Source organism: Perissodus microlepis, unplaced genomic scaffold (assembly GCF_051167445.1).
Source record: "Perissodus microlepis isolate ML-2025 ecotype Zambia unplaced genomic scaffold, ASM5116744v1 scaffold_35, whole genome shotgun sequence".
Classification (NCBI taxonomy): Eukaryota; Metazoa; Chordata; class Actinopteri; order Cichliformes; family Cichlidae; genus Perissodus; species Perissodus microlepis.
Window position 1 is genome coordinate 65,252 of NW_028182057.1, and position 72,089 is coordinate 137,340.

Genomic DNA, 72,089 nt, shown 5'->3' on the forward strand with positions numbered 1-72,089 from the left:
GATTAGAGCAGATGATATGAGACTATCAGGAGAGACTGTTAAAAAGTTATGAGCTGTCTTGATGCAGAGAAAGTGGAGTTTGTCATCCTGGAGCTGTTGCCAAGATTGAATGATGCTCTGCCTCTGTGCTCAAGTTCAGACATAGGCTTTAAGCAACCATGAGCCACTGATAAGCGTGATAGATTAATAAGCATGTATAAAGTGGACTTGTTAAACAGCTCTGATAGGAGAAAGTCAATGAGCACGCAATAAAGTGGACTTGTTAGGGACAGTTTACCATCAGCCTTGATAAAGTTTAACTTCATTTGTATTGAAAGACAGACTTTAAAGAAGATTCTTATTTGAAACTGGTGATAAAATCCAGGTCAGATACAGTTACATACAAGCATACAGTACACACTACTGCTCAAAGGTCAGAGGTCAGTTAGGAAAAGTCCCTGATTTTAATAGAAAATTGGCTTTAATGTAACATCACATGAAGTTTATCAGTAATGTTTCACAGCTTTAATCAAATCATTCATCATCCATAAGTTGTGATGGAAAAATGTCTGCAAGCGTGCAGGAGCCCATTTTTAGAGACAATCATTCCTGTGTTATAATGCTCATTGAAGTTTATCAGGTCAGACGACCAACAGATGATAAGAAATATAATCTTACTAATTATTGGAGTTGAAAAGTACTTTGCTAAGCAAAATTCAATGAGGTTAGGCTGGAGATTGAGATGTTAACATAAAAGGTTCAGTTGGTGATGCATGAAAGAAAATAATTTTCTTCTAAAAATCTATTGGAGAATTCTGATTGTAAGAAATGAAAAATATTCAAAGTGTGAAACTTTTTTAAAAAAATGAAGGTTTTGTGCAGCTGGGTGTTGCAGCCCCTTTAGAGGAAAATGGAAACTTGGTTTCATGAGGTTAAAAACAAACACTGGGATGATTCAGACACATTTATTCTTTCTTTAATCACCACAATAGTTTGAGTTTGTGCAAAAATCTTTAAAAAGCTGTTTTGAGTTATAAGTTAGGCTTTAATGTGTTAAGCTTGCATTAGATAACACAATGTACCACTGAACACAGGAGGGATTATTGCTGAAAATGGGTCTCTGAACACCTCTGTAGATATTCTATTAAAAATCATTCATGATTTGTGATCAGTGTTAATATTAAGCATTTATATGATTCTTTTGATAAATTGCTGTGATTCAATCTGAAACCAAATTTGAGTCTATTCAGAAAACAAGACATTTCTAATTCACCTCAGACTTTTGAGCTGTAGTCTACATTGTAATGATAGTGTATGGTTATTGATTAGAGCAGATGATATGAGACTATCAGGAGAGACTGTTAAAAAGTTATGAGCTGTCTTGATGCAGAGAAAGTGGAGTTTGTCATCCTGGAGCTGTTGCCAAGATTGAATGATGCTCTGCCTCTGTGCTCAAGTTCAGACATAGGCTTTAAGCAACCATGAGCCACTGATAAGCGTGATAGATTAATAAGCATGTATAAAGTGGACTTGTTAAACAGTTCTGATAGGAGAAAGTCAATGAGCACGCAATAAAGTGGACTTGTTAGGGACAGTTTACCATCAGCCTTGATAAAGTTTAATTTCATTTGTATTGAAAGACAGACTTTAAAGAAGATTCTTATTTGAAACTGGTGATAAAATCCAGGTCAGATACAGTTACATACAAGCATACAGTACACACTACTGCTCAAAGGTCAGAGGTCAGTTAGGAAAAGTCCCTGATTTTAATAGAAAATTGGCTTTAATGTAACATCACATGAAGTTTATCAGTAATGTTTCACAGCTTTAATCAAATCATTCATCATCCATAAGTTGTGATGGAAAAATGTCTGCAAGCGTGCAGGAGCCCATTTTTAGAGACAATCATTCCTGTGTTATCATGTTCATTGAAGTTTATCAGGTCAGACGACCAACAGATGATAAGAAATATAATCTTACTAATTATTGGAGTTGAAAAGTACTTTGCTAAGCAAAATTCAATGAGGTTAGGCTGGAGATTGAGACGTTAACATAAAAGGTTCAATTGGTGATGCATGAAAGAAAATAATTTTCTTCTAAAAATCTATTGGAGAATTCTGATTGTAAGAAATGAAGAATATTCAAAGAGTGAAACTTTTTTAAAAAAAATGAAGGTTTTGTGCAGCTGGGTGTTGCAGCCCCTTTAGAGGAAAATGGAAACTTGGTTTCATGAGGTTAAAAACAAACACTGGGATGATTCAGACACATTTATTCTTTCTTTAATCACCACAATAGTTTGAGTTTGTGCAAAAATCTTTAAAAAGCTGTTTTGAGTTATAAGTTAGGCTTTAATGTGTTAAGCTTGCATTAGATAAGACAATGTACCACTGCACACAGGAGGGATTATTGCTGAAAATGGGTCTCTGAACACCTCTGTAGATATTCTATTAAAAATCATTCATGATTTGTGATCAGTGTTAATATTAAGCATTTATATGATTCTTTTGATAAATTGCTGTGATTCAATCTGAAACCAAATTTGAGTCTATTCAGAAAACAAGACATTTCTAATTCACCTCAGACTTTTGAGCTGTAGTCTACATTGTAATGATAGTGTATGGTTATTGATTAGAGCAGATGATATGAGACTATCAGGAGAGACTGTTAAAAAGTTATGAGCTGTCTTGATGCAGAGAAAGTGGAGTTTGTCATCCTGGAGCTGTTGCCAAGATTGAATGATGCTCTGCCTCTGTGCTCAAGTTCAGACATAGGCTTTAAGCAACCATGAGCCACTGATAAGCGTGATAGATTAATAAGCATGTATAAAGTGGACTTGTTAAACAGTTCTGATAGGAGAAAGTCACTGAGCACGCAATAAAGTGGACTTGTTAGGGACAGTTTACCATCAGCCTTGATAAAGTTTAACTTCATTTGTATTGAAAGACAGACTTTAAAGAAGATTCTTATTTGAAACTGGTGATAAAATCCAGGTCAGATACAGTTACATACAAGCATACAGTACACACTACTGCTCAAAGGTCAGAGGTCAGTTAGGAAAAGTCCCTGATTTTAATAGAAAATTGGCTTTAATGTAACATCACATGAAGTTTATCAGTAATGTTTCACAGCTTTAATCAAATCATTCATCATCCATAAGTTGTGATGGAAAAATGTCTGCAAGCGTGCAGGAGCCCATTTTTAGAGACAATCATTCCTGTGTTATCATGTTCATTGAAGTTTATCAGGTCAGACGACCAACAGATGATAAGAAATATAATCTTACTAATTATTAGAGTTGAAAAGTACTTTGCTAAGCAAAATTCAATGAGGTTAGGCTGGAGATTGAGACGTTAACATAAAAGGTTCAGTTGGTGATGCATGAAAGAAAATAATTTTCTTCTAAAAATCTATTGGAGAATTCTGATTGTAAGAAATGAAAAATATTCAAAGAGTGAAACTTTTTTAAAAAAAATGAAGGTTTTGTGCAGCTGGGTGTTGCAGCCCCTTTAGAGGAAAATGGAAACTTGGTTTCATGAGGTTAAAAACAAACACTGGGATGATTCAGACACATTTATTCTTTCTTTAATCACCACAATAGTTTGAGTTTGTGCAAAAATCTTTAAAAAGCTGTTTTGAGTTATAAGTTAGGCTTTAATGTGTTAAGCTTGCATTAGATAAGACAATGTACCACTGCACACAGGAGGGATTATTGCTGAAAATGGGTCTCTGAACACCTCTGTAGATATTCTATTAAAAATCATTCATGATTTGTGATCAGTGTTAATATTAAGCATTTATATGATTCTTTTGATAAATTGCTGTGATTCAATCTGAAACCAAATTTGAGTCTATTCAGAAAACAAGACATTTCTAATTCACCTCAGACTTTTGAGCTGTAGTCTACATTGTAATGATAGTGTATGGTTATTGATTAGAGCAGATGATATGAGACTATCAGGAGAGACTGTTAAAAAGTTATGAGCTGTCTTGATGCAGAGAAAGTGGAGTTTGTCATCCTGGAGCTGTTGCCAAGATTGAATGATGCTCTGCCTCTGTGCTCAAGTTCAGACATAGGCTTTAAGCAACCATGAGCCACTGATAAGCGTGATAGATTAATAAGCATGTATAAAGTGGACTTGTTAAACAGTTCTGATAGGAGAAAGTCAATGAGCACGCAATAAAGTGGACTTGTTAGGGACAGTTTACCATCAGCCTTGATAAAGTTTAACTTCATTTGTATTGAAAGACAGACTTTAAAGAAGATTCTTATTTGAAACTGGTGATAAAATCCAGGTCAGATACAGTTACATACAAGCATACAGTACACACTACTGCTCAAAGGTCAGAGGTCAGTTAGGAAAAGTCCCTGATTTTAATAGAAAATTGGCTTTAATGTAACATCACATGAAGTTTATCAGTAATGTTTCACAGCTTTAATCAAATCATTCATCATCCATAAGTTGTGATGGAAAAATGTCTGCAAGCGTGCAGGAGACCATTTTTAGAGACAATCATTCCTGTGTTATCATGTTCATTGAAGTTTATCAGGTCAGACGACCAACAGATGATAAGAAATATAATCTTACTAATTATTGGAGTTGAAAAGTACTTTGCTAAGCAAAATTCAATGAGGTTAGGCTGGAGATTGAGACGTTAACATAAAAGGTTCAGTTGGTGATGCATGAAAGAAAATAATTTTCTTCTAAAAATCTATTGGAGAATTCTGATTGTAAGAAATGAAAAATATTCAAAGAGTGAAACTTTTTTAAAAAAAATGAAGGTTTTGTGCAGCTGGGTGTTGCAGCCCCTTTAGAGGAAAATGGAAACTTGGTTTCATGAGGTTAAAAACAAACACTGGGATGATTCAGACACATTTATTCTTTCTTTAATCACCACAATAGTTTGAGTTTGTGCAAAAATCTTTAAAAAGCTGTTTTGAGTTATAAGTTAGGCTTTAATGTGTTAAGCTTGCATTAGATAAGACAATGTAGCACTGAACACAGGAGGGATTATTGCTGAAAATGGGTCTCTGAACACCTCTGTAGATATTCTATTAAAAATCATTCATGATTTGTGATCAGTGTTAATATTAAGCATTTATATGATTCTTTTGATAAATTGCTGTGATTCAATCTGAAACCAAATTTGAGTCTATTCAGAAAACAAGACATTTCTAATTCACCTCAGACTTTTGAGCTGTAGTCTACATTGTAATGATAGTGTATGGTTATTGATTAGAGCAGATGATATGAGACTATCAGGAGAGACTGTTAAAAAGTTATGAGCTGTCTTGATGCAGAGAAAGTGGAGTTTGTCATCCTGGAGCTGTTGCCAAGATTGAATGATGCTCTGCCTCTGTGCTCAAGTTCAGACATAGGCTTTAAGCAACCATGAGCCACTGATAAGCGTGATAGATTAATAAGCATGTATAAAGTGGACTTGTTAAACAGCTCTGATAGGAGAAAGTCACTGAGCACGCAATAAAGTGGACTTGTTAGGGACAGTTTATCATCAGCCTTGATAAAGTTTAACTTCATTTGTATTGAAAGACAGACTTTAAAGAAGATTCTTATTTGAAACTGGTGATAAAATCCAGGTCAGATACAGTTACATACAAGCATACAGTACACACTACTGCTCAAAGGTCAGAGGTCAGTTAGGAAAAGTCCCTGATTTTAATAGAAAATTGGCTTTAATGTAACATCACATGAAGTTTATCAGTAATGTTTCACAGCTTTAATCAAATCATTCATCATCCATAAGTTGTGATGGAAAAATGTCTGCAAGCGTGCAGGAGCCCATTTTTAGAGACAATCATTCCTGTGTTATCATGTTCATTGAAGTTTATCAAGTCAGACGACCAACAGATGATAAGAAATATAATCTTACTAATTATTAGAGTTGAAAAGTACTTTGCTAAGCAAAATTCAATGAGGTTAGGCTGGAGATTGAGACGTTAACATAAAAGGTTCAATTGGTGATGCATGAAAGAAAATAATTTTCTTCTAAAAATCTATTGGAGAATTCTGATTGTAAGAAATGAAAAATATTCAAAGAGTGAAACTTTTTAAAAAAAAATGAAGGTTTTGTGCAGCTGGGTGTTGCAGCCCCTTTAGAGGAAAATGGAAACTTGGTTTCATGAGGTTAAAAACAAACACTGGGATGATTCAGACACATTTATTCTTTCTTTAATCACCACAATAGTTTGAGTTTGTGCAAAAATCTTTAAAAAGCTGTTTTGAGTTATAAGTTAGGCTTTAATGTGTTAAGCTTGCATTAGATAAGACAATGTACCACTGAACACAGGAGGGATTATTGCTGAAAATGGGTCTCTGAACACCTCTGTAGATATTCTATTAAAAATCATTCATGATTTGTGATCAGTGTTAATATTAAGCATTTATATGATTCTTTTGATAAATTGCTGTGATTCAATCTGAAACCAAATTTGAGTCTATTCAGAAAACAAGACATTTCTAATTCACCTCAGACTTTTGAGCTGTAGTCTACATTGTAATGATAGTGTATGGTTATTGATTAGAGCAGATGATATGAGACTATCAGGAGAGACTGTTAAAAAGTTATGAGCTGTCTTGATGCAGAGAAAGTGGAGTTTGTCATCCTGGAGCTGTTGCCAAGATTGAATGATGCTCTGCCTCTGTGCTCAAGTTCAGACATAGGCTTTAAGCAACCATGAGCCACTGATAAGCGTGATAGATTAATAAGCATGTATAAAGTGGACTTGTTAAACAGTTCTGATAGGAGAAAGTCAATGAGCACGCAATAAAGTGGACTTGTTAGGGACAGTTTACCATCAGCCTTGATAAAGTTTAACTTCATTTGTATTGAAAGACAGACTTTAAAGAAGATTCTTATTTGAAACTGGTGATAAAATCCAGGTCAGATACAGTTACATACAAGCATACAGTACACACTACTGCTCAAAGGTCAGAGGTCAGTTAGGAAAAGTCCCTGATTTTAATAGAAAATTGGCTTTAATGTAACATCACATGAAGTTTATCAGTAATGTTTCACAGCTTTAATCAAATCATTCATCATCCATAAGTTGTGATGGAAAAATGCCTGCAAGTGTGCAGGAGCCCATTTTTAGAGACAATCATTCCTGTGTTATCATGTTCATTGAAGTTTATCAGGTCAGACGACCAACAGATGATAAGAAATATAATCTTACTAATTATTAGAGTTGAAAAGTACTTTGCTAAGCAAAATTCAATGAGGTTAGGCTGGAGATTGAGACGTTAACATAAAAGGTTCAGTTGGTGATGCATGAAAGAAAATAATTTTCTTCTAAAAATCTATTGGAGAATTCTGATTGTAAGAAATGAAAAATATTCAAAGAGTGAAACTTTTTAAAAAAAAATGAAGGTTTTGTGCAGCTGGGTGTTGCAGCCCCTTTAGAGGAAAATGGAAACTTGGTTTCATGAGGTTAAAAACAAACACTGGGATGATTCAGACACATTTATTCTTTCTTTAATCACCACAATAGTTTGAGTTTGTGCAAAAATCTTTAAAAAGCTGTTTTGAGTTATAAGTTAGGCTTTAATGTGTTAAGCTTGCATTAGATAAGACAATGTACCACTGAACACAGGAGGGATTATTGCTGAAAATGGGTCTCTGAACACCTCTGTAGATATTCTATTAAAAATCATTCATGATTTGTGATCAGTGTTAATATTAAGCATTTATATGATTCTTTTGATAAATTGCTGTGATTCAATCTGAAACCAAATTTGAGTCTATTCAGAAAACAAGACATTTCTAATTCACCTCAGACTTTTGAGCTGTAGTCTACATTGTAATGATAGTGTATGGTTATTGATTAGAGCAGATGATATGAGACTATCAGGAGAGACTGTTAAAAAGTTATGAGCTGTCTTGATGCAGAGAAAGTGGAGTTTGTCATCCTGGAGCTGTTGCCAAGATTGAATGATGCTCTGCCTCTGTGCTCAAGTTCAGACATAGGCTTTAAGCAACCATGAGCCACTGATAAGCGTGATAGATTAATAAGCATGTATAAAGTGGACTTGTTAAACAGTTCTGATAGGAGAAAGTCACTGAGCACGCAATAAAGTGGACTTGTTAGGGACAGTTTACCATCAGCCTTGATAAAGTTTAACTTCATTTGTATTGAAAGACAGACTTTAAAGAAGATTCTTATTTGAAACTGGTGATAAAATCCAGGTCAGATACAGTTACATACAAGCATACAGTACACACTACTGCTCAAAGGTCAGAGGTCAGTTAGGAAAAGTCCCTGATTTTAATAGAAAATTGGCTTTAATGTAACATCACATGAAGTTTATCAGTAATGTTTCACAGCTTTAATCAAATCATTCAACATCCATAAGTTGTGATGGAAAAATGTCTGCAAGCGTGCAGGAGCCCATTTTTAGAGACAATCATTCCTGTGTTATCATGTTCATTGAAGTTTATCAGGTCAGACGACCAACAGATGATAAGAAATATAATCTTACTAATTATTAGAGTTGAAAAGTACTTTGCTAAGCAAAATTCAATGAGGTTAGGCTGGAGATTGAGACGTTAACATAAAAGGTTCAGTTGGTGATGCATGAAAGAAAATAATTTTCTTCTAAAAATCTATTGGAGAATTCTGATTGTAAGAAATGAAAAATATTCAAAGAGTGAAACTTTTTTAAAAAAAATGAAGGTTTTGTGCAGCTGGGTGTTGCAGCCCCTTTAGAGGAAAATGGAAACTTGGTTTCATGAGGTTAAAAACAAACACTGGGATGATTCAGACACATTTATTCTTTCTTTAATCACCACAATAGTTTGAGTTTGTGCAAAAATCTTTAAAAAGCTGTTTTGAGTTATAAGTTAGGCTTTAATGTGTTAAGCTTGCATTAGATAAGACAATGTACCACTGAACACAGGAGGGATTATTGCTGAAAATGGGTCTCTGAACACCTCTGTAGATATTCTATTAAAAATCATTCATGATTTGTGATCAGTGTTAATATTAAGCATTTATATGATTCTTTTGATAAATTGCTGTGATTCAATCTGAAACCAAATTTGAGTCTATTCAGAAAACAAGACATTTCTAATTCACCTCAGACTTTTGAGCTGTAGTCTACATTGTAATGATAGTGTATGGTTATTGATTAGAGCAGATGATATGAGACTATCAGGAGAGACTGTTAAAAAGTTATGAGCTGTCTTGATGCAGAGAAAGTGGAGTTTGTCATCATTTAATAGCAGAGCAGAATGAATGATACTGATGGGAACTATGAGGGTTTGTAGTTACAGGATCAGTGAGTGTCTGTCTAAAGATTATTAACATACTTTTAGATCACTATGGAACACCAGGATTTCTGCAGAGGACAGAACCACCTGCTTGAATCTACCATGATGCTCTGTGTTGTGTTGTCATGGCAATATGAAGTCAAATAAATACAAATGTTGAAAAATGCACATTTAAAGGAGGACAAGAAGACAGGCAACTGGAAGAGCTTTTGAAACAGGAAAACTTTTTTGGATTTCTCTTAATTTACCTGGAAATTTTGCTAATACAAGTCAAGGAGGAAACAAGGAGGCAGGTTGGATTATATTTGAGGACAGGACGCATGAAGGAGAAGCATGAGGAGAGAGGAAACAGCAGAGCGATGGTGCAGAGCTAATCATGGATCAAGTCGAAGAAGCAAGCATCAAAACTGTGAGTAAACATAACACACAAAAAGTTAAAAATGACTGTGCTGATTAAGGAAACATTAAATGTGGTTAGTTTGGGGTCTGCAGCTTCAGGTTTGTGGGTTCAGTTACTCTCAAAATTGAGGAAAGACAAAAAATGTTTCTTTTGAAAGGTTGTTGGAGGATTCTTACTGTAAGAAATATCTGGGTGTGCTTCTGCTTTTATTTAAAAAAAAAAGTTGAATTTTATTTAGTCACATTGGAAAGGGAAAATTGGAGGGTCAGGACAATAATGTGGCCAAATTTACTGTTTCCTTAATCAGAACAATAATTTTGATCTGAACTAGAAATGTTGAAATGGGTTATTTTCTTTCTTCTCTACTGATCACTGTGTTGCTTGTTTAGTTACTTGTCAGTCTACATGGTTAATGGTACTAGAAAAAGGCTCTGCACCTGTGAAAAACAAATCCAAACCCCCAAAATCACTGTAGATCAGAGTAGCTAAGCTCTGGTTAACTGCAATTATATTACAGGAGATTACAAATATTAGGATGATTCAAAGAAACAAAGATTGCTTTAAGGTTTGAAGATTTGACTTTCTTATTGGAAGAGACGAAAACGAATCCATGTGTGACACTGAGGAAAAACTGAAAGCTAAAAAGATCTGGAGGTCCAAATGTTGTTATACAAATGTCCAAACTTGATTTAATGACATTAGAAAGAAAAAATGGGATGTTTAAAAAGGTAATATATAAAAATGATTTTTATATTACTTGAAAAAATGATGTTGGTTAGTGCGGCTGTATTTGGAAAAACTGCTGGGTCACTAGTAAGATGAGATTTAATGTGATAAAGTGAGGGAAGGTAATATAATCTGCACACTCGCTATTATTGTTGTAATCCACACACCAGCATTATTGTTGCATCCATACACCAGCTAATATTTTATCAAACATTAATCATAATTGGTGATGAATGCAAGTTTTAAGCAATTATATTTATTTGCATTCAAAACCAATTTACAAAATATAAAAAAGAATCTTGTTTTTTTTTTAAATAAAAAGACGTTTCTAACTGACTTCAGATAGCTGAGCTGTAGAGGAGATTGATAAGCACTGATAGGAGAAAGTCAATGAGCACGCAATAAAGTGGACTTGTTAGGGACAGTTTACCATCAGCCTTGATAAAGTTTAACTTCATTGGTATTGAAAGACAGACTTTAAAGATTATTATTATTATTATTAGAGTTGAAAAGTACTTTGCTAAGCAAAATTCAATGAGGTTAGGCTGGAGATTGAGACGTTAACATAAAAGGTTCAGTTGGTGATGCATGAAAGAAAATAATTTTCTTCTAAAAATCTATTGGAGAATTCTGATTGTAAGAAATGAAAAATATTCAAAGAGTGAAACTTTTTAAAAAAAAATGAAGGTTTTGTGCAGCTGGGTGTTGCAGCCCCTTTAGAGGAAAATGGAAACTTGGTTTCATGAGGTTAAAAACAAACACTGGGATGATCCAGACACATTTATTCTTTCTTTAATCACCACAATAGTTTGAGTTTGTGCAAAAATCTTTAAAAAGCTGTTTTGAGTTATAAGTTAGGCTTTAATGTGTTAAGCTTGCATTAGATAAGACAATGTACCACTGAACACAGGAGGGATTATTGCTGAAAATGGGTCTCTGAACACCTCTGTAGATATTCTATTAAAAATCATTCATGATTTGTGATCAGTGTTAATATTAAGCATTTATATGATTCTTTTGATAAATTGCTGTGATTCAATCTGAAACCAAATTTGAGTCTATTCAGAAAACAAGACATTTCTAATTCACCTCAGACTTTTGAGCTGTAGTCTACATTGTAATGATAGTGTATGGTTATTGATTAGAGCAGATGATATGAGACTATCAGGAGAGACTGTTAAAAAGTTATGAGCTGTCTTGATGCAGAGAAAGTGGAGTTTGTCATCCTGGAGCTGTTGCCAAGATTGAATGATGCTCTGCCTCTGTGCTCAAGTTCAGACATAGGCTTTAAGCAACCATGAGCCACTGATAAGCGTGATAGATTAATAAGCATGTATAAAGTGGACTTGTTAAACAGTTCTGATAGGAGAAAGTCAATGAGCACGCAATAAAGTGGACTTGTTAGGGACAGTTTACCATCAGCCTTGATAAAGTTTAACTTCATTTGTATTGAAAGACAGACTTTAAAGAAGATTCTTATTTGAAACTGGTGATAAAATCCAGGTCAGATACAGTTACATACAAGCATACAGTACACACTACTGCTCAAAGGTCAGAGGTCAGTTAGGAAAAGTCCCTGATTTTAATAGAAAATTGGCTTTAATGTAACATCAAATGAAGTTATCAGTAATGTTTCACAGCTTTAATCAAATCATTCATCATCCATAAGTTGTGATGGAAAAATGTCTGCAAGCGTGCAGGAGCCCATTTTTAGAGACAATCATTCCTGTGTTATCATGCTCATTGAAGTTTATCAGGTCAGACGACCAACAGATGATAAGAAATATAATCTTACTAATTATTGGAGTTGAAAAGTACTTTGCTAAGCAAAATTCAATGAGGTTAGGCTGGAGATTGAGACGTTAACATAAAAGGTTCAGTTGGTGATGCATGAAAGAAAATAATTTTCTTCTAAAAATCTATTGGAGAATTCTGATTGTAAGAAATGAAAAATATTCAAAGAGTGAAACTTTTTTAAAAAAAATGAAGGTTTTGTGCAGCTGGGTGTTGCAGCCCCTTTAGAGGAAAATGGAAACTTGGTTTCATGAGGTTAAAAACAAACACTGGGATGATTCAGACACATTTATTCTTTCTTTAATCACCACAATAGTTTGAGTTTGTGCAAAAATCTTTAAAAAGCTGTTTTGAGTTATAAGTTAGGCTTTAATGTGTTAAGCTTGCATTAGATAAGACAATGTACCACTGAACACAGGAGGGATTATTGCTGAAAATGGGTCTCTGAACACCTCTGTAGATATTCTATTAAAAATCATTCATGATTTGTGATCAGTGTTAATATTAAGCATTTATATGATTCTTTTGATAAATTGCTGTGATTCAATCTGAAACCAAATTTGAGTCTATTCAGAAAACAAGACATTTCTAATTCACCTCAGACTTTTGAGCTGTAGTCTACATTGTAATGATAGTGTATGGTTATTGATTAGAGCAGATGATATGAGACTATCAGGAGAGACTGTTAAAAAGTTATGAGCTGTCTTGATGCAGAGAAAGTGGAGTTTGTCATCCTGGAGCTGTTGCCAAGATTGAATGATGCTCTGCCTCTGTGCTCAAGTTCAGACATAGGCTTTAAGCAACCATGAGCCACTGATAAGCGTGATAGATTAATAAGCATGTATAAAGTGGACTTGTTAAACAGTTCTGATAGGAGAAAGTCAATGAGCACGCAATAAAGTGGACTTGTTAGGGACAGCTTACCATCAGCCTTGATAAAGTTTATCTTCATTTGTATTGAAAGACAGACTTTAAAGAAGATTCTTATTTGAAACTGGTGATAAAATCCAGGTCAGATACAGTTACATACAAGCATACAGTACACACTACTGCTCAAAGGTCAGAGGTCAGTTAGAAAAGTCCCTGCTTTTAATAGAAAATTGGCTTTAATGTAACATCACATGAAGTTTATCAGTAATGTTTCACAGCTTTAATCAAATCATTCATCATCCATAAGTTGTGATGGAAAAATGTCTGCAAGCGTGCAGGAGCCCATTTTTAGAGACAATCATTCCTGTGTTATAATGCTCATTGAAGTTTATCAGGTCAGACGACCAACAGATGATAAGAAATATAATCTTACTAATTATTGGAGTTGAAAAGTACTTTGCTAAGCAAAATTCAATGAGGTTAGGCTGGAGATTGAGACGTTAACATAAAAGGTTCAGTTGGTGATGCATGAAAGAAAATAATTTTCTTCTAAAAATCTATTGGAGAATTCTGATTGTAAGAAATGAAAAATATTCAAAGAGTGAAACTTTTTTAAAAAAAATGAAGGTTTTGTGCAGCTGGGTGTTGCAGCCCCTTTAGAGGAAAATGGAAACTTGGTTTCATGAGGTTAAAAACAAACACTGGGATGATTCAGACACATTTATTCTTTCTTTAATCACCACAATAGTTTGAGTTTGTGCAAAAATCTTTAAAAAGCTGTTTTGAGTTATAAGTTAGGCTTTAATGTGTTAAGCTTGCATTAGATAAGACAATGTACCACTGAACACAGGAGGGATTATTGCTGAAAATGGGTCTCTGAACACCTCTGTAGATATTCTATTAAAAATCATTCATGATTTGTGATCAGTGTTAATATTAAGCATTTATATGATTCTTTTGATAAATTGCTGTGATTCAATCTGAAACCAAATTTGAGTCTATTCAGAAAACAAGACATTTCTAATTCACCTCAGACTTTTGAGCTGTAGTCTACATTGTAATGATAGTGTATGGTTATTGATTAGAGCAGATGATATGAGACTATCAGGAGAGACTGTTAAAAAGTTATGAGCTGTCTTGATGCAGAGAAAGTGGAGTTTGTCATCATTTAATAGCAGAGCAGAATGAATGATACTGATGGGAACTATGAGGGTTTGTAGTTACAGGATCAGTGAGTGTCTGTTTAAAGATTATTAACATACTTTTAGATCACTATGGAACACCAGGATTTCTGCAGAGGACAGAACCACCTGCTTGAATCTACCATGATGCTCTGTGTTGTGTTGTCATGGCAATATGAAGTCAAATAAATACAAATGTTGAAAAATGCACATTTAAAGGAGGACAAGAAGACAGGCAACTGGAAGAGCTTTTGAAACAGGAAAACTTTTTGGGATTTCTCTTAATTTACCTGGAAATTTTGCTAATACAAGTCAAGGAGGAAACAAGGAGGCAGGTTGGATTATATTTGAGGACAGGACGCATGAAGGAGAAGCATGAGGAGAGAGGAAACAGCAGAGCGATGGTGCAGAGCTAATCATGGATCAAGTCGAAGAAGCAAGCATCAAAACTGTGAGTAAACATAACACACAAAAAGTTAAAAATGACTGTGCTGATTAAGGAAACATTAAATGTGGTTAGTTTGGGGTCTGCAGCTTCAGGTTTGTGGGTTCAGTTACTCTCAAAATTGAGGAAAGACAAAAAATGTTTCTTTTGAAAGGTTGTTGGAGGATTCTTACTGTAAGAAATATCTGGGTGTGCTTCTGCTTTTATTTAAAAAAAAAAGTTGAATTTTATTTAGTCACATTGGAAAGGGAAAATTGGAGGGTCAGGACAATAATGTGGCCAAATTTACTGTTTCCTTAATCAGAACAATAATTTTGATCTGAACTAGAAATGTTGAAATGGGTTATTTTCTTTCTTCTCTACTGATCACTGTGTTGCTTGTTTAGTTACTTGTCAGTCTACATGGTTAATGGTACTAGAAAAAGGCTCTGCACCTGTGAAAAACAAATCCAAACCCCCAAAATCACTGTAGATCAGAGTAGCTAAGCTCTGGTTAACTGCAATTATATTACAGGAGATTACAAATATTAGGATGATTCAAAGAAACAAAGATTGCTTTAAGGTTTGAAGATTTGACTTTCTTATTGGAAGAGACGAAAACGAATCCATGTGTGACACTGAGGAAAAACTGAAAGCTAAAAAGATCTGGAGGTCCAAATGTTGTTATACAAATGTCCAAACTTGATTTAATGACATTAGAAAGAAAAAATGGGATGTTTAAAAAGGTAATATATAAAAATGATTTTTATATTACTTGAAAAAATGATGTTGGTTAGTGCGGCTGTATTTGGAAAAACTGCTGGGTCACTAGTAAGATGAGATTTAATGTGATAAAGTGAGGGAAGGTAATATAATCTGCACACTCGCTATTATTGTTGTAATCCACACACCAGCATTATTGTTGCATCCATACACCAGCTAATATTTTATCAAACATTAATCATAATTGGTGATGAATGCAAGTTTTAAGCAATTATATTTATTTGCATTCAAAACCAATTTACAAAATATAAAAAAGAATCTTGTTTTTTTTTAAAATAAAAAGACGTTTCTAACTGACTTCAGATAGCTGAGCTGTAGAGGAGATTGATAAGCACTGATAGGAGAAAGTCAATGAGCACGCAATAAAGTGGACTTGTTAGGGACAGTTTACCATCAGCCTTGATAAAGTTTAACTTCATTGGTATTGAAAGACAGACTTTAAAGATTATTATTATTATTATTAGAGTTGAAAAGTACTTTGCTAAGCAAAATTCAATGAGGTTAGGCTGGAGATTGAGACGTTAACATAAAAGGTTCAGTTGGTGATGCATGAAAGAAAATAATTTTCTTCTAAAAATCTATTGGAGAATTCTGATTGTAAGAAATGAAAAATATTCAAAGAGTGAAACTTTTTAAAAAAAAATGAAGGTTTTGTGCAGCTGGGTGTTGCAGCCCCTTTAGAGGAAAATGGAAACTTGGTTTCATGAGGTTAAAAACAAACACTGGGATGATCCAGACACATTTATTCTTTCTTTAATCACCACAATAGTTTGAGTTTGTGCAAAAATCTTTAAAAAGCTGTTTTGAGTTATAAGTTAGGCTTTAATGTGTTAAGCTTGCATTAGATAAGACAATGTACCACTGAACACAGGAGGGATTATTGCTGAAAATGGGTCTCTGAACACCTCTGTAGATATTCTATTAAAAATCATTCATGATTTGTGATCAGTGTTAATATTAAGCATTTATATGATTCTTTTGATAAATTGCTGTGATTCAATCTGAAACCAAATTTGAGTCTATTCAGAAAACAAGACATTTCTAATTCACCTCAGACTTTTGAGCTGTAGTCTACATTGTAATGATAGTGTATGGTTATTGATTAGAGCAGATGATATGAGACTATCAGGAGAGACTGTTAAAAAGTTATGAGCTGTCTTGATGCAGAGAAAGTGGAGTTTGTCATCCTGGAGCTGTTGCCAAGATTGAATGATGCTCTGCCTCTGTGCTCAAGTTCAGACATAGGCTTTAAGCAACCATGAGCCACTGATAAGCGTGATAGATTAATAAGCATGTATAAAGTGGACTTGTTAAACAGTTCTGATAGGAGAAAGTCAATGAGCACGCAATAAAGTGGACTTGTTAGGGACAGTTTACCATCAGCCTTGATAAAGTTTAACTTCATTTGTATTGAAAGACAGACTTTAAAGAAGATTCTTATTTGAAACTGGTGATAAAATCCAGGTCAGATACAGTTACATACAAGCATACAGTACACACTACTGCTCAAAGGTCAGAGGTCAGTTAGGAAAAGTCCCTGATTTTAATAGAAAATTGGCTTTAATGTAACATCAAATGAAGTTATCAGTAATGTTTCACAGCTTTAATCAAATCATTCATCATCCATAAGTTGTGATGGAAAAATGTCTGCAAGCGTGCAGGAGCCCATTTTTAGAGACAATCATTCCTGTGTTATCATGCTCATTGAAGTTTATCAGGTCAGACGACCAACAGATGATAAGAAATATAATCTTACTAATTATTGGAGTTGAAAAGTACTTTGCTAAGCAAAATTCAATGAGGTTAGGCTGGAGATTGAGACGTTAACATAAAAGGTTCAGTTGGTGATGCATGAAAGAAAATAATTTTCTTCTAAAAATCTATTGGAGAATTCTGATTGTAAGAAATGAAAAATATTCAAAGAGTGAAACTTTTTTAAAAAAAATGAAGGTTTTGTGCAGCTGGGTGTTGCAGCCCCTTTAGAGGAAAATGGAAACTTGGTTTCATGAGGTTAAAAACAAACACTGGGATGATTCAGACACATTTATTCTTTCTTTAATCACCACAATAGTTTGAGTTTGTGCAAAAATCTTTAAAAAGCTGTTTTGAGTTATAAGTTAGGCTTTAATGTGTTAAGCTTGCATTAGATAAGACAATGTACCACTGAACACAGGAGGGATTATTGCTGAAAATGGGTCTCTGAACACCTCTGTAGATATTCTATTAAAAATCATTCATGATTTGTGATCAGTGTTAATATTAAGCATTTATATGATTCTTTTGATAAATTGCTGTGATTCAATCTGAAACCAAATTTGAGTCTATTCAGAAAACAAGACATTTCTAATTCACCTCAGACTTTTGAGCTGTAGTCTACATTGTAATGATAGTGTATGGTTATTGATTAGAGCAGATGATATGAGACTATCAGGAGAGACTGTTAAAAAGTTATGAGCTGTCTTGATGCAGAGAAAGTGGAGTTTGTCATCCTGGAGCTGTTGCCAAGATTGAATGATGCTCTGCCTCTGTGCTCAAGTTCAGACATAGGCTTTAAGCAACCATGAGCCACTGATAAGCGTGATAGATTAATAAGCATGTATAAAGTGGACTTGTTAAACAGTTCTGATAGGAGAAAGTCAATGAGCACGCAATAAAGTGGACTTGTTAGGGACAGCTTACCATCAGCCTTGATAAAGTTTATCTTCATTTGTATTGAAAGACAGACTTTAAAGAAGATTCTTATTTGAAACTGGTGATAAAATCCAGGTCAGATACAGTTACATACAAGCATACAGTACACACTACTGCTCAAAGGTCAGAGGTCAGTTAGAAAAGTCCCTGCTTTTAATAGAAAATTGGCTTTAATGTAACATCACATGAAGTTTATCAGTAATGTTTCACAGCTTTAATCAAATCATTCATCATCCATAAGTTGTGATGGAAAAATGTCTGCAAGCGTGCAGGAGCCCATTTTTAGAGACAATCATTCCTGTGTTATAATGCTCATTGAAGTTTATCAGGTCAGACGACCAACAGATGATAAGAAATATAATCTTACTAATTATTGGAGTTGAAAAGTACTTTGCTAAGCAAAATTCAATGAGGTTAGGCTGGAGATTGAGACGTTAACATAAAAGGTTCAGTTGGTGATGCATGAAAGAAAATAATTTTCTTCTAAAAATCTATTGGAGAATTCTGATTGTAAGAAATGAAAAATATTCAAAGAGTGAAACTTTTTAAAAAAAAATGAAGGTTTTGTGCAGCTGGGTGTTGCAGCCCCTTTAGAGGAAAATGGAAACTTGGTTTCATGAGGTTAAAAACAAACACTGGGATGATTCAGACACATTTATTCTTTCTTTAATCACCACAATAGTTTGAGTTTGTGCAAAAATCTTTAAAAAGCTGTTTTGAGTTATAAGTTAGGCTTTAATGTGTTAAGCTTGCATTAGATAAGACAATGTACCACTGAACACAGGAGGGATTATTGCTGAAAATGGGTCTCTGAACACCTCTGTAGATATTCTATTAAAAATCATTCATGATTTGTGATCAGTGTTAATATTAAGCATTTATATGATTATTTTGATAAATTGCTGTGATTCAATCTGAAACCAAATTTGAGTCTATTCAGAAAACAAGACATTTCTAATTCACCTCAGACTTTTGAGCTGTAGTCTACATTGTAATGATAGTGTATGGTTATTGATTAGAGCAGATGATATGAGACTATCAGGAGAGACTGTTAAAAAGTTATGAGCTGTCTTGATGCAGAGAAAGTGGAGTTTGTCATCCTGGAGCTGTTGCCAAGATTGAATGATGCTCTGCCTCTGTGCTCAAGTTCAGACATAGGCTTTAAGCAACCATGAGCCACTGATAAGCGTGATAGATTAATAAGCATGTATAAAGTGGGCTTGTTAAACAGCTCTGATAGGAGAAAGTCACTGAGCACGCAATAAAGTGGACTTGTTAGGGACAGTTTACCATCAGCCTTGATAAAGTTTATCTTCATTTGTATTGAAAGACAGACTTTAAAGAAGATTCTTATTTGAAACTGGTGATAAAATCCAGGTCAGATACAGTTACATACAAGCATACAGTACACACTACTGCTCAAAGGTCAGAGGTCAGTTAGGAAAAGTCCCTGATTTTAATAGAAAATTGGCTTTAATGTAACATCACATGAAGTTTATCAGTAATGTTTCACAGCTTTAATCAAATCATTCATCATCCATAAGTTGTGATGGAAAAATGTCTGCAAGCGTGCAGGAGCCCATTTTTAGAGACAATCATTCCTGTGTTATCATGTTCATTGAAGTTTATCAGGTCAGACGACCAACAGATGATAAGAAATATAATCTTACTAATTATTGGAGTTGAAAAGTACTTTGCTAAGCAAATTTCAATGAGGTTAGGCTGGAGATTGAGACGTTAACATAAAAGGTTCAGTTGGTGATGCATGAAAGAAAATAATTTTCTTCTAAAAATCTATTGGAGAATTCTGATTGTAAGAAATGAAAAATATTCAAAGAGTGAAACTTTTTAAAAAAAATGAAGGTTTTGTGCAGCTGGGTGTTGCAGCCCCTTTAGAGGAAAATGGAAACTTGGTTTCATGAGGTTAAAAACAAACACTGGGATGATCCAGACACATTTATTCTTTCTTTAATCACCACAATAGTTTGAGTTTGTGCAAAAATCTTTAAAAAGCTGTTTTGAGTTATAAGTTAGGCTTTAATGTGTTAAGCTTGCATTAGATAAGACAATGTACCACTGAACACAGGAGGGATTATTGCTGAAAATGGGTCTCTGAACACCTCTGTAGATATTCTATTAAAAATCATTCATGATTTGTGATCAGTGTTAATATTAAGCATTTATATGATTCTTTTGATAAATTGCTGTGATTCAATCTGAAACCAAATTTGAGTCTATTCAGAAAACAAGACATTTCTAATTCACCTCAGACTTTTGAGCTGTAGTCTACATTGTAATGATAGTGTATGGTTATTGATTAGAGCAGATGATATGAGACTATCAGGAGAGACTGTTAAAAAGTTATGAGCTGTCTTGATGCAGAGAAAGTGGAGTTTGTCATCCTGGAGCTGTTGCCAAGATTGAATGATGCTCTGCCTCTGTGCTCAAGTTCAGACATAGGCTTTAAGCAACCATGAGCCACTGATAAGCGTGATAGATTAATAAGCATGTATAAAGTGGGCTTGTTAAACAGCTCTGATAGGAGAAAGTCAATGAGCACGCAATAAAGTGGACTTGTTAGGGACAGTTAACCATCAGCCTTGATAAAGTTTATCTTCATTTGTATTGAAAGACAGACTTTAAAGAAGATTCTTATTTGAAACTGGTGATAAAATCCAGGTCAGATACAGTTACATACAAGCATACAGTACACACTACTGCTCAAAGGTCAGAGGTCAGTTAGGAAAAGTCCCTGATTTTAATAGAAAATTGGCTTTAATGTAACATCACATGAAGTTTATCAGTAATGTTTCACAGCTTTAATCAAATCATTCAACATCCATAAGTTGTGATGGAAAAATGTCTGCAAGCGTGCAGGAGCCCATTTTTAGAGACAATCATTCCTGTGTTATCATGTTCATTGAAGTTTATCAGGTCAGACGACCAACAGATGATAAGAAATATAATCTTACTAATTATTAGAGTTGAAAAGTACTTTGCTAAGCAAATTTCAATGAGGTTAGGCTGGAGATTGAGACGTTAACATAAAAGGTTCAGTTGGTGATGCATGAAAGAAAATAATTTTCTTCTAAAAATCTATTGGAGAATTCTGATTGTAAGAAATGAAAAATATTCAAAGAGTGAAACTTTTTAAAAAAAATGAAGGTTTTGTGCAGCTGGGTGTTGCAGCCCCTTTAGAGGAAAATGGAAACTTGGTTTCATGAGGTTAAAAACAAACACTGGGATGATCCAGACACATTTATTCTTTCTTTAATCACCACAATAGTTTGAGTTTGTGCAAAAATCTTTAAAAAGCTGTTTTGAGTTATAAGTTAGGCTTTAATGTGTTAAGCTTGCATTAGATAAGACAATGTACCACTGAACACAGGAGGGATTATTGCTGAAAATGGGTCTCTGAACACCTCTGTAGATATTCTATTAAAAATCATTCATGATTTGTGATCAGTGTTAATATTAAGCATTTATATGATTCTTTTGATAAATTGCTGTGATTCAATCTGAAACCAAATTTGAGTCTATTCAGAAAACAAGACATTTCTAATTCACCTCAGACTTTTGAGCTGTAGTCTACATTGTAATGATAGTGTATGGTTATTGATTAGAGCAGATGATATGAGACTATCAGGAGAGACTGTTAAAAAGTTATGAGCTGTCTTGATGCAGAGAAAGTGGAGTTTGTCATCCTGGAGCTGTTGCCAAGATTGAATGATGCTCTGCCTCTGTGCTCAAGTTCAGACATAGGCTTTAAGCAACCATGAGCCACTGATAAGCGTGATAGATTAATAAGCATGTATAAAGTGGACTTGTTAAACAGCTCTGATAGGAGAAAGTCACTGAGCACGCAATAAAGTGGACTTGTTAGGGACAGTTTACCATCAGCCTTGATAAAGTTTAACTTCATTTGTATTGAAAGACAGACTTTAAAGAAGATTCTTATTTGAAACTGATGATAAAATCCAGGTCAGATACAGTTACATACAAGCATACAGTACACACTACTGCTCAAAGGTCAGAGGTCAGTTAGGAAAAGTCCCTGATTTTAATAGAAAATTGGCTTTAATGTAACATCACATGAAGTTTATCAGTAATGTTTCACAGCTTTAATCAAATCATTCATCATCCATAAGTTGTGATGGAAAAATGTCTGCAAGCGTGCAGGAGCCCATTTTTAGAGACAATCATTCCTGTGTTATCATGTTCATTGAAGTTTATCAGGTCAGACGACCAACAGATGATAAGAAATATAATCTTACTAATTATTAGAGTTGAAAAGTACTTTGCTAAGCAAAATTCAATGAGGTTAGGCTGGAGATTGAGACGTTAACATAAAAGGTTCAATTGGTGATGCATGAAAGAAAATAATTTTCATCTAAAAATCTATTGGAGAATTCTGATTGTAAGAAATGAAAAATATTCAAAGAGTGAAACTTTCTAAAAAAAAATGAAGGTTTTGTGCAGCTGGGTGTTGCAGCCCCTTTAGAGGAAAATGGAAACTTGGTTTCATGAGGTTAAAAACAAACACTGGGATGATTCAGACACATTTATTCTTTCTTTAATCACCACAATAGTTTGAGTTTGTGCAAAAATCTTTAAAAAGCTGTTTTGAGTTATAAGTTAGGCTTTAATGTGTTAAGCTTGCATTAGATAAGACAATGTACCACTGAACACAGGAGGGATTATTGCTGAAAATGGGTCTCTGAACACCTCTGTAGATATTCTATTAAAAATCATTCATGATTTGTGATCAGTGTTAATATTAAGCATTTATATGATTCTTTTGATAAATTGCTGTGATTCAATCTGAAACCAAATTTGAGTCTATTCAGAAAACAAGACATTTCTAATTCACCTCAGACTTTTGAGCTGTAGTCTACATTGTAATGATAGTGTATGGTTATTGATTAGAGCAGATGATATGAGACTATCAGGAGAGACTGTTAAAAAGTTATGAGCTGTCTTGATGCAGAGAAAGTGGAGTTTGTCATCCTGGAGCTGTTGCCAAGATTGAATGATGCTCTGCCTCTGTGCTCAAGTTCAGACATAGGCTTTAAGCAACCATGAGCCACTGATAAGCGTGATAGATTAATAAGCATGTATAAAGTGGACTTGTTAAACAGCTCTGATAGGAGAAAGTCACTGAGCACGCAATAAAGTGGACTTGTTAGGGACAGTTTACCATCAGCCTTGATAAAGTTTAACTTCATTTGTATTGAAAGACAGACTTTAAAGAAGATTCTTATTTGAAACTGGTGATAAAATCCAGGTCAGATACAGTTACATACAAGCATACAGTACACACTACTGCTCAAAGGTCAGAGGTCAGTTAGGAAAAGTCCCTGATTTTAATAGAAAATTGGCTTTAATGTAACATCACATGAAGTTTATCAGTAATGTTTCACAGCTTTAATCAAATCCTTCATCATCCATAAGTTGTGATGGAAAAATGTCTGCAAGCGTGCAGGAGCCCATTTTTAGAGACAATCATTCCTGTGTTATCATGTTCATTGAAGTTTATCAGGTCAGACGACCAACAGATGATAAGAAATATAATCTTACTAATTATTAGAGTTGAAAAGTACTTTTCTAAGCAAAATTCAATGAGGTTAGGCTGGAGATTGAGACGTTAACATAAAAGGTTCAGTTGGTGATGCATGAAAGAAAATAATTTTCTTCTAAAAATCTATTGGAGAATTCTGATTGTAAGAAATGAAAAATATTCAAAGAGTGAAACTTTTTTAAAAAAAATGAAGGTTTTGTGCAGCTGGGTGTTGCAGCCCCTTTAGAGGAAAATGGAAACTTGGTTTCATGAGGTTAAAAACAAACACTGGGATGATTCAGACACATTTATTCTTTCTTTAATCACCACAATAGTTTGAGTTTGTGCAAAAATCTTTAAAAAGCTGTTTTGAGTTATAAGTTAGGCTTTAATGTGTTAAGCTTGCATTAGATAAGACAATGTACCACTGAACACAGGAGGGATTATTGCTGAAAATGGGTCTCTGAACACCTCTGTAGATATTCTATTAAAAATCATTCATGATTTGTGATCAGTGTTAATATTAAGCATTTATATGATTCTTTTGATAAATTGCTGTGATTCAATCTGAAACCAAATTTGAGTCTATTCAGAAAACAAGACATTTCTAATTCACCTCAGACTTTTGAGCTGTAGTCTACATTGTAATGATAGTGTATGGTTATTGATTAGAGCAGATGATATGAGACTATCAGGAGAGACTGTTAAAAAGTTATGAGCTGTCTTGATGCAGAGAAAGTGGAGTTTGTCATCCTGGAGCTGTTGCCAAGATTGAATGATGCTCTGCCTCTGTGCTCAAGTTCAGACATAGGCTTTAAGCAACCATGAGCCACTGATAAGCGTGATAGATTAATAAGCATGTATAAAGTGGACTTGTTAAACAGCTCTGATAGGAGAAAGTCACTGAGCACGCAATAAAGTGGACTTGTTAGGGACAGTTTACCATCAGCCTTGATAAAGTTTAACTTCATTTGTATTGAAAGACAGACTTTAAAGAAGATTCTTATTTGAAACTGGTGATAAAATCCAGGTCAGATACAGTTACATACAAGCATACAGTACACACTACTGCTCAAAGGTCAGAGGTCAGTTAGGAAAAGTCCCTGATTTTAATAGAAAATTGGCTTTAATGTAACATCACATGAAGTTTATCAGTAATGTTTCACAGCTTTAATCAAATCATTCATCATCCATAAGTTGTGATGGAAAAATGTCTGCAAGCGTGCAGGAGCCCATTTTTAGAGACAATCATTCCTGTGTTATCATGTTCATTGAAGTTTATCAGGTCAGACGACCAACAGATGATAAGAAATATAATCTTACTAATTATTAGAGTTGAAAAGTACTTTGCTAAGCAAAATTCAATGAGGTTAGGCTGGAGATTGAGACGTTAACATAAAAGGTTCAGTTGGTGATGCATGAAAGAAAATAATTTTCTTCTAAAAATCTATTGGAGAATTCTGATTGTAAGAAATGAAAAATATTCAAAGAGTGAAACTTTTTTAAAAAAAATGAAGGTTTTGTGCAGCTGGGTGTTGCAGCCCCTTTAGAGGAAAATGGAAACTTGGTTTCATGAGGTTAAAAACAAACACTGGGATGATCCAGACACATTTATTCTTTCTTTAATCACCACAATAGTTTGAGTTTGTGCAAAAATCTTTAAAAAGCTGTTTTGAGTTATAAGTTAGGCTTTAATGTGTTAAGCTTGCATTAGATAAGACAATGTACCACTGAACACAGGAGGGATTATTGCTGAAAATGGGTCTCTGAACACCTCTGTAGATATTCTATTAAAAATCATTCATGATTTGTGATCAGTGTTAATATTAAGCATTTATATGATTCTTTTGATAAATTGCTGTGATTCAATCTGAAACCAAATTTGAGTCTATTCAGAAAACAAGACATTTCTAATTCACCTCAGACTTTTGAGCTGTAGTCTACATTGTAATGATAGTGTATGGTTATTGATTAGAGCAGATGATATGAGACTATCAGGAGAGACTGTTAAAAAGTTATGAGCTGTCTTGATGCAGAGAAAGTGGAGTTTGTCATCCTGGAGCTGTTGCCAAGATTGAATGATGCTCTGCCTCTGTGCTCAAGTTCAGACATAGGCTTTAAGCAACCATGAGCCACTGATAAGCGTGATAGATTAATAAGCATGTATAAAGTGGACTTGTTAAACAGTTCTGATAGGAGAAAGTCACTGAGCACGCAATAAAGTGGACTTGTTAGGGACAGTTTACCATCAGCCTTGATAAAGTTTAACTTCATTTGTATTGAAAGACAGACTTTAAAGAAGATTCTTATTTGAAACTGGTGATAAAATCCAGGTCAGATACAGTTACATACAAGCATACAGTACACACTACTGCTCAAAGGTCAGAGGTCAGTTAGGAAAAGTCCCTGATTTTAATAGAAAATTGGCTTTAATGTAACATCACATGAAGTTTATCAGTAATGTTTCACAGCTTTAATCAAATCATTCATCATCCATAAGTTGTGATGGAAAAATGTCTGCAAGCGTGCAGGAGCCCATTTTTAGAGACAATCATTCCTGTGTTATCATGTTCATTGAAGTTTATCAGGTCAGACGACCAGCAGATGATAAGAAATATAATCTTACTAATTATTAGAGTTGAAAAGTACTTTTCTAAGCAAAATTCAATGAGGTTAGGCTGGAGATTGAGACGTTAACATAAAAGGTTCAGTTGGTGATGCATGAAAGAAAATAATTTTCTTCTAAAAATCTATTGGAGAATTCTGATTGTAAGAAATGAAAAATATTCAAAGAGTGAAACTTTTTTAAAAAAAATGAAGGTTTTGTGCAGCTGGGTGTTGCAGCCCCTTTAGAGGAAAATGGAAACTTGGTTTCATGAGGTTAAAAACAAACACTGGGATGATTCAGACACATTTATTCTTTCTTTAATCACCACAATAGTTTGAGTTTGTGCAAAAATCTTTAAAAAGCTGTTTTGAGTTATAAGTTAGGCTTTAATGTGTTAAGCTTGCATTAGATAAGACAATGTACCACTGAACACAGGAGGGATTATTGCTGAAAATGGGTCTCTGAACACCTCTGTAGATATTCTATTAAAAATCATTCATGATTTGTGATCAGTGTTAATATTAAGCATTTATATGATTCTTTTGATAAATTGCTGTGATTCAATCTGAAACCAAATTTGAGTCTATTCAGAAAACAAGACATTTCTAATTCACCTCAGACTTTTGAGCTGTAGTCTACATTGTAATGATAGTGTATGGTTATTGATTAGAGCAGATGATATGAGACTATCAGGAGAGACTGTTAAAAAGTTATGAGCTGTCTTGATGCAGAGAAAGTGGAGTTTGTCATCCTGGAGCTGTTGCCAAGATTGAATGATGCTCTGCCTCTGTGCTCAAGTTCAGACATAGGCTTTAAGCAACCATGAGCCACTGATAAGCGTGATAGATTAATAAGCATGTATAAAGTGGACTTGTTAAACAGCTCTGATAGGAGAAAGTCACTGAGCACGCAATAAAGTGGACTTGTTAGGGACAGTTTACCATCAGCCTTGATAAAGTTTAACTTCATTTGTATTGAAAGACAGACTTTAAAGAAGATTCTTATTTGAAACTGGTGATAAAATCCAGGTCAGATACAGTTACATACAAGCATACAGTACACACTACTGCTCAAAGATCAGAGGTCAGTTAGGAAAAGTCCCTGATTTTAATAGAAAATTGGCTTTAATGTAACATCACATGAAGTTTATCAGTAATGTTTCACAGCTTTAATCAAATCCTTCATCATCCATAAGTTGTGATGGAAAAATGTCTGCAAGCGTGCAGGAGCCCATTTTTAGAGACAATCATTCCTGTGTTATAATGTTCATTGAAGTTTATCAGGTCAGACGACCAACAGATGATAAGAAATATAATCTTACTAATTATTGTATTTGAAAAGTACTTTGCTAAGCAAAATTCAATGAGGTTAGGCTGGAGATTGAGACGTTAACATAAAAGGTTCAGCTGGTGATGCATGAAAGAAAATAATTTTCTTCTAAAAATCTATTGGAGAATTCTGATTGTAAGAAATGAAAAATATTCAAAGAGTGAAACTTTTTAAAAAAAAATGAAGGTTTTGTGCAGCTGGGTGTTGCAGCCCCTTTAGAGGAAAGTGGAAACTTGGTTTCATGAGGTTAAAAACAAACACTGGGATGATTCAGACACATTTATTCTTTCTTTAATCACCACAATAGTTTGAGTTTGTGCAAAAATCTTTAAAAAGCTGTTTTGAGTTATAAGTTAGGCTTTAATGTGTTAAGCTTGCATTAGATAAGACAATGTACCACTGAACACAGGAGGGATTATTGCTGAAAATGGGTCTCTGAACACCTCTGTAGATATTCTATTAAAAATCATTCATGATTTGTGATCAGTGTTAATATTAAGCATTTATATGATTCTTTTGATAAATTGCTGTGATTCAATCTGAAACCAAATTTGAGTCTATTCAGAAAACAAGACATTTCTAATTCACCTCAGACTTTTGAGCTGTAGTCTACATTGTAATGATAGTGTATGGTTATTGATTAGAGCAGATGATATGAGACTATCAGGAGAGACTGTTAAAAAGTTATGAGCTGTCTTGATGCAGAGAAAGTGGAGTTTGTCATCCTGGAGCTGTTGCCAAGATTGAATGATGCTCTGCCTCTGTGCTCAAGTTCAGACATAGGCTTTAAGCAACCATGAGCCACTGATAAGCGTGATAGATTAATAAGCATGTATAAAGTGGACTTGTTAAACAGCTCTGATAGGAGAAAGTCAATGAGCACGCAATAAAGTGGACTTGTTAGGGACAGTTTACCATCAGCCTTGATAAAGTTTAACTTCATTTGTATTGAAAGACAGACTTTAAAGAAGATTCTTATTTGAAACTGGTGATAAAATCCAGGTCAGATACAGTTACATACAAGCATACAGTACACACTACTGCTCAAAGGTCAGAGGTCAGTTAGGAAAAGTCCCTGATTTTAATAGAAAATTGGCTTTAATGTAACATCACATGAAGTTTATCAGTAATGTTTCACAGCTTTAATCAAATCATTCATCATCCATAAGTTGTGATGGAAAAATGTCTGCAAGCGTGCAGGAGCCCATTTTTAGAGACAATCATTCCTGTGTTATCATGTTCATTGAAGTTTATCAGGTCAGACGACCAACAGATGATAAGAAATATAATCTTACTAATTATTAGAGTTGAAAAGTACTTTGCTAAGCAAAATTCAATGAGGTTAGGCTGGAGATTGAGACGTTAACATAAAAGGTTCAATTGGTGATGCATGAAAGAAAATAATTTTCTTCTAAAAGTCTATTGGAGAATTCTGATTGTAAGAAATGAAAAATATTCAAAGAGTGAAACTTTTTAAAAAAAAATGAAGGTTTTGTGCAGCTGGGTGTTGCAGCCCCTTTAGAGGAAAATGGAAACTTGGTTTCATGAGGTTAAAAACAAACACTGGGATGATTCAGACACATTTATTCTTTCTTTAATCACCACAATAGTTTGAGTTTGTGCAAAAATCTTTAAAAAGCTGTTTTGAGTTATAAGTTAGGCTTTAATGTGTTAAGCTTGCATTAGATAAGACAATGTACCACTGAACACAGGAGGGATTATTGCTGAAAATGGGTCTCTGAACACCTCTGTAGATATTCTATTAAAAATCATTCATGATTTGTGATCAGTGTTAATATTAAGCATTTATATGATTCTTTTGATAAATTGCTGTGATTCGATCTGAAACCAAATTTGAGTCTATTCAGAAAACAAGACATTTCTAATTCACCTCAGACTTTTGAGCTGTAGTCTACATTGTAATGATAGTGTATGGTTATTGATTAGAGCAGATGATATGAGACTATCAGGAGAGACTGTTAAAAAGTTATGAGCTGTCTTGATGCAGAGAAAGTGGAGTTTGTCATCCTGGAGCTGTTGCCAAGATTGAATGATGCTCTGCCTCTGTGCTCAAGTTCAGACATAGGCTTTAAGCAACCATGAGCCACTGATAAGCGTGATAGATTAATAAGCATGTATAAAGTGGACTTGTTAAACAGTTCTGATAGGAGAAAGTCAATGAGCACGCAATAAAGTGGACTTGTTAGGGACAGTTTACCATCAGCCTTGATAAAGTTTAACTTCATTTGTATTGAAAGACAGACTTTAAAGAAGATTCTTATTTGAAACTGGTGATAAAATCCAGGTCAGATACAGTTACATACAAGCATACAGTACACACTACTGCTCAAAGGTCAGAGGTCAGTTAGGAAAAGTCCCTGATTTTAATAGAAAATTGGCTTTAATGTAACATCACATGAAGTTTATCAGTAATGTTTCACAGCTTTAATCAAATCATTCATCATCCATAAGTTGTGATGGAAAAATGTCTGCAAGCGTGCAGGAGCCCATTTTTAGAGACAATCATTCCTGTGTTATCATGTTCATTGAAGTTTATCAGGTCAGACGACCAACAGATGATAAGAAATATAATCTTACTAATTATTAGAGTTGAAAAGTACTTTGCTAAGCAAAATTCAATGAGGTTAGGCTGGAGATTGAGACGTTAACATAAAAGGTTCAGTTGGTGATGCATGAAAGAAAATAATTTTCTTCTAAAAATCTATTGGAGAATTCTGATTGTAAGAAATGAAAAATATTCAAAGTGTGAAACTTTTTAAAAAAAAAGTGAAGGTTTTGTGCAGCTGGGTGTTGCAGCCCCTTTAGAGGAAAATGGAAACTTGGTTTCATGAGGTTAAAAACAAACACTGGGATGATTCAGACACATTTATTCTTTCTTTAATCACCACAATAGTTTGAGTTTGTGCAAAAATCTTTAAAAAGCGGTTTTGAGTTATAAGTTAGGCTTTAATGTGTTAAGCTTGCATTAGATAAGACAATGTACCACTGAACACAGGAGGGATTATTGCTGAAAATGGGTCTCTGAACACCTCTGTAGATATTCTATTAAAAATCATTCATGATTTGTGATCAGTGTTAATATTAAGCATTTATATGATTCTTTTGATAAATTGCTGTGATTCAATCTGAAACCAAATTTGAGTCTATTCAGAAAACAAGACATTTCTAATTCACCTCAGACTTTTGAGCTGTAGTCTACATTGTAATGATAGTGTATGGTTATTGATTAGAGCAGATGATATGAGACTATCAGGAGAGACTGTTAAAAAGTTATGAGCTGTCTTGATGCAGAGAAAGTGGAGTTTGTCATCCTGGAGCTGTTGCCAAGATTGAATGATGCTCTGCCTCTGTGCTCAAGTTCAGACATAGGCTTTAAGCAACCATGAGCCACTGATAAGCGTGATAGATTAATAAGCATGTATAAAGTGGACTTGTTAAACAGCTCTGATAGGAGAAAGTCACTGAGCACGCAATAAAGTGGACTTGTTAGGGACAGTTTACCATCAGCCTTGATAAAGTTTAACTTCATTTGTATTGAAAGACAGACTTTAAAGAAGATTCTTATTTGAAACTGGTGATAAAATCCAGGTCAGATACAGTTACATACAAGCATACAGTACACACTACTGCTCAAAGGTCAGAGGTCAGTTAGGAAAAGTCCCTGATTTTAATAGAAAATTGGCTTTAATGTAACATCACATGAAGTTTATCAGTAATGTTTCACAGCTTTAATCAAATCCTTCATCATCCATAAGTTGTGATGGAAAAATGTCTGCAAGCGTGCAGGAGCCCATTTTTAGAGACAATCATTCCTGTGTTATAATGTTCATTGAAGTTTATCAGGTCAGACGACCAACAGATGATAAGAAATATAATCTTACTAATTATTGGAGTTGAAAAGTACTTTGCTAAGCAAAATTCAATGAGGTTAGGCTGGAGATTGAGACGTTAACATAAAAGGTTCAGCTGGTGATGCATGAAAGAAAATAATTTTCTTCTAAAAATCTATTGGAGAATTCTGATTGTAAGAAATGAAAAATATTCAAAGAGTGAAACTTTTTTAAAAAAAATGAAGGTTTTGTGCAGCTGGGTGTTGCAGCCCCTTTAGAGGAAAATGGAAACTTGGTTTCATGAGGTTAAAAACAAACACTGGGATGATTCAGACACATTTATTCTTTCTTTAATCACCACAATAGTTTGAGTTTGTGCAAAAATCTTTAAAAAGCTGTTTTGAGTTATAAGTTAGGCTTTAATGTGTTAAGCTTGCATTAGATAAGACAATGTACCACTGAACACAGGAGGGATTATTGCTGAAAATGGGTCTCTGAACACCTCTGTAGATATTCTATTAAAAATCATTCATGATTTGTGATCAGTGTTAATATTAAGCATTTATATGATTCTTTTGATAAATTGCTGTGATTCAATCTGAAACCAAATTTGAGTCTATTCAGAAAACAAGACATTTCTAATTCACCTCAGACTTTTGAGCTGTAGTCTACATTGTAATGATAGTGTATGGTTATTGATTAGAGCAGATGATATGAGACTATCAGGAGAGACTGTTAAAAAGTTATGAGCTGTCTTGATGCAGAGAAAGTGGAGTTTGTCATCCTGGAGCTGTTGCCAAGATTGAATGATGCTCTGCCTCTGTGCTCAAGTTCAGACATAGGCTTTAAGCAACCATGAGCCACTGATAAGCGTGATAGATTAATAAGCATGTATAAAGTGGACTTGTTAAACAGCTCTGATAGGAGAAAGTCACTGAGCACGCAATAAAGTGGACTTGTTAGGGACAGTTTACCATCAGCCTTGATAAAGTTTAACTTCATTTGTATTGAAAGACAGACTTTAAAGAAGATTCTTATTTGAAACTGGTGATAAAATCCAGGTCAGATACAGTTACATACAAGCATACAGTACACACTACTGCTCAAAGGTCAGAGGTCAGTTAGGAAAAGTCCCTGATTTTAATAGAAAATTGGCTTTAATGTAACATCACATGAAGTTTATCAGTAATGTTTCACAGCTTTAATCAAATCATTCATCATCCATAATTGTGATGGAAAAATGTCTGCAAGCGTGCAGGAGCCCATTTATAGAGACAATCAGTCCTGTCTTATAATGTTCATTGAAGTTTATCAGGTCAGACGACCAACAGATGATAAGAAATATAATCTTACTAATTATTAGAGTTGAAAAGTACTTTGCTAAGCAAAATTCAATGAGGTTAGGCTTGAGCTTGAGACGTTAACATAAAAGGTTCAGTTGGTGATGCATGAAAGAAAATAATTTTCTTCTAAAAGTCTATTGGAGAATTCTGATTGTAAGAAATGAAAAATATTCAAAGACTGAAACTGTTAAAAAAAGTGAAGGTTTTGTGCAGCCGGGTGTTGCAGCCCCTTTAGAGGAAAATGTAAACTTGGTTTCATGAGATTAAAAACAAACACTGGGATGATCCAGACACATTTATTGTTTCTTTAATCACCACAATAGTTTCAGTTTGTGCAAAAATCTTTAAAAAGCTGTTTTGAGTGATAAGTTAGGCTTTAATGTGTTAAGCTTGCATTAGATAAGACAATGTACCACCCCATATGGAAAAGAAATAGTAAAAACTTATATGTGATTACTCATGAAAGTGGCCACTTTCTCATTACTTTCATACATTGTTTTAGTAAGTATCCAAAACATACAAGTTTCATTATATAATTTTTCAAGGGATCTTATATCTGTTTTCACTCTTATCTGCTTTTCATACAAGTTTCGCACAAGACAGATACAAACTTTATAAGATTTATATATATCTTTTCCATATGGGACTGAACACAGGAGGGATTATTGCTGAAAATGGGTCTCTGAACACCTCTGTAGATATTCTATTAAAAATCACTGATGATTTGTGGTCAGTGTTAATATTAAGCATTTATATGATTATTTTGATAAATTGCTGTGATTCAATCTGAAACCAAATTTGAGTCTATTCAGAAAACAAGACATTTCTAATTCACCTCAGACTTTTGAGCTGTAGTCTACATTGTAATGATAGTGTATGGTTATTGATTAGAGCAGATGATATGAGACTATCAGGAGAGACTGTTAAAAAGTTATGAGCTGTCTTGATGCAGAGAAAGTGGAGTTTGTCATCCTGGAGCTGTTGCCAAGATGAATGATGCTCTGCCTCTGTGCTCAAGTTCAGACATAGGCTTTAAGCAACCATGAGCCACTGATAAGCGTGATAGATTAATAAGCATGTATAAAGTGGACTTGTTAAACAGCTCTGATAGGAGAAAGTCAATGAGCTCGCAATAAAGTGGACTTGTTAGGGACAGTTTACCATCAGCCTTGATAAAGTTGAACTTATTTTGTATTGAAAGACAGACTTTAAAGTAGATTCTTATTTGAAACTGGTGATAAAATCCAGGTCAGACACAGTTACATACAAGCATACAGTACACACTACTGCTCAAAGGTCAGAGGTCAGTTAGAAAAGTCCCTGCTTTTAATAGAAAATTGGCTTTAATGTAACATCACATGAAGGTTATCAGTAATGTTTCACAGCTTTAATCAAATCCTTCATCATCCATAATTGTTATGGAAAAATGTCTGCAAGCGTGCAGGAGCCCATTTATAGAGACAATCAGTCCTGTGTTATAATGTTCATTGAAGTTTATCAGGTCAGACGACCAACAGATGATAAGAAATATAATCTTACTAATTATTAGAGTTGAAAAGTACTTTGCTAAGCAAAATTCAATGAGGTTAGGCTTGAGCTTGAGACGTTAACATAAAAGGTTCAGTTGGTGATGCATGAAAGAAAATAATTTTCTTCTAAAAGTCTATTGGAGAATTCTGATTGTAAGAAATGAAAAATATTCAAAGACTGAAACTGTTTCACACAGTAGAAATTTTTATTCATCGTTTATATTGTTTTTTTTTTCTGATTTTAGTGTTTATTTGTGAGTGTAGTTTTTATTTGCATGATTTTATTCTGTTTGTATCACATTGTTTCAGTGTGTTATTTTACATTGTTTTAATCCACTGTGGATTGGCTGGCAATGGGACAAATTAGCTGATAGTGATCACATGTTGAGGCATGGGTGTGTCCAGAGGTGTCCTTTCAGCTGTTTAAAGGTCATATTAAAAGGAAGCAAGCTGAGCACTGGAAGGAGAGAGGCCCTAGATTGGAAGAGGAACGCATGAAGGCCAGGTGGAAAAGAGGGAGCCGCTGCGTGATCATGGGGGGTGCGACGCCTCGTCTGGAGACCGGTCAGCGTGATGTGGTGACCCAGTCCCGACAGCAGGAACGGCGACAGTAGGAGACAATGTGTGTGAGTGACATCAGGGCAGATGTATACCACTGCCTGCATTTGTGAGTAGTGTCTCACTGTTTTTCAGTGGGTGCAGCCGTGTTGGGAGAGGGTCGCCATGGCTATAAGCCAGGGCAGCTTCCGGGATGATGGTTCTGGCTCCTATTTGTTTTTACTTACAGGTGATGACGTGAGGGGAGCCGCGGTGGTATCGAGCGACGGACTCCAATGCAGAATTCGAACTGGGCTGGGATGTGATGGACCCAGTGGACGGACGAGACTGGGACAGGAGGCTCCTCGTCTGCCTGACACAAGGCTGGCGTGGACCCCGCTCAGCAAGAGGAATTTCTGTCCAGCTCAAGAACACACAAGGAATATTCGTCCTGGGTTGTGGGACTGGGTGGGATTTCTGTGCATGAAGAGAATTGTATTTTGACCAGTTTTAGAATAATCTTATCCAGTCTCAGTGGGAATTTTAGCATATCGAGAAAATTTCATTGTATACTTTATTTCTTAGTATCTGGTTTGTTTTATTCCTGCTGTCCACCTCGTGGAATAAACATGAATGAAACAATACTTTCCTGTCAAAAACAATATTTTAGTCAGGGCTAGCGGAAAGTTTCATATATATCATGAACATCTTTCCTCTTTGTCTTCCTATAGTTTAGTTTCATTTTCTTACCCCAACCGGTGGAGGCAGATGGCCCCTCCCTGATTCTGGTTCTGCCGAAAATGGAGTTTTTCCTTCCCACTGTTGCCAAGTTCTTGCTCATAGGGGGTCATTTGATTGTTGGGGCTTTCTCTGTATTATTGCACAACCTTTATCTTACCATATATTTCAAGTTTATATGCTGTGAATTGGCTTGATTTAAATCAAACTGAACTCATTCAATTAAAACCAAATATAACTTGTAATCCAATCTATTCAAATGTAAAGTCATCTCACTCAATTTGGACTAGCACTGAAAAATACACTGACATCCTCTGTTTCCCAATTAGCAGATCAGAGGTTGATGTTTTATTCATGACTCAATACTTGAATGGTTTTATCCTGTTTATAAATAAACATTTAAAAAGGACGTTGCTTCATTGTCTGATTCATTCTTTGTCTGTGTCGGTCCTTAATACACATACATACATATACATACATAAACTTGAAATGAATTAATCCACCTGTTCACAGGAGATCACAGGAAGATGACACCAAACATCAGAAGATCTTATTGTGCGCTACAGTAAAAGGGTGGTTTCTTGGGGCTAAAAGCACATAATAAACTACAGCAGAAGCTCACATAAAGCAGGAAATAAGCAGGCAGCACTTGATCTGCTAATGCACGTTTCACACTTTTATTGTTGCCTCATTCACTAACAGTTCAATGGTGCAAGATTACCATACACAGAATTAGGATATCTGCATGACACATCTATGCTGTACAGCGAATGGATTATAATTATTACAAATACAGTAAACATATTTACATTTTAGTTCAAGCTCCATACAACATAGATATTTACAAAGTATGAAAATGAAACCGGTCTGACAAATAATAAACAGCGTTAATGACGTTTTTTTTTTTCTTTTCTTTTGGTGAACAAATCTGAAAGGGGGCGGGGTTAACTGATATTAATTGTCAGAGGGGGAAGGGGGAAAATATCATGGCTAGTTTTGTTTGAAAGGCATCAACAGAAAAACACACACAGAAAAAAGTGATGAGGTGAAGAAAGACACAATAAGTCTGCTGTCGTTTTAGATGTCACCAGCTACTTTGTATAGTCCTATATCTCTGATATTAGAAAAAATTAAAATGAGTTCAAATACACCTTTATTTTGATTGAGTTCAGATGGATGCCTCGCATGACTAATGAGTAGATCTCCTCCAAAAAAATAACAGACTTCTGATTCACTCAACCCGCTTTCTAATAAAGAGGAAGCACTAATGTAACTCACCTCCTCAGTCGAGGTGCAGGGGTTACATGTTAGGTCTCCTTTTCCTTCCCCCCCTCTCTTACATTCAAACCCTCTCTTAGTTCACACTAGAACAGGCCGCCACACCATCATTTGGTTTAATATGAGTGGAACAACTAAACCGCACAGACTTTAAATGATCAGTTAGTTGAACCTTTTATTAATATGTGCAAAGAGCTGCAAACTAATATTTAAACATTGCAAACAATAAATACACAATCCAAAATAAAAACACCTCTGCAAATGAAGTGGAAACGTTTGCTCTGGCAGCGCTTCGCATCAACATGTATATGAGGTACATTGCACTTTTGAGACTTGGTCTGTGCATAGGTGCATCTTTGATGTGCAGCTCAGAGATCCACAATCCAGCACGTTTCTGTTTCTCTGACCGTCAGGTTGGCTGACCCGAGGTCACGTCAGAGCTTTGTTTTCTATCTATATGTAACAGACAGTTGGTACCTCTCCTTCCACGCATTTCATACGACACAGCAGGCAGACTGCTGGTTGGTTGACCAGAGTTTTTCAATACCTTTCTGCATTAACACATCTCGAGAGGCGTAGGCGCCAAAAAGTGAATCTGAAGCCGAATGTAGCAGCTGCAGCACGGCACACAGAGCAAATATTTTCATGGGGTAGTATCAGAAATAAGACCTTTGAATATGTAGTCCCTTTAACTTCTTTCCTTCTATTAAACCATTCATTCATTCTTTTTCCTTACGTCCTTCTAACCTTTTCACTGTGTTTTCTTTGCGTCTTTACAACAAGAGTGTAAAGTTAATAGCAGTAAATGTCAAGGCTTTCTGATTCTCAGTGAGATAGAGCGAGCTAGAGGAGCAGAGAGGGATGTGTTAAATGAGGGTTAACTACCACACTCATCCCAGAACAGACTGCATGTACAAATCAAGTTCTCTCCTTAGTTCGTTTTCATCCTCCTAGTCCTCCTCCTCATCTCCTTGTAACCCTGTTAGTGAGTCAGTATTTTACTGACTCACTAACTGACACTGGCACTATCGGGGGTTTAGAGGCGGCGTATGTACACAGATTGAGGAGGATCTAAGTATGACGTGGATGACAGAGGAAATCGGGCGAGGCTCTCCTGTCAAAGTTCATTCCCACTTTGAGTTTTTGTTTCAGAGACGGTTCAGCCTGATGCAAATTCACTGCGAGAAGAAGAATACCCTATAAATCTATTAGCAGCTATAGTTTAGGTAGCAGAGCGTAAACTAACACGTCACTTGGAGATATCTGTAGATTTTTTCGTCATGATTTCAAATGTAAGCTGGCTGATTTGGTTCATTTTTGTTTTTTGTTCTAAACTGAGCAAACCTGGTCTTCTCCTGAGGACTGCTGCAGGTGTCACGCGAGCATGTTAATTTAATAAAAAACCAACAGCAAAAAAAACCCAAAATAGAATGAAACTCATTTCAGGAGACAAATAAAACCGATAGAGACATTTTCTTTTGTACAGATGATTGGCAAACGGAAAGTTTCTAAAGAGTTGTGCACACACAAGTAGACAACTACAACATGCTACTTAGTTAGGGGAGTTTGGGAATGACAACCAAGCGGAACAAAATTAGACCCAAACATTGTCATCGAAACGAAAACACAAAAAGCTGAGGGGAGGGAATAGAGAGGAGGAAAGCTGAGCTGGCAGCGGGGTTGCTGGAGGGAAGCGGGGAGGCAAAAGTTCTGTGGAACCTAAAGGTTTGAGTCGCATGAAAAGAGACTTAAGCCACAAGTCTACTTACAAGAGAAAACCATCAAGAATCACAATGATGAATAAGTTTTAACACTTGGTATTTTCTGTATTTTCAAAGGCTTTTCAGAAAGGATGGAAGCGGTGGTTTTCCCGCGTACCGCTCCGCCCGATCAGTTCTTCGTCAGGCCGCCGCGCCGCCTCGCCAGCTTAGATCTGCAGGGAGAGTTTTACGTCTATCCTGCCTCCGACGTTTTTCTCACCTTGGTGGCCAGCTCCTTCTCACGATCCACCAGCTCTCCATGTCAGCGGAATCGTAGCCGCTGCTCTCGCTCAGCCTGATGGCGCTTTCAAAGGTGGTGCTTGAGATCTGCAAGGAGATGGAGGTGGACGTGGACAGAGTGCCCCAGCTCACGCTGGGGGACAGAGACGCGCTCAGGGACTTGGTGGTGGGAGCTGTTCCCACGGGAGCCGCCTCTCCCAGCTTCTCTCTCAGCGCCAGAAGGTGACGGGTCTTTTCATCCACCTGGACGAAAGATGGGGACGAATGTGAGGTGGGGAGAAGAGGGGAGGGTTAGTCATGTAAAGTCTGTACTCTAAAAAACCCTTTTTAGAATAGCACTTTGGTCTTTGAGTTGCAGCTGCTCCATCTTCTCTAGCTCCCACTGGTGCTCTAGGATGAGGCTATCTAAGGAAAGAAGGAAACTTTGTAACAGGGCAGATATCTTTGATTGTGAAACAGAGATGGCCACAGTGCAGCAGCCCAGATTTACCAGTCAGGAGTTTTGGAGTATTCAGTCCCAAAGAGGTTCTTGAGAGAACGGGGTGGGGACAACTTGGCGTCTCGGGAGTAAAAGACCATGCAGATGTCTTTGGTGATAATGGCAGGCTGGATGCAATGGTCCAGCTGTAAAGAGGAGATAAAGGGTGTGTGTTAGACACGATGACATCAAGAGACTTAAAAACACGTAAAAAAAACAGGTACAACACGGCAGAGCAGCGGCTGACCTCCAGATACGCAGATAAGGTCATGTAGATCTTCTCTCCATAGGGAGTTACGCAGTTGAGCAGGAGGGAGTTGTGCAGGGAGCTGTCCCACACTGCCTCAAAGCGATAGAAAGTGCTGAAAAAGACAGAAAGAGGAAAAGTTAGCTTGACAGCATTATTTTTTATGAAGTCCTACTTGGTGCTAACATTACAGGGTCTCTGTTTACAGCAGTGTGTCATGTTGTTAAAAAAAGTGAGTGACGTGAGCACAGTTCTGACATATCAAGAAGTGAACGCAGTGACTGAAGCGGTGTTCACATTCATCCTTTAATCATGACAAAACGTGAGGAATTGCACTGAGGTGAGACCTTGACAACAGACAAATCAGGAGCCACAGAGTGTCAAGTGTCAGCCGACACCAATCGGGACAATGATAAGAAAGAAATTCATTTACAGACACGTGAAAAAGCAGTTTAAGGATCTGGATCTAGATTATTACACCACATCATCATTATACCTGTGATTCAGCAGCTGATGGAACCAACTTTAGCAGCAAAAACTTGAGGTAATCATTTTTTATTAGTGTTTCACAGCAGTGTGGATGGATTTCTGGCCCATTTGTCTTTACAATGTTTCTTCGGTTCATTAAAGTTTGCAGATATTTATTCATTCACAGCTTTCTTAACGTTCAATCATGTTGAAGTCTCAACTTTGAGCCACTGCAGCACCACTCTGTTGTTGCTTTGCTGCTGCGCTCTGGAGTCACTGACCCAACGATGATCTCTTTGACTCTAGAGTACTTCATGGCTCACTCAGTGACCTGGACACTTTGCAGGTTCTTTGGCAGCAAAAAAGCTCAAATAATCATCACCCGAGCAAAACCGTTGGTATGACCTGTTTGTCTGATATGCCGTGTTTGGTTTTCACCAATGTTGAAGCTGTGCATTAGGGCTTAGGTTTTCAACTTTGCAAACCTAACCCATGCTGCCATGTTGTATTTAGAGGGAAAATGGTTTCTCCTGGAAGCCTTTCCAAACAGGCCATATTTGTTGAGTCTTTTTCTAATTGCACTGCCATGAACTCCAACGTTTAGCATGCTAACTGTGGCCTGTAGAGCCTCAGATGTGTGGGGTGAATTTTCTGGGACGTCCACTCCTGGTAAGATTGGAAACAGTCTTTGAATTTTTTAACTTGCGAATAATCTTTCTTGCTGTAAAATGATGGACTTCAAAGCCTTCCCACATTCGTGGGTATCAACAACTGCTTCTCTAATCCTCACTATGTTACCACTTACCTGAATACGCCACACCAGCAAACTGACAGTAGTGGTTACACTTACTGATGATCTATTGCGTTTTGATTAGCACTTGGCTGATACTGACCCTCTTAACTAATTATGGAAATAGTCTTGGATGTACTTAGTTTTTTAAACACCACATCTGAATTTCGGCTCAGTGTTTGTTAAATAAATAATGACCTGGTATAATGTGTTATGTGTTGTTCATCTGAGGTTGCATTTACCTCATATTAAGACCTACTAAGGACCTGTTTGTTTTTTTTTAATTATGTCCTGATACATAAAACCTGAGAGCTCACATAACTGCATATGCTCAGAATATACAGCACACATGGATACAAATGACTGCCTTGCAGCAGCAATCGTAAGACCATCACTATGAGCTCTATACAAGGTTGCACTGTTCCTGTTATTAACAGCAGGGGGCACTATCAGCCACAGACTGAGAGCCAGATATGCTCTGCTGGTGCCTCATTGGCCTCATTGTTACTGAGGTAAGACTTTATAGTGAGAAACAGCTGAGGGGGAAAACATTGATCTGGAAACATCTGAGTGTTACAGAGGATATACATAGCACTATGGTTCAGTGTCACACAATCACAAACAAATACAGAAAAGTACTAAAAAGGGTGTTGCCTCCAAAGATCGCTTTTACTGGTTTGGAGCTTAGGAGGCTTAATATCGACAGGCATGAATGAAGACAGATCAGAACAGCTGTTTTATCACAGCATCCAGTACCAACACAACCATCCACACTCAAGAGCCTGTTGGCTTCAGAGTCAGCAGCTGAATGTCTAAAATATGAAATGTAATTTTTTGGTCCATCAGCTACAGCTACAGCATGAACTGCTTAAAGTGAGAAGCAGCCTAAAGCCCGACAGATTCATCTTTCCAGACTGAAAATATCTCAGAGTGAACCGAGTGGTGCGTTTTCAGTGTGATCTCACAAAGTCAAATCCCTTTAATGATGTTCTGTCCTGTCTTCCTCTATCAAACGCACACAAACACTATAAAACATTGTTTCTGTGCTTTGGGTTTGTTGTTTTCTACACAGAGGTATAGTACGACTAAACCCTAAAGGTAGGCTGCTCACCTACAACCAGCTCACGAATATCTTTCCAATGGAGCTCGCTGCCCTTCTCGTGGATGAGGGTCACTGTGATCCTCTGCTGGATCCCCTGCAGCAAACATAACAGGAGTTCAGGATCACAGTGAGCACAGCTAGAGCAACATTACGCTTTAAAAGAAGAGATTCAACTGTGCACAAAGGAAGCAGTTACCACTGTGTGAGTAATAAGAAAACAACATTGTTGGGTCTGTGTTTCCACAAGCCCCGCTAATTCTAGAGACTTATTCATCATGAAGAAAACAAGACAGTCGATCGATCAATCACTTGCACAAGGGAGGCCTGTGTCCACCACGAAAATGACCTCGACGACGACCTCCCTTGCTGCCCTTTTTATTGAGACACAGTTCACACAAAACACGTCAGAACAAAGCCACGCCCAGACAAGGCATTGTATGTATATGTGTGAACTTCTGTATTTAAGTAAGAATGTGTGTGTGTGTGTGTGTGTGTGTGTGTGTGTGTGTGTGTGTGTGTGTGTGTGTGTGTGTGTGTGTGTGTGTGTGTTCTCCTGCTGATCAAAGGGTCATATAGCATAAAAGCAGGAGGAACATCCTTGGTCATAAAGAGGGTAGTCTCCCCCACACCCTAGATGGTTCACCCTAGATAACACAGTGAAGCCATACAAAGGGGAGGAAGTTTACCAACATCAAACAGAGCTTCACAAGGATGTTCCTGTGATTAAAAACACTACTGCCCCCCATCCAGATTCTCGAGAATCTGGGGAGGGGAGGACAGAAAGAATTCCTTAAAACAATCTACAAATGGTAAACATAAAAATGACAAACATTTAACAATTCACTCTAACAAACATGTGCACCAATCCTGTACCTGGTGCAGCAGGTAGGTACCATGGCAGAGCAGGCCTCCACTGTGATCCACGATGGCTGGGATGTACCTGTGCATGGAGGGAGGAGGTGACACAACATCCCAAATGATAATATTCTTCGTGGAGATAATTTTTATGGTTCCTTTAAAGCTTGTGCGTGAATATAACACTCCAGGTGGATACTCACTCTCCAGTGGGCTCCAGCTCGCTGATCTCAAACCAGACCAGCAGGTCGTACTTGCTGACACACTGACCCAGGTTGGATTTGGTGATGGTGTTCAACTTGGAGGCTGCAACTGGCACACACACACACACACACACACACACACACACACACACACACACACACACACACACACACACACACACACACAGAAGCTCAACGTTATCAAGCTGGAATTTGTCTGCATTTAAGAGAAGATGAATAAAAGTGAGGAGTATTTACTACATTCTTTGGGTGACTAAATGGAGGATGGATAGGTGACGTGAAAACACTACCAGTGGCAGCACCCTGCTGTCTCACACATCGGGATCACGGTCCTGTTGAAACGGGCTAATCGCTAAAGCTCACAGTTGCATTCGTCTATACTCAATATGATAGAGAGGAATGTTATTACACTTGAAAACTGCTCTATTCACGTCTTCTTTGGTGTGAATGATATGTCATTGACCCTGAAGTTGTCTCCTCAGGACAGTTTCTAAGCAACGGATGGGAATAGGATAGTACTTCCTGGATGCTGTTGGAGGACTGTTGACATAATAAAAATACATTTTATTTATATATGCATATAAAATTAGCCAATGTGATTAGAATACAATCGTCTACACATTTCTAACAAAATCTGCTGCATTAAATATGAATTATCACTGCATGACTGGATCTGCTGTTTGACCCCCACCAACCTGTTCACGTCCTGGCCATGGAGGTGCAGCGAGTGCTGCTGGTAGTGGCCGAACACTTCAAACACGACGGGCTTGCTCTTGATGTGCTCAATAAAAGACTTTGTAACTTTGACAGAAATCTGTTCCAACAGATAAAAAAAAAGGGTTTGACAAACTGAGTTGGAATAAAATCGTTGAAGCACAGTTAGTGTGTGTAGGTGCAGATGTGTGTGTGCACCCACATTCTGGACGTGGTAAAAGCCCGGAGGAGCTCCTTTGCCAGTGTTTTTCAGAGGCTTGGTGGAAAAAGCCTCATTGTGACGGTGCAAGAAACTGAGGGGTTCATTCTGGTTCATCACATTGGTGATCACAGCACCACAGGGAACTGTGCTGTCCCCTCTTCTCTTCACCCTGTACACCTCTGACGTCTGCTACAACTCTGAATCTCAGACGTTTGTGGACGACACAGCCATCATGGGGTGTATCTAGGATGACCAGGAAGAGGAGTACAGGAGTCTGGTGAGAAACGTCATTACATGAAGTCCCACAAACCACCTGCAACTCAACACTTCAAAGACCAAGCAACTGGTTGTGGACTTCGGGAGGTCCAGACCGGGTCCACTGACAGTTCAGATAGAGAGAGAGGAGGTGGAGGTGGAGGTGGTCAACAAGTACAAGTACCTCGGGCTGTGGGTGGACAACAAACTGGACTGGTCATGCAACACACAGCACCTGTATAAAAAAGGCCAAAGCAGACTGTACTTCCTCAGCAGACTGAGGTCTTTCAACATCTGCAGGAAACTCCTGAGGTTGCCGGAGGACTATTCTATGCTGTGGTGTGCTGGGGAAGCAGCACTGTGGTTGGCATGAAGCTGGACACTCTGGTGACAGTGGCAGAGAAGAGGACATTAAAGAAAATGCGGGACATTATGGACAATGCTGGGCATCCTCTGCATATGTTCATAAACAACCAAAGGAGTCTGCTCAGCGACAGGTTGGTCTAGGACCAACAGACTTAAAAACTCCTTTGTCCCACACGCCATCAAACTGGTTAATTCCTCGCTGGAGGGGAGAGGGAGGGGAAACAGGAGGACAAAGGAGGGCAGGAACAACTAAGCTGTAGTGTTGTCTCACTGTGCAACAGACTTTAGCTGTCTTCATCTCATTAATGAGTACATTTCACTATTATTCCTATTATATATTCTGTATTTATAAATGTGTATATGTGCTATATTTTTCTGCTTATGCTCATACTCTCATTCCCCTTTACTTGATATTCTAACTCTGTAATATGCAACTTCTGTCAGTGTTCTGATACTGGAAACTGAATTTCCCGGAGGAACCACCCGAGGGATTAATAACGTTCTATCTAATCTACATCGACAACAGAAAAAGAAAATCTGCTGCTTGCAACAGCATTGTGTTAGAAGCATTTTTACTGGAGTGAATGCATTTAACTGTACTTGCATCATCTGTTAAAAGTACTTATATATTGCAATAAGACTGCAAAAAGCAAAGGGGACTGAATTCTATAGTATGTGGTATGTGTATAAGGTGACACATGTATGCAGTTTCCTGCCATTAGTGTAATGTAAACTTGGAATCATCACATATCTACAGGTATTTGTACTGAATGAAATGAGCTGTGGTGATTAAAAGCATCAGCAAAAGCATACTTACTAGTGGCCTTTTCTTCTTAGGTCTGGATCTTGATGCTTCTGGGACTGAAGATCACAGCCAAGTCACCAGTTTCATAAACAATAAACAAACAAAAAGCAAATAAACAAAACACTTTCAGAGATCGCACAACTTTTGTTTTCATCTGCATATGATAATGTTCCTTGAATCGAATCTACCATACACTACCATACACACTCTACTACAGTGTATCAAACTATTCTAAATACTTCCACAAACAATGACATACCCATCTTTGTCTTTTTGTGGCTTTCACCAAAAACTCTCCCCCTGGTGGATCCTGTGTTGACGTATGTGATTTTAGGAGAAAAACAAAAACAAAATCATTTTAAATGGTTACATTAAATGTAATCATATCAACATTCAATAGATTTGACTGTACATGTATCAACTGGTGTAAAATACATGTTCCTTGATCCTTGGTCAGGGAACATAAATTACTGTTGTTTCAGCCATCAGGTACTCCTCTAAAATTCAGCCTGGACTCCAAATATAAAGCATACAATACATACAAACATACAAATCACCTTTGCTGGTCTTGTTGCCTGCGTGCTCCACTTGCCCCTCTGAAGTGCTCAGTGGGTCATCCTGTCCCTTGTTGAGCTCAATCTTCTCCATCACATTCCTCACTTCCTCCACCTGCGTGGTCCTCACCTCCCGTGGCTCCATAATCGTTGCCTCCTCCTGGTTGTTGATCATTCGAGTTAGTTTACACAATGGGTCAAACTTTGAACTTTATCCTGCTTTACGCCTCCTGGTTTGTAGCAGACTAAGTATATATGACGTATGAAAGGGAACAGAGTGGAGTTAAAGTGTGAGGGTGAAGGAGAAGATGTTGTGACTCAGTGATGATGATGATGATGATGACCAAACGTCAGTCTACTGGAAGTGCAAAATGCTACAGACCCCTGACTCCACCAAAACATCGTGCTTAAGACTACATACCTTTTCTTCAAGGCCCGTGTACAATGTGCTCTTTAAACAAACTAAAGTAAAATGTGATCATTTCTGCCCAGATTACTAACATTTAAATATCCACAAAGGTTCCGATGCAACGTTATCTATACCCATCACTATTTTATTAAGCTACACCATCACTTGATTTTATGCCATTTACAGTGTGTAAGTACTTTAATACTACTTTAATTAACATAGATTCTCATTCACACATCACATGTATCAGTTACACATCACATGTATCAGTTACACATCACATGTATCAGTTACACATCACATGTATCAGTTACACATATATCAATGAAGGAAGAAAACAGGCACAAACAGATTGTCAGTTGTCTAAGTAGCTGCAATCTGCAGATCAGTCTTTTGATAACTTTGCTTTCTTTCTATCTTTAAGCGTGATAGCAGCAAAAGTGGCTGTCACTCAAGATTTGGAAAGGAAAAATAAGCCACCATATGTTGTTAACTACTGCTGAGGAAGAAACCAACACTTATAAATGATGTGCTGCTTATGTGAAAATGGGAGAAGGATTGATGATTGAATTTCTGTTTTTACAGTAAAATGGTCTTCTAACAGGTAAACATAAGAAAATATTTTTAGACACTAAACATAAATCATAACTTTAAAACTGCAGGATCTGAATCTTACCTTTACAAAGGTACTCATAACATCAGCCCATCCTCTGAAGGGATTCCTGAACATAGGCTGTTAGTCTGCAGCCAGGGGTTAATATTTCATATCCGAGTTCTCCTTTTTTGCTCTTCTTCCCAAGAAGCAGTGCTGGTTTGTAGCCAAGGGCATGGAGTTTTTCAAGCTGCAATAAAGCATGATATTTATATTTATTGGACAGCCTGAGGCGTTCTTCAGTAAACTGGACTACCCCACAGCAGAGCTGGACTGGGACAAAAAATCAGCCCGGGCATTTTGACTAGAGACCAGCCCACCAGGTATTATAGGAAAAACCATAAAGCCTTTGAATGAAAACAAACGTCGTTGTGACAGTGATGTACACTGTCTTGTTGGTACATATGTATCAATCTAATAAACTTAAACCTACACCATCCTCCCTATTCTGCTATTCTAAACAGTACTTAGCCGAAACCCAAAGACTGCTTGGTTGAGTTAACTTCCTGAACTATCTACAACATATGGTGGAAACCTGAAATTAAGACAGAGAAGACTAGAGGTGAGACATGACCATTACTGAATATTAAAAATAATAAATGACAGATTTAGTGATATTTTCATCAACTATTTATTTACCACAAACCTGTTTCTCCATCACCTGTTCAGCTCTGATGATTCAGTAAGGACATCTCCTGGTTTCATCTTCATGTTTCCCTCTCACCAGATAACCAAACCGATATCATGACCAGCAGCTTTTACAGCTGTGGCTCCAACAAACATCAGCTGATACTAGAAAGTAATATTAAATAAATTCTAACAACAGCTTATCAAGTTTAAAGGCGCTTCTGCTGTTTAACGCGACCTCCGCTAGTTTCCTCTTTCTGGCGCAAAGCGGGAGATAAACAAGCAAGAGAGACGGGACTTGTGGCAGAAACGCCGATCAGCTGATCATTGATCAGTTTCATGATTGAAGTAGCAGCAGGAGAGGGAGGGGGGAGAGTGAGAGAAGAAGAGGCAGCTGACAGCGTAAAGACACAGAATAACTCCAGCTTTGTGTCTTTTTTTTATTGTAGCTGAAGTACGGGACAAATCGCGTTTATTTTCAGCTCAATACAAAACGCATAATATTAACTCTGAATACCAGAGGATTCCGTTTTTTATGGCACGGTTGGCAACTCTACTAACTAACCTTATGAATAAAATAAAGTTCACCAGTAACATCATAGCACCCACCCAACTGTACAGAAACTCCATCATGCTAGCTAGTACACAGTACCAGTTATTGTAACTGACTGTAGCACAACGTTAGCACAAGTTAGCACAACGAAAATAAACTACACCTAAACTTGGTTTGACCCAGATAGACTGCAGGTCATAACTTCTTACCTGAAGCTCATTTCACCTGACAGTCGGACTGGCGGCCGCCTTGGGTCTCTCCACCTCCGCCACCCCTTTCCCCCATCCACCTGCTGGCCTCCACCACTTGCTAATTTTACTGAATCCGTGTAAGCTCCACCATAGCCACTACCAAACAATTGAGTTATTTTTACATCTGTCCAATCCGCCACCTTTCACTGTTTACACGGTTACGAAAAAAAGACAACAACAAAACATTGGCCCATTTAAAACGAAAAATGACCATCGGCCCACCGGGCAAATGCCCAGTATGCCCGATGGCCAGTCCAGCTATGCTGATGGGGACTGTGAGGGTTTGTAGTTAAATTCCTGCTCTTACAGGATCAGTGAGTGTCTGTTTAAAGATTATTAACATACTTTTACATCACTATGGAACACCAGCATTTCTGCAGAGGACAGAACCCCCTGCCTTAATCTACCATGATGCTCTGTGCTATGTTGTCATGGCAATATGAAGTCAAATAAATACAAATGTAGAAAAATGCACATTTAAAGGAGGACAAGAAGACAGGCAACTGGAAGAGCTTTTGAAGCAGGAAAACTTTTCTGGATTTCTCTTAATTTAACTGGAAATTTTGCTAATACAAGTCAAGGAGGAAACAAGGAGGCAGGTTGGATTATATTTGAGGACAGGACGCATGAAGGAGAAGCATGAGGAGAGAGAAACAGCAGAGCGATGGTGAAGAGCTAATCGTGGATCAAGTCGAAGAAGCAAGCATCAAAACTGTGAGTAAACATAACACACAAAGAGTTAAAAATTACTGTGCTGATTAAGGAAACATTAAATTTGGTTAGTTTGGGGTCTCGAGCTTCAGGTTTGTGGCTTCAGTTACTCTCAAAATTGAGGAAAGACAAAAAATGTTTCTTTTGAAAGGTTGTTGGAGGATTCTTAGTGTAAGAAATATCTGGGTGTTCATCTGCTTTTATTTAAAAAAAAAAAAAAGTTGAATTTTATTTAGTCACATTGGAAAGGGAAAATTGGAGGATCAGGACAATAACGTGGCCAAATTTACTGTTTCCTTAATCAGAACAATAATTTTGATCTGAACTAGAAATGTTGAAATGGGTTATTTTCTTTCTTCTCTACTGATCACTGTGTTACATGTTTAGTTACTTGTCAGTCTACATAGTTAATGGTACTTTTAAAAAAATGCAGTTTATTCTTAATTTTGTAGAAAAAGGCTCTGCACCTGTGAAAAACAAATCCAAACCCCCCAAATCACTGTAGATCAGAGTAGCTAAGCTCTGGTTAACTGCAATTATATTACAGGAGATTAAAAATATTAGGATGATTGAAAGAAACAAAGATTGCTTTAATGTCTGAAGATTTGACTTTCTTATTGAAAGAGACGAAAACTAATCCATGTGTGACACTGAGAAAAAACTAAAAGCTAAAAAGATCTGGAGGTCCAACTGTTGTTATACAAATGTGCAAACTTGATTTAATGACATTAGAAAGAAAAAATGGGATGTTTAAAAAGGTAATATATAAAAATGATTTTTATATTACTTGAAAAAATGATGTTGGTTAGTGCAGCTGTATTTGGAAAAACTGCTGGGTCACTAGTAAGATGAGATTTAATGTGATAAACTGAGGGAAGGTAATATAATCTGCACACTCGCTATTATTGTTGTAATCCACACACCGCCATTATTGTTGCATCCATACACCAGCAAATATTTTATCAAAATTAATCATAATTGGTGATCAATGCAAGTTTTAAGCAATTATATTTATTTGCATTCAAAACCAATTTACAAAATTTAAAAAAGAATCTTGTTTTTTTTTAAGAAAAAAAGACGTTTCTAACTGACTTCAGTTAGCTGAGCTGTAGAGGAGATTGATGAGCACGCAATAAAGTGAACTTGTTAGGGAGAGATTGCAATCAACTCAAATTTTGATGATAGACACAGATAAAAATGAGCATTTTTTTAGACACTGGTGTGTGGACCAATCACATGATTATAAACCAGGTGAAAATTGACTTCAAACTTTTGAGCTATAGTGTAAATTGATTACAATGATAGCGTATAGTTATCTATTACAGAAGAATGTATAGAAGTATGAGGACAGAAAGACACTGTTAAAAAGCTATGAGCTGTCTTGATGCAGAGAAAGTGGAGTTTGTCATCCTGGAGCTGCTGCCAAGATGAATGATGCTCTGCCTCTGTGCTCAAGTTCAGACATAGGCTTTAAGCAACCATGAGCCACTGATAAGCGTGATAGATTAATAAGCATGTATAAAGTGGACTTGTTAAACAGCTCTGATAGGAGAAAGTCAATGAGCACGCAATAAAGTGGACTTGTTAGGGACAGTTTACCATCAGCCTTGATAAAGTTGAACTTATTTTGTATTGAAAGACAGACTTTAAAGTAGATTCTTATTTGAAACTGGTGATAAAATCCAGGTCAGACACAGTTACATACAAGCATACAGTACACACTACTGCTCAAAGGTCAGAGGTCAGTTAGAAAAGTCCCTGCTTTTAATAGAAAATTGGCTTTAATGTAACATCACATGAAGGTTATCAGTAATGTTTCACAGCTTTAATCAAATCCTTCATCATCCATAATTGTGATGGAAAAATGTCTGCAAGCGTGCAGGAGCCCATTTTTAGAGACAATCATTCCTGTGTTATAATGTTCATTGAAGTTTATCAGGTCAGACGACCAACAGATGATAAGAAATATAATCTTACTAATTATTAGAGTTGAAAAGTACTTTGCTAAGCAAAATTCAATGAGGTTAGGCTGGAGATTGAGACGTTAACATAAAAGGTTCAGTTGGTGATGCATGAAAGAAAATAATTTTCTTCTAAAAATCTATTGGAGAATTCTGATTGTAAGAAATGAAAAATATTCAAAGACTGAAACTGTTGAAAAAAGTGAAGGTTTTGTGCAGCCGGGTGTTGCAGCCCCTTTAGAGGAAAATGTAAACTTGGTTTCATGAGGTTAAAAACAAACACTGGGATGATTCAGACACATTTATTGTTTCTTTAATCACCACAATAGTTTCAGTTTGTGCAAAAATCTTTAAAAAGCTGTTTTGAGTGATAAGTTAGGCTTTAATGTGTTAAGCTTGCATTAGATAAGACAATGTACCACCCCATATGGAAAAGAAATAGTAAAAACTTATATGTGATTACTCATGAAAGTGGCCACTTTCTCATTACTTTCATATATTGTTTTAGTAAGTATCCAAAACATACAAGTTTCATTATATAATTTTTCAAGGGATCTTATATCTGTTTTCACTCTTATCTACTTTTCATACAAGTTTCACACAAGACAGATACAAACTTTATAAGATTTATATATATCTTTTCCATATGGGACTGAACACAGGAGGGATTATTGCTGAAAATGGGTCTCTGAACACCTCTGTAGATATTCTATTAAAAATCATTGATGATTTGTGATCAGTGTTAATATTAAGCATTTATATGATTATTTTGATAAATTGCTGTGATTCAATCTGAAACCAAATTTGAGTCTATTCTGAAAACAAGACATTTCTAATTCACCTCAGACTTTTGAGCTGTAGTCTACATTGTAATGATAGTGTATGGTTATTGATTAGAGCAGATGATATGAGACTATCAGGAGAGACTGTTAAAAAGCTATGAGCTGTCTTGATGCAGAGAAAGTGGAGTTTGTCATCCTGGAGCTGCTGCCAAGATGAATGATGCTCTGCCTCTGTGCTCAAGTTCAGACATAGGCTTTAAGCAACCATGAGCCACTGATAAGCGTGATAGATAAATAAGCATGTATAAAGTGGACTTGTTAAACAGCACTGATAGGAGAAAGTCAATGAGCACGCAATAAAGTGGACTTGTTAGGGACAGTTTACCATCAGCCTTGATAAAGTTTAACTTATTTTGTATTGAAAGACAGACTTTAAAGTAGATTCTTATTTGAAACTGGTGATAAAATCCAGGTCAGATACAGTTACATACAAGCATACAGTACACACTACTGCTCAAAGGTCAGAGGTCAGTTAGAAAAGTCCCTGCTTTTAATAGAAAATTGGCTTTAATGTAACATCACATGAAGGTTATCAGTAATGTTTCACAGCTTTAGTCAAATCCTTCATCATCCATAATTGTGATGGAAAAATGTCTGCAAGCGTGCAGGAGCCCATTTATAGAGACAATCAGTCCTGTGTTATAATGTTCATTGAAGTTTATCAGGTCAGACGACCAACAGATGATAAGAAATATAATCTTACTAATTATTAGAGTTGAAAAGTACTTTGCTAAGCAAAATTCAATGAGGTTAGGCTTGAGCTTGAGACGTTAACATAAAAGGTTCAGTTGGTGATGCATGAAAGAAAATAATTTTCTTCTAAAAATCTATTGGAGAATTCTGATTGTAAGAAATGAAAAATATTCAAAGACTGAAACTGTTAAAAAAAAGTGAAGGTTTTGTGCAGCCGGGTGTTGCAGCCCCTTTAGAGGAAAATGTAAACTTGGTTTCATGAGGTTAAAAACAAACACTGGGATGATCCAGACACATTTATTGTTTCTTTAATCACCACAATAGTTTCAGTTTGTGCAAAAATCTTTAAAAAGCTGTTTTGAGTGATAAGTTAGGCTTTAATGTGTTAAGCTTGCATTAGATAAGACAATGTACCACTGAACACAGGAGGGATTATTGCTGAAAATGGGTCTCTGAACACCTCTGTAGATATTCTATTAAAAATCATTGATGATTTGTGGTCAGTGTTAATATTAAGCATTTATATGATTCTTTTGATAAATTGCTGTGATTCAATCTGAAACCAAATTTGAGTCTATTCTGAAAACAAGACATTTCTAATTCACCTCAGACTTTTGAGCTGTAGTCTACATTGTAATGATAGTGTATGGTTATTGATTAGAGCAGATGATATGAGACTATCAGGAGAGACTGTTAAAAAGCTATGAGCTGTCTTGATGCAGAGAAAGTGGAGTTTGTCATCCTGGAGCTGCTGCCAAGATGAATGATGCTCTGCCTCTGTGCTCAAGTTCAGACATAGGCTTTAAGCAACCATGAGCCACTGATAAGCGTGATAGATAAATAAGCATGTATAAAGTGGACTTGTTAAACAGCTCTGATAGGAGAAAGTCAATGAGCACGCAATAAAGTGGACTTGTTAGGGACAGTTTACCATCAGCCTTGATAAAGTTGAACTTATTTTGTATTGAAAGACAGACTTTAAAGTAGATTCTTATTTGAAACTGGTGATAAAATCCAGGTCAGATACAGTTACATACAAGCATACAGTACACACTACTGCTCAAAGGTCAGAGGTCAGTTAGAAAAGTCCCTGCTTTTAATAGAAAATTGGCTTTAATGTAACATCACATGAAGGTTATCAGTAATGTTTCACAGCTTTAGTCAAATCCTCCATCATCCATAATTGTGATGGAAAAATGTCTGCAAGCGTGCAGGAGCCCATTTATAGAGACAATCAGTCCTGTGTTATAATGTTCATTGAAGTTTATCAGGTCAGACGACCAACAGATGATAAGAAATATAATCTTACTAATTATTAGAGTTGAAAAGTACTTTGCTAAGCAAAATTCAATGAGGTTAGGCTTGAGCTTGAGACGTTAACATAAAAGGTTCAGTTGGTGATGCATGAAAGAAAATAATTTTCTTCTAAAAATCTATTGGAGAATTCTGATTGTAAGAAATGAAAAATATTCAAAGACTGAAACTGTTGAAAAAAGTGAAGGTTTTGTGCAGCCGGGTGTTGCAGCCCCTTTAGAGGAAAATGTAAACTTGGCTTCATGAGATTAAAAACAAACACTGGGATGATCCAGACACATTTATTGTTTCTTTAATCACCACAATAGTTTCAGTTTGTGCAAAAATCTTTAAAAAGCTGTTTTGAGTGATAAGTTAGGCTTTAATGTGTTAAGCTTGCATTAGATAAGACAATGTACCACCCCATATGGAAAAGAAATAGTAAAAACTTATATGTGATTACTCATGAAAGTGGCCACTTTCATGAGTAAATCATATAAGGCTTACATGATTTACTCATGAAAGTGGCCACTTTCTCATTACTTTCATATATTGTTTTAGTAAGTATCCAAAACATACAAGTTTCATTATATAATTTTTCAAGGGATCTTATATCTGTTTTCACTCTTATCTGCTTTTCATACAAGTTTCGCACAAGACAGATACAAACTTTATAAGATTTATATATATCTTTTCCATATGGGACTGAACACAGGAGGGATTATTGCTGAAAATGGGTCTCTGAACACCTCTGTAGATATTCTATTAAAAATCACTGATGATTTGTGGTCAGTGTTAATATTAAGCATTTATATGATTATTTTGATAAATTGCTGTGATTCAATCTGAAACCAAATTTGAGTCTATTCTGAAAACAAGACATTTCTAATTCACCTCAGACTTTTGAGCTGTAGTCTACATTGTAATGATAGTGTATGGTTATTGATTAGAGCAGATGATATGAGACTATCAGGAGAGACTGTTAAAAAGCTATGAGCTGTCTTGATGCAGAGAAAGTGGAGTTTGTCATCCTGGAGCTGCTGCCAAGATGAATGATGCTCTGCCTCTGTGCTCAAGTTCAGACATAGGCTTTAAGCAACCATGAGCCACTGATAAGCGTGATAGATTAATAAGCATGTATAAAGTGGACTTGTTAAACAGCTCTGATAGGAGAAAGTCAATGAGCACGCAATAAAGTGGACTTGTTAGGGACAGTTTACCATCAGCCTTGATAAAGTTGAACTTATTTTGTATTGAAAGACAGACTTTAAAGTAGATTCTTATTTGAAACTGGTGATAAAATCCAGGTCAGACACAGTTACATACAAGCATACAGTACACACTACTGCTCAAAGGTCAGAGGTCAGTTAGAAAAGTCCCTGCTTTTAATAGAAAATTGGCTTTAATGTAACATCACATGAAGGTTATCAGTAATGTTTCACAGCTTTAATCAAATCCTTCATTATCCATAATTGTGATGGAAAAATGTCTGCAAGCGTGCAGGAGCCCATTTATAGAGACAATCAGTCCTGTGTTATAATGTTCATTGAAGTTTATCAGGTCAGACGACCAACAGATGATAAGAAATATAATCTTACTAATTATTAGAGTTGAAAAGTACTTTGCTAAGCAAAATTCAATGAGGTTAGGCTTGAGCTTGAGACGTTAACATAAAAGGTTCAGTTGGTTATGCATGAAAGAAAATAATTTTCTTCTACAAATCTATTGGAGAATTCTTATTGTAAGAAATGAAAAATATTCAAAGACTGAAACTGTTGAAAAAAGTGAAGGTTTTGTGCAGCCGGGTGTTGCAGCCCCTTTAGAGGAAAATGTAAACTTGGTTTCATGAGGTTAAAAACAAACACTGGGATGATCCAGACACATTTATTGTTTCTTTAATCACCACAATAGTTTCAGTTTGTGCAAAAATCTTTAAAAAGCTGTTTTGAGTGATAAGTTAGGCTTTAATGTGTTAAGCTTGCATTAGATAAGACAATGTACCACCCCATATGGAAAAGAAATAGTAAAAACTTATATGTGATTACTCATGAAAGTGGCCACTTTCTCATTACTTTCATATATTGTTTTAGTAAGTATCCAAAACATACAAGTTTCATTATATAATTTTTCAAGGGATCTTATATCTGTTTTCACTCTTATCTGCTTTTCATACAAGTTTCACACAAGACAGATACAAACTTTATAAGATTTATATATATCTTTTCCATATGGGACTGAACACAGGAGGGATTATTGCTGAAAATGGGTCTCTGAACACCTCTGTAGATATTCTATTAAAAATCATTCATGATTTGTGATCAGTGTTAATATTAAGCATTTATATGATTATTTTGATAAATTGCTGTGATTCAACCTGAAACCAAATTTGAGTCTATTCTGAAAACAAGACATTTCTAATTCACCTCAGACTTTTGAGCTGTAGTCTACATTGTAATGATAGTGTATGGTTATTGATTAGAGCAGATGATATGAGACTATCAGGAGAGACTGTTAAAAAGCTATGAGCTGTCTTGATGCAGAGAAAGTGGAGTTTGTCATCCTGGAGCTGCTGCCAAGATGAATGATGCTCTGCCTCTGTGCTCAAGTTCAGACATAGGCTTTAAGCAACCATGAGCCACTGATAAGCGTGATAGATTAATAAGCATGTATAAAGTGGACTTGTTAAACAGCTCTGATAGGAGAAAGTCAATGAGCACGCAATAAAGTGGACTTGTTAGGGACAGTTTACCATCAGCCTTGATAAAGTTGAACTTATTTTGTATTGAAAGACAGACTTTAAAGTAGATTCTTATTTGAAACTGGTGATAAAATCCAGGTCAGATACAGTTACATACAAGCATACAGTACACACTACTGCTCAAAGGTCAGAGGTCAGTTAGAAAAGTCCCTGCTTTTAATAGAAAATTGGCTTTAATGTAACATCACATGAAGGTTATCAGTAATGTTTCACAGCTTTAGTCAAATCCTTCATCATCCATAATTGTGATGGAAAAATGTCTGCAAGCGTGCAGGAGCCCATTTATAGAGACAATCAGTCCTGTGTTATAATGTTCATTGAAGTTTATCAGGTCAGACGACCAACAGATGATAAGAAATATAATCTTACTAATTATTAGAGTTGAAAAGTACTTTGCTAAGCAAAATTCAATGAGGTTAGGCTTGAGCTTGAGACGTTAACATAAAAGGTTCAGTTGGTGATGCATGAAAGAAAATAATTTTCTTCTAAAAGTCTGGAGAATTCTGATTGTAAGAAATGAAAAATATTCAAAGACTGAAACTGTTAAAAAAAAGTGAAGGTTTTGTGCAGCTGGGTGTTGCAGCCCCTTTAGAGGAAAATGTAAACTTGGTTTCATGAGGTTAAAAACAAACACTGGGATGATCCAGACACATTTATTGTTTCTTTAATCACCACAATAGTTTCAGTTTGTGCAAAAATCTTTAAAAAGCTGTTTTGAGTGATAAGTTAGGCTTTAATGTGTTAAGCTTGCATTAGATAAGACAATGTACCACCCCATATGGAAAAGAAATAGTAAAAACTTATATGTGATTACTCATGAAAGTGGCCACTTTCATGAGTAAATCATATAAGGCTTACATGATTTACTCATGAAAGTGGCCACTTTCTCATTACTTTCATATATTGTTTTAGTAAGTATCCAAAACATACAAGTTTCATTATATAATTTTTCAAGGGATCTTATATCTGTTTTCACTCTTATCTGCTTTTCATACAAGTTTCACACAAGACAGATACAAACTTTATAAGATTTATATATATCTTTTCCATATGGGACTGAACACAGGAGGGATTATTGCTGAAAATGGGTCTCTGAACACCTCTGTAGATATTCTATTAAAAATCATTGATGATTTGTGATCAGTGTTAATATTAAGCATTTATATGATTATTTTGATAAATTGCTGTGATTCAACCTGAAACCAAATTTGAGTCTATTCTGAAAACAAGACATTTCTAATTCACCTCAGACTTTTGAGCTGTAGTCTACATTGTAATGATAGTGTATGGTTATTGATTAGAGCAGATGATATGAGACTATCAGGAGAGACTGTTAAAAAGCTATGAGCTGTCTTGATGCAGAGAAAGTGGAGTTTGTCATCCTGGAGCTGCTGCCAAGATTGAATGATGCTCTGCCTCTGTGCTCAAGTTCAGACATAGGCTTTAAGCAACCATGAGCCACTGATAAGCGTGATAGATTAATAAGCATGTATAAAGTGGACTTGTTAAACAGCTCTGATAGGAGAAAGTCAATGAGCACGCAATAAAGTGGACTTGTTAGGGACAGTTTACCATCAGCCTTGATAAAGTTGAACTTATTTTGTATTGAAAGACAGACTTTAAAGTAGATTCTTATTTGAAACTGGTGATAAAATCCAGGTCAGATACAGTTACATACAAGCATACAGTACACACTACTGCTCAAAGGTCAGAGGTCAGTTAGAAAAGTCCCTGCTTTTAATAGAAAATTGGCTTTAATGTAACATCACATGAAGGTTATCAGTAATGTTTCACAGCTTTAGTCAAATCCTTCATCATCCATAATTGTGATGGAAAAATGTCTGCAAGCGTGCAGGAGCCCATTTATAGAGACAATCAGTCCTGTGTTATAATGTTCATTGAAGTTTATCAGGTCAGACGACCAACAGATGATAAGAAATATAATCTTACTAATTATTAGAGTTGAAAAGTACTTTGCTAAGCAAAATTCAATGAGGTTAGGCTTGAGCTTGAGACGTTAACATAAAAGGTTCAGTTGGTGATGCATGAAAGAAAATAATTTTCTTCTAAAAATCTATTGGAGAATTCTGATTGTAAGAAATGAAAAATATTCAAAGACTGAAACTGTTGAAAAAAGTGAAGGTTTTGTGCAGCCGGGTGTTGCAGCCCCTTTAGAGGAAAATGTAAACTTGGTTTCATGAGGTTAAAAACAAACACTGGGATGATCCAGACACATTTATTGTTTCTTTAATCACCACAATAGTTTCAGTTTGTGCAAAAATCTTTAAAAAGCTGTTTTGAGTGATAAGTTAGGCTTTAATGTGTTAAGCTTGCATTAGATAAGACAATGTACCACTGAACACAGGAGGGATTATTGCTGAAAATGGGTCTCTGAACACCTCTGTAGATATTCTATTAAAAATCATTGATGATTTGTGATCAGTGTTAATATTAAGCATTTATATGATTATTTTGATAAATTGCTGTGATTCAATCTGAAACCAAATTTGAGTTTATTCTGAAAACAAGACATTTCTAATTCACCTCAGACTTTTGAGCTGTAGTCTACATTGTAATGATAGTGTATGGTTATTGATTAGAGCAGATGATATGAGACTATCAGGAGAGACTGTTAAAAAGCTATGAGCTGTCTTGATGCAGAGAAAGTGGAGTTTGTCATCCTGGAGCTGCTGCCAAGATGAATGATGCTCTGCCTCTGTGCTCAAGTTCAGACATAGGCTTTAAGCAACCATGAGCCACTGATAAGCGTGATAGATTAATAAGCATGTATAAAGTGGACTTGTTAAACAGCTCTGATAGGAGAAAGTCAATGAGCACGCAATAAAGTGGACTTGTTAGGGACAGTTTACCATCAGCCTTGATAAAGTTGAACTTATTTTGTATTGAAGGACAGACTTTAAAGTAGATTCTTATTTGAAACTGGTGATAAAATCCAGGTCAGATACAGTTACATACAAGCATACAGTACACACTACTGCTCAAAGGTCAGAGGTCAGTTAGAAAAGTCCCTGCTTTTAATAGAAAATTGGCTTTAATGTAACATCACATGAAGGTTATCAGTAATGTTTCACAGCTTTAATCAAATCCTTCATCATCCATAATTGTGATGGAAAAATGTCTGCAAGCGCGCAGGAGCCCATTTATAGAGACAATCAGTCCTGTGTTATAATGTTCATTGAAGTTTATCAGGTCAGACGACCAACAGATGATAAGAAATATAATCTTACTAATTATTAGAGTTGAAAAGTACTTTGCTAAGCAAAATTCAATGAGGTTAGGCTTGAGCTTGAGACGTTAACATAAAAGGTTCAGTTGGTGATGCATGAAAGAAAATAATTTTCTTCTAAAAGTCTATTGGAGAATTCTGATTGTAAGAAATGAAAAATATTCAAAGACTGAAACTGTTTCACACAGTAGAAATTTTTATTCATCGTTTATATTGTTTTTTTTTCTGATTTTAGTGTTTATTTGTGAGTGTAGTTTTTATTTGCATGATTTTATTCTGTTTGTATCACATTGTTTCAGTGTGTTATTTTACATTGTTTTAATTCACTGTGGATTGGCTGGCAATGGGACAAATTAGCTGATAGTGATCACATGTTGAGGCATGGGTGTGTCCAGAGGTGTCCTTTCAGCTGTTTAAAGGTCGTATTAAAAGGAAGCAAGCTGAGCACTGGAAGGAGAGAGGCCCTAGATTGGAAGAGGAACGCATGAAGGCCAGGTGGAAAAGAGGGAGCCGCTGCGTGATCATGGGGGGTGCGACGCCTCGTCTGGAGACCGGTCAGCGTGATGTGGTGACCCAGTCCCGACAGCAGGAACGGCGACAGTAGGAGACAATGTGTGTGAGTGACATCAGGGCAGATGTATACCACTGCCTGCATTTGTGAGTAGTGTCTCACTGTTTTTCAGTGGGTGCAGCCGTGTTGGGAGAGGGTCGCCATGGCTATAAGCCAGGGCAGCTTCCGGGATGATGGTTCTGGCTCCTATTTGTTTTTACTTACAGGTGATGACGTGAGGGGAGCCGCGGTGGTATCGAGCGACGGACTCCAATGCAGAATTCGAACTGGGCTGGGATGTGATGGACCCAGTGGACGGACGAGACTGGGACAGGAGGCTCCTCGTCTGCCTGACACAAGGCTGGCGTGGACCCCGCTCAGCAAGAGGAATTTCTTTCCAGCTCAAGAACACACAAGGAATATTCGTCCTGGGTTGTGGGACTGGGTGGGATTTCTGTGCATGAAGAGAATTGTATTTTGACCAGTTTTAGAATAATCTTATCCAGTCTCAGTGGGAATTTTAGCATATCGAGAAAATTTCATTGTATACTTTATTTCTTAGTATCTGGTTTGTTTTATTCCTGCTGTCCACCTCGTGGAATAAACATGAATGAAACAATACTTTCCTGTCAAAAACAATATTTTAGTCAGGGCTAGCGGAAAGTTTCATATATATCATGAACATCTTTCCTCTTTGTCTTCCTATAGTTTAGTTTCATTTTCTTACCCCAACCGGTGGAGGCAGATGGCCCCTCCCTGATTCTGGTTCTGCCGAAAATGGAGTTTTTCCTTCCCACTGTTGCCAAGTTCTTGCTCATAGGGGGTCATTTGATTGTTGGGGCTTTCTCTGTATTATTGCACAACCTTTATCTTACCATATATTTCAAGTTTATATGTTGTGAATTGGCTTGATTTAAATCAAATTGAACTCATTCAATTAAAACCAAATATAACTTGTAATCCAATCTATTCAAATGTAAAGTCATCTCACTCAATTTGGACTAGCACTGAAAAATACACTGACATCCTCTGTTTCCCAATTAGCAGATCAGAGGTTGATGTTTTATTCATGACTCAATACTTGAATGGTTTTATCCTGTTTATAAATAAACATTTAAAAAGGACGTTGCTTCATTGTCTGATTCATTCTTTGTCTGTGTCGGTCCTTAATACACATACATACATATACATACATAAACTTGAAATGAATTAATCCACCTGTTCACAGGAGATCACAGGAAGATGACACCAAACATCAGAAGATCTTATTGTGCGCTACAGTAAAAGGGTGGTTTCTTGGGGCTAAAAGCACATAATAAACTACAGCAGAAGCTCACATAAAGCAGGAAATAAGCAGGCAGCACTTGATCTGCTAATGCACGTTTCACACTTTTATTGTTGCCTCATTCACTAACAGTTCAATGGTGCAAGATTACCATACACAGAATTAGGATATCTGCATGACACATCTATGCTGTACAGCGAATGGATTATAATTATTACAAATACAGTAAACATATTTACATTTTAGTTCAAGCTCCATACAACATAGATATTTACAAAGTATGAAAATGAAACCGGTCTGACAAATAATAAACAGCGTTAATGACGTTTTTTTTTTTCTTTTCTTTTGGTGAACAAATCTGAAAGGGGGCGGGGTTAACTGATATTAATTGTCAGAGGGGGAAGGGGGAAAATATCATGGCTAGTTTTGTTTGAAAGGCATCAACAGAAAAACACACACAGAAAAAAGTGATGAGGTGAAGAAAGACACAATAAGTCTGCTGTCGTTTTAGATGTCACCAGCTACTTTGTATAGTCCTATATCTCTGATATTAGAAAAAATTAAAATGAGTTCAAATACACCTTTATTTTGATTGAGTTCAGATGGATGCCTCGCATGACTAATGAGTAGATCTCCTCCAAAAAAATAACAGACTTCTAATTCACTCAACCCGCTTTCTAATAAAGAGGAAGCACTAATGTAACTCACCTCCTCAGTCGAGGTGCAGGGGTTACATGTAAGGTCTCCTTTTCCTTCCCCCGCTCTCTTACATTCAAACCCTCTCTTAGTTCACACTAGAACAGGCCGCCACACCATCATTTGGTTTAATATGAGTGGAACAACTAAACCGCACAGACTTTAAATGATCAGTTAGTTGAACCTTTTATTAATATGTGCAAAGAGCTGCAAACTAATATTTAAACATTGCAAACAATAAATACACAATCCAAAATAAAAACACCTCTGCAAATGAAGTGGAAACGTTTGCTCTGGCAGCGCTTCGCATCAACATGTATATGAGGTACATTGCACTTTTGAGACTTGGTCTGTGCATAGGTGCATCTTTGATGTGCAGCTCAGAGATCCACAATCCAGCACGTTTCTGTTTCTCTGACCGTCAGGTTGGCTGACCCGAGGTCACGTCAGAGCTTTGTTTTCTATCTATATGTAACAGACAGTTGGTACCTCTCCTTCCACGCATTTCATACGACACAGCAGGCAGACTGCTGGTTGGTTGACCAGAGTTTTTCAATACCTTTCTGCATTAACACATCTCGAGAGGCGTAGGCGCCAAAAAGTGAATCCGAAGCCGAATGTAGCAGCTGCAGCACGGCACACAGAGCAAATATTTTCATGGGGTAGTATCAGAAATAAGACCTTTGAATATGTAGTCCCTTTAACTTCTTTCCTTCTATTAAACCATTCATTCATTCTTTTTCCTTACGTCCTTCTAACCTTTTCACTGTGTTTTCTTTGCGTCTTTACAACAAGAGTGTAAAGTTAATAGCATTAAATGTCAAGGCTTTCTGATTCTCAGTGAGATAGAGCGAGCTAGAGGAGCAGAGAGGGATGTGTTAAATGAGGGTTAACTACCACACTCATCCCAGAACAGACTGCATGTACAAATCAAGTTCTCTCCTTAGTTCGTTTTCATCCTCCTAGTCCTCCTCCTCATCTCCTTGTAACCCTGTTAGTGAGTCAGTATTTTACTGACTCACTAACTGACACTGGCACTATCGGGGGTTTAGAGGCGGCGTATGTACACAGATTGAGGAGGATCTAAGTATGACGTGGATGACAGAGGAAATCGGGCGAGGCTCTCCTGTCAAAGTTCATTCCCACTTTGAGTTTTTGTTTCAGAGACGGTTCAGCCTGATGCAAATTCACTGCGAGAAGAAGAATACCCTATAAATCTATTAGCAGCTATAGTTTAGGTAGCAGAGCGTAAACTAACACGTCACTTGGAGATATCTGTAGATTTTTTCGTCATGGTTTCAAATGTAAGCTGGCTGATTTGGTTCATTTTTGTTTTTTGTTCTAAACTGAGCAAACCTGGTCTTCTCCTGAGGACTGCTGCAGGTGTCACGCGAGCATGTTAATTTAATAAAAAACCAACAGCAAAAAAACCCAAAATAGAATGAAACTCATTTCAGGAGACAAATAAAACCGATAGAGACATTTTCTTTTGTACAGATGATTGGCAAACGGAAAGTTTCTAAAGAGTTGTGCACACACAAGTAGACAACTACAACATGCTACTTAGTTAGGGGAGTTTGGGAATGACAACCAAGCGGAACAAAATTAGACCCAAACATTGTCATCGAAACGAAAACACAAAAAGCTGAGGGGAGGGAATAGAGAGGAGGAAAGCTGAGCTGGCAGCGGGGTTGCTGGAGGGAAGCGGGGAGGCAAAAGTTCTGTGGAACTTCAACGTTTCAGTCGCATGAAAAGAGACTTAAGCCACAAGTCTACTTACAAGAGAAAACCATCAAGAATTACAATGATGAATAAGTTTTAACACTTGGTATTTTCAAAGGCTTTTCAGAAAGGATGGAAGCGGTGGTTTTCCCGCGTACCGCTCCGCCCGATCAGTTCTTCGTCAGGCCGCCGCGCCGCCGCGCCAGCTTAGATCTGCAGGGAGAGTTTTACGTCTATCCTGCCTCCGACGTTTTGCTCACCTTGGTGGCCAGCTCCTTCTCACGATCCACCAGCTCTCCATGTCAGCGGAATCGTAGCCGCTGCTCTCGCTCGGCCTGATGGCGCTTTCAAAGGTGGTGCTTGAGATCTGCAAGAAGATGGAGGTGGACGTGGACAGAGTGCCCCAGCTCACGCTGGGGGACAGAGACTCGCTCAGGGACTTGGTGGTGGGAGCTGTTCCCACGGGAGCCGCCTCTCCCAGCTTCTCTCTCAGCGCCAGAAGGTGACGGGTCTTTTCATCCACCTGGACGAAAGATGGGGACGAATGTGAGGTGGGGAGAAGAGGGGAGGGTTAGTCATGTAAAGTCTGTACTCTAAAAAACCCTTTTTAGAATAGCACTTTGGTCTTTGAGTTGCAGCTGCTCCATCTTCTCTAGCTCCCACTGGTGCTCTAGGATGAGGCTATCTAAGGAAAGAAGGAAACTTTGTAACAGGGCAGATATCTTTGATTGTGAAACAGAGATGGCCACAGTGCAGCAGCCCAGATTTACCAGTCAGGAGTTTTGGAGTATTCAGTCCCAAAGAGGTTCTTGAGAGAACGGGGTGGGGACAACTTGGCGTCTCGGGAGTAAAAGACCATGCAGATGTCTTTGGTGATAATGGCAGGCTGGATGCAATGGTCCAGCTGTAAAGAGGAGATAAAGGGTGTGTGTTAGACACGATGACATCAAGAGACTTAAAAACACGTAAAAAAACAGGTACAACACGGCAGAGCAGCGGCTGACCTCCAGATACGCAGATAAGGTCATGTAGATCTTCTCTCCATAGGGAGTTACGCAGTTGAGCAGGAGGGAGTTGTGCAGGGAGCTGTCCCACACTGCCTCAAAGCGATAGAAAGTGCTGAAAAAGACAGAAAGAGGAAAAGTTAGCTTGACAGCATTATTTTTTATGAAGTCCTACTTGGTGCTAACATTACAGGGTCTCTGTTTACAGCAGTGTGTCATGTTGTTAAAAAAAGTGAGTGACGTGAGCACAGTTCTGACATATCAAGAAGTGAACGCAGTGACTGAAGCGGTGTTCACATTCATCCTTTAATCATGACAAAACGTGAGGAATTGCACTGAGGTGAGACCTTGACAACAGACAAATCAGGAGCCACAGAGTGTCAAGTGTCAGCCGACACCAATCGGGACAATGATAAGAAAGAAATTCATTTACAGACACGTGAAAAAGCAGTTTAAGGATCTGGATCTAGATTATTACACCACATCATCATTATACCTGTGATTCAGCAGCTGATGGAACCAACTTTAGCAGCAAAAACTTGAGGTAATCATTTTTTATTAGTGTTTCACAGCAGTGTGGATGGATTTCTGGCCCATTTGTCTTTACAATGTTTCTTCGGTTCATTAAAGTTTGCAGATATTTATTCATTCACAGCTTTCTTAACGTTCAATCATGTTGAAGTCTCAACTTTGAGCCACTGCAGCACCACTCTGTTGTTGCTTTGCTGCTGCGCTCTGGAGTCACTGACCCAACGATGAGCTCTTTGACTCTAGAGTACTTCATGGCTCACTCAGTGACCTGGACACTTTGCAGGTTCTTTGGCAGCAAAAAAGCTCAAATAATCATCACCCGAGCAAAACCGTTGGTATGACCTGTTTGTCTGATATGCCGTGTTTGGTTTTCACCAATGTTGAAGCTGTGCATTAGGGCTTAGGTTTTCAACTTTGCAAACCTAACCCATGCTGCCATGTTGTATTTAGAGGGAAAATGGTTTCTCCTGGAAGCCTTTCCAAACAGGCCATATTTGTTGAGTCTTTTTCTAATTGCACTGCCATGAACTCCAACGTTTAGCATGCTAACTGTGGCCTGTAGAGCCTCAGATGTGTGGGGTGAATTTTCTGGGACGTCCACTCCTGGTAAGATTGGAAACAGTCTTTGAATTTTTTAACTTGCGAATAATCTTTCTTGCTGTAAAATGATGGACTTCAAAGCCTTCCCACATTCGTGGGTATCAACAACTGCTTCTCTAATCCTCACTATGTTACCACTTACCTGAATACGCCACACCAGCAAACTGACAGTAGTGGTTACACTTACTGATGATCTATTGCGTTTTGATTAGCACTTGGCTGATACTGACCCTCTTAACTAATTATGGAAATAGTCTTGGATGTACTTAGTTTTTTAAACACCACATCTGAATTTGGGATCAGTGTTTGTTAAATAAATAATGAACTGGTATAATGTGTTATGTGTTGTTCATCTGAGGTTGCATTTACCTCATATTAAGACCTACTAAGGACCTGATTGTTTTTTTTTAATTATGTCCTGATACATAAAACCTGAGAGCTCACATAACTGCATATGCTCAGAATATACAGCACACATGGATACAAATGACTGCCTTGCAGCAGCAATCGTAAGACCATCACTATGAGCTCTATACAAGGTTGCACTGTTCCTGTTATTAACAGCAGGGGGCACTATCAGCCACAGACTGAGAGCCAGATATGCTCTGCTGGTGCCTCATTGGCCTCATTGTTACTGAGGTAAGACTTTATAGTGAGAAACAGCTGAGGGGGAAAACATTGATCTGGAAACATCTGAGTGTTACAGAGGATATACATAGCACTATGGTTCAGTGTCACACAATCACAAACAAATACAGAAAAGTACTAAAAAGGGTGTTGCCTCCAAAGATCGCTTTTACTGGTTTGGAGCTTAGGAGGCTTAATATCGACAGGCATGAATGAAGACAGATCAGAACAGCTGTTTTATCACAGCATCCAGTACCAACACAACCATCCACACTCAAGAGCCTGTTGGCTTCAGAGTCAGCAGCTGAATGTCTAAAATATGAAATGTAATTTTTTGGTCCATCAGCTACAGCTACAGCATGAACTGCTTACAGAGGACGGGCCGCTCATCCAAGGCGCAGAACAAAGAAGCGCCGGGGGAACCGCGCTGGCATTAGGAACAGACTGAGACAGCAGGCGCATCGCGCACCACTGCCCAGTGTCCTACTGGCCAACGTACAATCCATGGAGAACAAGCTCGATGACCTAAGAGCAAGGGTCACCTTCCAACGTGACATGAGGGACTGCAACATTCTGTGCTTCACGGAGACATGGCTGACCCCCACCGTGCCGGACCGTGCCGTAACTCCGTCGGATTCATTCTTTGTGCTCCGCGCGGACAGAACGGCAGAGTCGAACAAAACCAAAGGTGGAGGAGTGTGTTTCATGGTAAACAGAAAGTGGTGTGATGCCAGGAGCATTTCTACTCTCTCCAGCGGCTGCTCGCCACATCTGGAGTTCCTGAGCATTAAGTGCCGCCCTTTCTATCTGCCCCGTGAATTCACCTCGGTCATCGCCACGGTGGTCTACATCCCACCCCAAGCGGACACAGGTATGGCTTTGTCCGAATTACATGATGTGCTGAGCTCGCTTCAAAACAAGGACCCGGGCGCAGCCCTCATTGTAGCAGGAGACTTTAATAAAGCGAACCTCAGACAAGTCATGCCAAACTTTTACCAGCATGTCTCGTGTCCAACGAGAGGGGATCGAATTTTGGATCACTGCTACACACCATACAAGCAGGGCTACAAAGCTGTCTCACACCCGGCTTTTGGAAAGTCTGACCACAACGCCATCTTCCTCATTCCCCAGTATAAACAAAACATACGGAGGGAAGACGTAACCACGAGGGAGGTAAAACGGTGGACTGCCCAATCAGAAGCTACGCTACAGGACGCACTCAACGACGTCGACTGGGACATGTTCAGAGCATGCGCAGTCGACATCAACGAGTTTACGGAAGTAGCAGTATGCTTCGTCAATATGCTAGCGGAGGAGATTATCCCCACTGCGAGGGTCACCACATTCCCAAACCAGAAACCGTGGATGGACAGATCGATCCGCACTGCAGTAAACGCCAGGACCGCCTCCTACAACGCGGGTCTCGCCACTGGCGATATGAGCGCCTACAAAGCGGCCTCATACGGCGTGCGGCGCACGGTGAGAGATGCCAAACGCCGGTACCGGGAGCGTGTGGAATCCCGCTTCCACCAGGGCGACACACGGAGTATGTGGCACGGACTACGCACCATTACGGACTACAAAGCCAGGGAAACTGCGCCGATCAACGCCGACTCTGCATTCACCAACGAGCTGAATCAGTTCTACGCCCGTTTCGAGGTTAGCCAGGCGGCTAACGCTATCTACCACCTGAATACCGAGGACAGTGACGTCATCAGCGAGAGACCGGTGACCAGCATCGCGGAGCATGACGTCCGAGCGGCATTGAGGAGAGTGAACACAAGGAAAGCGGCGGGGCCAGACGGCAAACGGAATCGCCGTGTTGCTCCAACTTGCCGTCTGCCCGACTATAAGTTAATCATCCGGTCCATTAATATGTACGCCAGCCGATTCCCATAACCGGCATGCATATGGCCGCTGTCCACGCCGACGTCCACTTTAAAAAGCTGGCAGCAGCAGGAAAAGAAACCTCACAACGGGGACAGACGGTAAAAGCAAGGCAAAGCAAAGCAGCAGCACTTCTGTTAGCGTGGCGTTGCGTAAAACTAAGGCCCACACTTCCTGCAAAGCATAATAAGTAATTACTATAAACGAACAGTAAAAGGCAGCGATCGTAACAAAATTGAATTACGTACCGAGTAGAGCGCGTCATGAAACATGAGCAGAGTGGCTCAAAGGAGGCTTCTACAGCTATGACCTAAAAACAATATCTGTTTACCACCAAGTAAGGTAATGTACACACTACAATGAGTAAACACCTACCAGCCGCGATGGAGGCTTCAGAATGATCTCTGCAACACCAAAGGAAGTCAGGTGACCAAAAAGGAGATCATAGGTAAGAGATACAGGGATGCTCAAATGGCCACTATTTATACTAGCGCCCCCCCAATGCGCCAGGCTGAAAGTGGGCTGAACCAAGGAATAACATTCATCCTGCCACAATCTACCCCTCCTTTTTGCATCGTCGCCCCGACGATGGATTACAAGGACACCCAGGTTAATCCCAAGGCCTAAAAAATGCAGAGACAGCATGCACCCTAAGCTCAGAAATAGAGTTTGCAGCCCCTGGTGCCACCTCCCCTGTTGGTCTTGGGAGATGATGGATGTTTGAATGCTGGCCAGCCGTGGACCGTGTTGTTCTTCGCACCACCATATTTCTTGTATCAGAGCTCATAGTGGGAACAGGAAGAGAGCAAGATGGAACTGGTGCTGCCCTCGGGGTCGCTGTACAAGTGGCTGGAACGGCGGAAAGCCGGTCTTCTGGTGAGAGCAACAACTCAGAGCTACTTGGAATCACTGCCACTGGGCTATAAGATGGTAAAACATTTACTTGAGGAGCTCCTACGCTCAGGAATAGCAGGTCACTGTCACTTGATGAGTCATGTTCTGAGGATGGCATTTCTGGGCCATGTGGACTACTGCTCGGAGCAGGCCCTTCTGATGGTGTAGCTGCTATTACCACAGCCTTCAACAATGTACGATGAACATGCTTCACACTGCTAGGATCATCTGCAGGTGCAATGGTATATACTGCCCCACCTCCTTTAGGTGCCTTCAGGATCCTATATACCGCTGGTTTCCATCGATCTTGGATTTTACATCTCCCTCTTCCACTCAAATCACGCAGGAACACCAACTGCCCGTCATTCAATGGTGCCTCTTTCACCTTTTTATCATGGTGCCTCTTCCTGCGGTCGGCAGCCAGTTGCAGTCGTTCCTTGGCTCCTTCATGTACAACCTGTAGCCGAGCTTTATGCTCCTGAATCCACTCGTGCACATCTCCACTGATGGGATCCGGTACTCTGCCCAACAGAAAGTCCACTGGCAACCTGGGTTCTTGCCCAAACATCAATAAAAATGGAGTTTCCCCAGTAGCCTGATGGGGAGTGGTGTTGTAGCAATAGAGTAACTGGGGCAAACATACATTCCAGTCCCTTTTCCTGGATACTGGCAGGGTCCGCAACAAATTGTGCAAAGTCCTATTAAAGCGTTCGCACTGACCATTTCCAGCCGGATGATAAGGAGTAGTATGGGACTTCTCAATACCATAAAACTTGCAGAGCTGCTGGATCAGGGAGCTTTCAAAGTTACGACCCTGATCAGAATGAATACGCGCAGGTACACCAAACTTCGAGAACCACTCTGTTACGAGAACCTGGGCCACTGTAGCAGCACATTGGTCACGAGTGGGGACAGCCAATGTATACTTGCTGAAAACATCAGTCATTACCAAGACGTTCTCCAGCCCATTCCGGGAAGGTTCAAGCAGGGTGTAATCAATAGCCAAGATTTCATTTGGTCGAGAAGCCAACAAATGTCCCATGAAACTTTGAGCTGCTGGTTGGGTGTCTTTTGCAACTTGGCAACGTTCACATCTCTGACACCAGCGAGCTACCTCAGCAGACATACCTGGCCAGTAGCACCGTGAGCGGAGAAGCGCTAGGGTCCTTTCCACACCTTGATGGCCGTGCTCCTGATGAACATGAGTCAGCACCTGCTCCATTAGTGCACTAGGCAGCAAAAGCTGAAGTACCACCTCGGCACCGTCAGGGCGATGAACCTGACGTAGGAACAGGGAACCTGAAAATGAACCTTGTCGTAGCAGCACCAGAACAGGTGGGGCAAGTTGCTGCCGCTCCTCGAAGCTAGGTCGCTGCTTCCGTCTCCAGAACACCAGGATCGATTTATCACTGGATCGACCTGTTGGAGGGCATGAAGATCAGGAGTAGTGAGATGGGGCAAAACTGTAATGGCAGCTTGGGATACCTCAGCTGGTCCCAGCTGCAAGGCTTGTTGAAGAGGTTCAGGCAAGGCTGTACCAGGAACCATGGCTTTAATTTCCTGAGGATCGGGTGGATGCTGGCGAGATAAAGCGTCTGCATTCTTATTACTCCTTCCTGACCTGTACTTTAAGTCGAAGTCAAACGAAGCAAGCTGAGCTGCCCAGCGCTGTTCAGTAGCCCCAAGTTTAGCAGAAGACAAATGACTAAGAGGATTGTTGTCAGTGTAAACAATACACTTGTGGCCCAACAAGTACTCTCTAAACTTCTCAGTCATGGCCCACTTAAGTGCCAAAAACTCCAGCTTCATTGAGCTATAATTTAGCATATTGCGCTCAGTAGGCCTCAAACCCCGACTGGCATAGGCTATTGGCCTCACCTTACCTCCCTGCTCCTGGGAGAGCACTGCTCCTAGGCCGCCATGACTGGCATCCACTTCTAAAATAAAAGGCAAAGAGAAATCTGCATAAGCGAGCACTGGTGCTGTGGTCAGTTTAGTCTTTAATGCCTCAAAACTTTGAGCACATTCTGTAGTCCAGTTCTCCATTACACCATGCTCTGACCTCTTCTTTGATTTTCTGCCTCCCCACTCTGCCACCAGTCTATGCAGAGGTGCCGCCAACTTGGCAAAACCCTCTACAAAACGGCGATAATAGCTGGCAAACCCAAGAAAGGACCGCAGTTCTGAAACAGTCTTAGGAGGCTGCCAGTTAGCCACCACTTCAACCTTGCTAGGGTCCGTGGAGACACCCTGATCGGAGATGACGTGGCCCAAGTAGCGAACCTCCCGCTGGAAAAAGGCACATTTGGCAAGCTTTGCTTTCAAACCCTCCT

At 37.8% G+C, this 72,089-nt stretch overlaps 2 protein-coding genes across 9 annotated transcripts; both read right to left on the reverse strand.

The window, feature by feature from the left end:
• Positions 1–36,288: 36,288 nt before the first annotated feature.
• On the reverse strand, positions 36,289–43,162 carry LOC146360538 (kinesin-like protein KIF1B; the record flags this gene model as incomplete). The annotated part of the gene is made up of 5 exons (XM_084922766.1): positions 36,289–39,527; positions 39,629–39,743; positions 41,998–42,082; positions 42,862–42,928; positions 43,047–43,162. Coding segments are annotated over 4 exons (336 nt in total), but the record flags the coding sequence as incomplete, so codon positions are not given.
• A 45-nt stretch (positions 43,163–43,207) lies between these two features.
• Positions 43,208–48,673, reverse strand: LOC146360539 (kinesin-like protein KIF1B). Of its 8 annotated transcripts, none has more exons than XM_084922768.1 (5): positions 45,967–48,673; positions 45,669–45,719; positions 43,984–45,465; positions 43,763–43,881; positions 43,208–43,607 (listed from the first exon to the last, which is right to left on the reverse strand). In XM_084922768.1, the coding sequence occupies exons 1-3, from the start codon at positions 46,136–46,138 to the stop codon at positions 45,356–45,358; spliced, it is 333 nt and encodes a 110-aa protein (XP_084778894.1). In that variant the 5' UTR covers positions 46,139–48,673; the 3' UTR covers positions 43,208–43,607; positions 43,763–43,881; positions 43,984–45,355. The 8 variants fall into 7 exon arrangements, 5 of the variants coding, with proteins under 5 accessions (XP_084778897.1, XP_084778895.1, XP_084778894.1 ...); XR_014799638.1 differs by having other exon boundaries at positions 43,208–43,881; positions 45,967–47,214; positions 48,414–48,673; XR_014799640.1 differs by having other exon boundaries at positions 43,208–43,881; positions 45,967–47,214; positions 47,686–48,673.
• Between the last annotated feature and the right edge of the window lie 23,416 nt (positions 48,674–72,089).

Bases quoted from the DNA above. Each gene is read 5' to 3' on its own strand.
- LOC146360539 (XM_084922768.1), bottom strand. From the start codon at position 46,138: ATGATCAACAACCAGGAGGAGGCAACGATTATGGAGCCACGGGAGGTG. The intron at 45,720-45,966 runs GTGATTTGTATG...ACGTCAACACAG, and splicing joins AGGCAACAAGACCAGCAAAG to GATCCACCAGGGGGAGAGTT. The intron at 45,466-45,668 runs GTATGTCATTGT...TGTGATCTTCAG, and splicing joins CCACAAAAAGACAAAGATGG to TCCCAGAAGCATCAAGATCC.